We start from the raw sequence: 72,089 nt of genomic DNA, 5'->3' as shown, positions 1-72,089 counted from the left end.
GTGTCTAATTGCACTTGAAAGAAATGTTCTCATAATGAAAAAGTAATGACGCTCAATCAGAGAAGTTTACGTCTGATTCCTTTCAAGTCCGGCGCCTCGGGGCCCCTCGCCGGCTTATTAGCTCATTTCACTTGCGTCTCCGCCGGGGGATGGGAGGACGAGGGCGCGGGTAAGAGGTTGTGTTAACCTGCCTCTGCTGTCACGCTAGCTTGCGGTCGAGTGAGTCAGCGACGACGAAGAGAAAAAAAAAACAACAACCAAAAAAAAACTGCAAAGAGAGAAAACACTTGGACCACCACATACCGTTGTCACACATCAAAGCTAGCTAAAGCGACTCCATACGCTGAGCCGTGAGAGTTCACGTCGGCGCCTCCCTTGAAGCGGTCGCGATTTGACGTGCGCTCGTACAAATGATTCCATTCATACATCAAGCAGGCTAACTGTTGACAATTTCACTGAGTGAATTGGATGCATACCGGGGAGACTTTTGTCCTCTTCAAATGAAAGAAATACGCGACAATATGGCCTCTTTCATCAACCCAAATTGTTTACAGAGCTGCTTCTGCTTTGTCACTGGTGCTTTGTTCTTTTCAATTGTTTTTCCTCTCAGTCCTGTTATTAGCTGGCTGGAGTATACACAAACAGCTGCTTGACATGAATTCTGAGAATGCCGCAAGCGTGACACACGTTCCTAGCGTTTTTTTTTTTTTTTTTTTTTCACAGCTCTCGTATCCTTCATCGGAGTCCCGGACAGGGACGAGGCGAAAAGCCGGCTGAGATTATCCCGCTTGAAAGGAGTCAAATGTGAACACGTTGTGCAGAAAACATCGCATTGAGCCATCTCAATTGACAGCAGGGCTCGCACTACCATTGAGCACACCGAGGTCATGTCCCAAGTATTTTTTTTTCCTCAGTGAAAAAAGAAATTGTCGACCAATAAATTAGAGCGGAAACCCTTTGTTCATCTGTCTACTCTTCACTGTGGATTCCACACTGGATTATCTTTCATATAAGCAAACGAAATTAATGTGGAGTCCCTCCAGGCTCCATCTTCAGTCCTCTATTGTTTAACATCTATATGCGCCCATTAGAAAACAACAATAATAGAGCAATGCAGAAGATGCATAATTATACATCTCAGTTTCATCATGCGACTGTGGTCCGATACAGGAGCTGAAAAAAATGCAATAAAATTGAAAATTTGATGGATTTGCTACAGTTGAAGAAGGACAAAATGGAGACAGTTATCATCTGAGCAAGTATGACGACGGCTCCATTGGTTGAATCTTATAACCACAGAGCAGGCTAAAAATCTAGATGTACCTTTAGACTCAGATCCACATCTGATTCAAAGTGTCACCTGTCGAGTCCTGACTAAAATCAAGGAAAGTCCTGAGATCCTTACATTGGATACGTGTCTGTCAGTGGGTAGATTTTGAAATACACCAGATTATGAATGAAGCCTGAAATGGTTTCGGGCCAAAGTACAATAATTCAGCGACTGTATCTCCTCGATGCATATGAACCTGTCTTGGGCAGCAGTGCCATAAGAGCAGATCCCAAAAATAGTTTCGACGTCGCAAAAAAAAAAAAAAAATTTAACGACGCTCGGACGGAATAAAAACGTCTCCCGCTAACACGGCGCAAAGACGGATGAATATTCCGATGCCCGCTCTGTGTCGCGGAGGCCCTTAAATGGGCCGATGTTCACAGTTTGCATCAAGTGCGTCACCGATGCCGACGCCGGCCATCGCTCACGCTGACGACGCAACACAAAAACAAACAAACAAATTGACTTAATTTGGCACTCTCGATACTCCACACACCCGGACAATGTCTGCAGGTTTTTCCTTATGGAGCACCCCATTGAAAAGCGTTTCTCTTCAGACCTCCGCAGTTTTGACCTCGGCCTTTCTAAAATCCCGATTACGGCCCCCGATTGGCATCTCCTTCAGACACTGTCGGTATCGGAGGGCGCGCGCGCTTCCTGGTAGCGATGCCAGGTCGCCGGCACTCCTCCAGCCACACCTTGCGCCGCGAGCGGAGACAATGAGCTCGTTCATCGCTGTGGCCCAGCTGTCGCACCTCACATCCTTGGGACCCGGTGACAACCAGCAAAACTGGGCCAGCTGACACAAGAGACAGTTCAACGAAAAACAATCCCACAAATTGCATCAGGGGGAATAAGAAAGATGAAATAATGGCCATCGTCGGTCATTTCTCTCGCTTTATGTCCCGGCGCCGACGGCTTCGTGTTCGCAATCAAACAGCCCCTTTGTCTCGGGGGTTTCGTCCGAGCACGGCGGAACAGAACGCCGCATTGACGGGACGCAGACAGATTATCTTGTTTGAATGGCTTTTCCAGAGCAGCAGAAAGGCCAGCACAACAATAGGTAACTTGTTGTAGGCACAACAAATCTAATATTCGTTTAACATGGCTCATGCGGGGCGGTGGGCGGTGGGCGGTGGGCGGCGGTAGCGGAGGGAGAGGGGCGGGGGGGGGGTCGCCCTGGCCGGTACAGCGACCGTTTGTATTGCCACAAAGCGGGGGCCGCTAATTGGGCCGCTCGGACGCCGCCAAAATCCCTCCGTGAAAGCGAGACGTGGCCGCGAGTTGCCGCCGGAGACACAACAACGTCGGGATTGAAATGATCTCGCTTGCGCGATCGCTTTTGTCGGGACAATCGATCGGGAAGACTTGGCCGCGAGTTCTTGCTTACCGACGTCGTCCGTTTAAATTGCGTAGGAGACTCGTTTAAAATATGTAACTGACGAGCACAGGAACTCCCCTAACACGTGATTGTCCAGAAAAATTCAAAAGTTTCAGATCACATTTTAATCGATTGTTAAAAATCTGTGAGGGAAATTGACAAGAAATGACGGGAAACGTTTTGGCAGCTGACATTTGAACGGCATAATTACATGCACAGGGTAAAAACGGTAATATTTGTGGGTGAGCGAGCGTATTTGAAATGTTTTTCAAAAGTGAATGGCGACTGACATTCAATTTGCTTACGGACCGTTTTCCACATTTGTAAATAAATTCCCATTTTTGCCACTTTCTCAATCTTGTTTTTGTTGTTTTATAGTTTGTGTCACATATATATTTGCATCAAAATCAGATTTCTTTGCACAAAAGGCTTGTTTGTCTGCGCTCTGGTGACGTTTTTATTGCTAATAATGAAAAAACTGAAAAGGTTTTCCGGTGAAAGAGGAGAATCTACTCTTTGTTTTTGTTTTTCTTTTGTCAGATTACACAGAATTTTTCTGCAGGTGTTGAAAAATGAATCATTTCAAAGCCAGAAATGCAAATTGCTACTTTGCTATTATCCATTTGGTGATAGTTTTGACTCCAATTTTCATGCCGCACCACCGTGGCTTTCATAGAAAAATCAACCAAAGTCCCGGGCCCTTTGTGCCGTACACCGTTTTGAACACAAAACCTCGCAAGCCTCTTCAGGGAAACAGGTGCTGAGTCAGTGAGGACAGGAATGCCAGAAAGAATGGGGAGTGTGTGTGTGTGTGTGTGTAACGCTGAAAAGAAGCCAGGCTCGAGAACAAGGGGTGGAGTCTCCGGGGATTGCGTGCGGACATCAAATGTTTACCTGTAGCAAAAAGAAAGGGGAAGGTGCAGGAGGGAGAGAAAAAAGGTTTACAGGGGTGGGCGGGGACCCGAAGCCCAGAGCATGAGCTTCGCACGCAACTTAACAATACGACCTTTATGGAGACTGCCTTGCGTTAGTCACACATAGACGCACGCACGCCCACTTGCTTGTGAGACTCATAGCAACTTGATGATGATGATGATGAAAGTGCCGCCATCTACGTGAAGCCATGTAAGGCAAGACCTTTTTTTTTTTTTTTTTTGTTAATCTTCCCATCAAAAAAAAAGCAAATATAAAGTGTGCAACAGCTGCGTAAGACAAGAATCCGATCATCTACGAGAGAAATTTGAACCCCCCCCCCCACGCCCAGAAAGCTCACCCGCCTCCGCCCTTCATTCTTGTCTAACCTTTGTGTCACTTCCTTTGTCTTCCTCTTCCGTTTATCTTTGCTTTGCATCGCTTATCTGCTCCGAGAACAAAACTCCTAGGATAAAGTGGACCGATAACTCATAACAAAAAAAAAAAAACAGAAAAAAAACGAAACACGCGTTTACACCCCCCCCCCCAACCCAAAACGTTGCTTTTTCTCAGCAAGACACAAAGATCCACAAAATGGTAAAAGCACTACAAAAAGTTCAGGATGTTGAACTTTCGGCTGCAATTTCATGTTGAACCTCAAATGCAGCTCCAAGTGAACTCAATTTGACCGTCCAATGTTTTGCACAACTTTCTTTTCTCCTGCTGAACGGCATCATTCACAACTGCCGTGTGACGTTTGATTATTTCCCAAAGTCCACTCCCGTGCCTTTTTGTGACTCCTCCAGTCTCAGTGTATTCTGCGACACTCGACGCGCTCAGAGAACGTCCCGTCGAACATTTTGCCGTGGAAAAGTGCGTCTGATCAGTTATTTGCTGTCATCTTGGATCTCAAGATGTGAAAATGTGATAGTCATCCAGAATAAAATGGGAACATTCAAGGGAATGTGATCTGAATCAATGTGGACTGTAGCAAAGTCGTATTTTCTGTCATGGACCGGCGGCAACGTGGGCGGACCCAAATGCGGGACTTCCAGGCGAAGGCATAATGTTCAGAGTGGTTTTATTACAAAAACAGGTCAATACCAAAAGGTAGCCCAAAACAAGACACGGGCATCAAAACGTTAGGCAAGGCGAGATACCAAAAACATGAAACAAGGTCCCACGCCTATGCGGTAAACCAAGAACCATAACAAGAGTGGCTGGACCATGCCCATGACATTTTCAGAGAAAAGCTCAAATGGTTATGTGGAAAAGATATTTCTAGGAAAAATCCACATTTTTATACGAACAATGGAAATAGAAAATCAGTAGCACGAAAGAAGCGTTCATGCCTCAAGAATAAAGTTCAAATGTGACAACAGTGAAGCTGTGAATTTGAGAAGTAATAATTTTTCAGAGGCGGCTTGCACTGCGGGGGCGTCGGGGGCATGTGACCCCCCCACACTTTTGACCTAAAGTGCCCCTACACGTGCAGTTGAATTACAAGAATGAATTATAACCACAGGTGATTGTGGTGTTTGTTTGTTTTTCCAAATAGAAAAACAATGTTGAATATTTTGAAAATTTAGAGTACAGTGGTGACTTGACCGTGCTTGAAATGCAACAGGGGTGTCAAACTTATTTTTGTCGCGTTATTACTGAAACCGTAAAACACATCAAATTTATGAACTACTTTTGGAATCAGAAAACAAGGATCATGTTTTCTGACAACTATTGTTGATGTTTGGAAACACAAAAATGCTTGCAATGTCTGTTATCATTTATGATCTGAGAATTTGAACTCTTTTAACAACAACCCTGGAAGTTGGCACACATGATTTGCCTTATAAAATCATGTGGCGGGCCGGATATGCCCCCCCACCCCCCCACCCGGGCCTTGAGTTTGACACCAGTGCAATAGAATATAGCTATAACATAAGAAAAAGATCTTCATGTCGATAAAATTTAGTGAAGATTTTACAAGTTAATGAGATGAAGCCCGTAGCGAGCGCTCGTGAACAATTCGGCACGCTTTCGTCTCAGCTTTTGATGTTGTCGTTACAGTCCAAAAAGGGTGATTGACAAGCTTGCGTGTAAAAGGCAGAGTTGCCGGCATTTCGCCGGCGGGCTCCTGCGGTCGGCGTAACCCGCGTACTATAAATAATTTGACGGCGTCTCGTAGCGCGCGAGGGATACGCTTGCGCGCGGGGTTTCCTCCCGTGCGAGCGTCTGCAGTCAGCTTTGCGCCGTACAATGGAGGCCATTGTTGGCTCGACGGGCCCCGGCCTGCCCGCCCGCACCCCCAGCGCGACTCCCACCTGAGCGCGGAGGCAGGTGTATCGGTCCCAGTCACGCACTCCCGCACCAGCTGATACCGACACGCACGCCAGTGCCAGCAGACGTACGCTATTGCACTCGTAGCGTTAAACGTCACACAAAAGCCATTCATCTGCCCTCTTTTGGACATTGCAAAATGCAGCCGTAATCGTAACGCACCGCTAAAATCAAGCACAGTTAAAACATGAAGACCGCGATTAAAAATATAGGAAAAGTAACAACAAATTCATCTATTTGCAATAAATGCAAATGCACCGAAAAGTTCAATACGGCTAAAGTGTGTTTGACAAACGTCGCTTGGCGAGTTAATATCGGCAATCGGTTGCGGATAACTGCTTCCGTTTCTCATTTGGACCGATTACCTCGTTGAGGTTTAAGCACCTTGAAAGCAAACCGGCAAACGTCCCGTTCAGTTTTGCGCATGGCTGCCGGAGAATTATTGCCGTGTCCACCGAATTGTAGTGAACAGGTGCGCAAGGCGAAAGCATCCTTTTACCTTTTGAATGCTTTCCTCGACTAAATTCTCTACGCATGTGAATTCCAATCATTGTCTCGGAAAAGCAATCTCCGGACTTTCATGTATTCATCCCTCGAAGCCGGTTTCACTTACGTACGCGATATTTGAGAGGGAGAGAGAGAGAGAGAAAGAAAGACGTTCAGCTGCAGAAAAGGTTTTGTTGTACTTCCAAGGAAGTGCACACGCGGCTCGCGGAAAGGTGTGCTCGTTGGACCAAAATGTTTTCTCGCATGCACGCAACGACAACGCCTGAGTCATGCGCTTTTCATCGTGAGTCAGACGTTGATTTGATTGTTGCTTAATGGGGGATCGTTATTTCCCCTGCCATGTGTGAGGCAGCAAAGTTACGCTAAAATCATTTCCGCAAAATGCAGTTTATGTTTTTGAGAAATCTGCCTCCCCCACCCACATTTTTTTTCAAATCTTAAATCAGACTCATCTTTCATGGTCAAGTAGTCATATGTGCGTGAATGTGAGGGAGGGGCGGAGGAGGAAGAGTGAAACTCCAGGGAGAAGAGATGGCGAGGGTGGACAGCTTCAAATACTTGGGGTCAACAATCCAGAGCAACGGTGAGCGTGGTAAGGAAGTGAAGAAACTGGTCCGAGCGGGGTGGAAAACTTGGCGGAAGGTGTCTGGTGTTCTACGTGACAGAAGAGTCGCCGCAAGGATGAAGGGCAAAGTCTATAAAACGGTGGTGAGGCCGGCCGTGATGGACGGATTCGAGACGGTGGACAGGAAGCAGAACCGGAGGTGGCAGAAACGAAGATGTTGAGGTTCTCGCTCGGAGTGATAGGATTAGAAACGAACTCATGAGAGGCACAGCCAAAGTTGGATGTTTTGGAGACAAGATTCGAGAGAGCAGACTTCGATGGTTTGGACATGTCCAGAGGCGAGAGAGTGACTATATTGGTAGAAGGGTGGCGAGGATGGAGCTGCCAAGGAAGAGAGAGCGAGAGGAAGACCGAAGAAAAGGTGGATGGAGGATATGAGGGAGGACATGAGGACAGTGGAAGATGCGCGAGATAAGCTTACATGGGAAAAAGACGACAGGCTGTGGCGACTCCTAACGGGACAAGCCGAAAGGAAAAGAAGAAGTCGGTCTTCCGTCAACCAGGACATAGCCTGCGAACATACAGCAGGATTAACAATATTTATTTGTATACTGTACAGAACAACGATATTTTTTTTTCTGTTTCACTTGGTGTTTGGGCTCCAATTGTAAGATCCCCCCCGACCGCCGTGTTCTGGCTTCGTGGTCTGTGAACGGGGACATATTGTAAGTAGATCCCAAGTCAAATGTCAGAAAATTAAGAAAAATGGAAATTTTAGCCATCACATTGGAATGGAAGTAAACAAGTGCCACCAGGATTTAAATTTGAAATGTAACGTCGTCACATTTTCAAAAGTTGCGTTTCACTGTAACTTTTCAATGTCAACAATTCAACCGGCTGCAATTCGCTGTCTGAAATCCAACCGGCTACAATTCGTCACGTGACTAAGAAAGCGTAACTGCGATTGGCCGGGTGTTCGGTTCTGACCTGAAGTGACCCATCCCGGCGGCACGGACGGTGAATTTCAGACAGCGAAAAGCTGGGCTGCGCCGTGACGTCGCGCTCGTTCATCCGGGCTCTTGACCGCCATTGTTGCAGACAAGCAGTCAGCCGTCCGTCGTCGTCGTGCCAGATTTTTGTCGCGTCTACGGATGTGGAAATCGCGGAAACGGAGATTTTTCCGTTTTCCAAAGATACATAGCGTGAAGAAGAAGAAGAAGAAGAAGATGGAAAAAATGGTTGTTAGAAAGTCTGTTCTGATCATTTTGTAAGCATGCGTTTTTCTCGAGATCCTTTCCAGATCCTCAGATCCGAAAATACGGATCGATATCATCACAGAGTTGGATCTCCCGTGCATATCTCGCTCTGGCGACGTCATCGAGTGAATAAAAGTAGGCGCAAAACATCCGCCGCTCGGGTCTGTGGACGTTGCCACGGTGATGACGTCTGCAACGCCTCGCTTGTCCTTAGAAATGGCGGCCGTTCGATTGAGTCGAATTGTTAACGTTGAAAAGTTACAACGTCATCACTTTACATTTCATATTCAAATCCCGGTGGCACATGTTGACTTCCGTTACTGGTGTGTTTTTTTTTTTGTTTTGTTTTTTTAGATGATTTATTCCGCAAGCCGGTCTCCATCTCATCGGGATTCGCGGCGCTCGGGAAGTCGGGGGCCGCATAAGGAAACATTTGTTCGGGCCGTCCTTGAATGGAGTGCTTGTGCCAGAGGTGGTCAAAGAGATACAAGAGGAGAGCACATCCAAACGGTTTGAAGACAAGCGCGTCGCTGTGGAAGGACCCCCCCCCCCCCGTCTCTGTCTGTCCGGGGGTAATGAATGTCCTCCAGTCTTGTGACGGTCGCACTCGCCCCCCCCCCCCCCGAAGATATGACTGGCGCCATTGTCCCCGCCGCCGTAGGCCGGTTAGTATTCGATTTGCCTCGATCTGGACGTGCGCGTCGTTACTTTTGCATCTTTGTGAAAGGTCGCGTCGCCGAGACCGGAAGGAAACGGAGCGCCGTCGTGGTTGTTGTTGGGGGGGAGCCCAAGTCGGTAAAGCTGAGGGTCGTGGGTCAATTGTCGCCAGTGGGGGGGGGGGGGGAGATGGCGTCATCTTACCGATCGGCGAGTGCAATTTAAGGCTGTGCAGCTTTTTGGCTGAATAACACATAATCGGCACATTTTTACAGCCGTTTAAAAAGGGTGTTGTAGGGGGCAAATATTATTTGCAAAAATGCATTTTTTTCATCGGCGTCACAGACGGTGTAGTGGTACACACGCCTGCCTTTGGTGTGGGCAGTGACGGTGTCGATATCTGCCTTGTGACTGACTGGCGACCAGTTCAGGCTGTACCAAAAGCTAACTGGGATAGGCTCCAGCTTTCCCGCAACCTTTGTGAGGATGAGTGCGTTGGATAATGACATGACATTTTTAATCTAATCTCAAACAGTATTGCTGTTACGATTCACGGCAAATGAAACTTTTGAAGTAGGTGCTTCGGTTTTGGTTAGCAACAGTTAGGCTTTGACAGGCACGCTACACCACATCTTTTAAACATCCATCCATCCAAGTATTTATTGAGCCGCTTATCCTCACGAGGGTGGCGTAGTGTGCCAGAGCCTAAAAATATGGTAAAAATCCAAATATCTTTGTTGTTCGTCTCCCATAGGAGGTGGCGCTGCGTGTTTTCAATGGCGAATGTCCCAGTGTGATGTCACGGACAGAAGATGCGGCCAATATGGCGACCACTTGAATGTCGAATGAGACTTTGCGCATGGATGACGCGCTCGCCGCTCATATTTATTTTTTCGTATGGACATTGAAGTGAATCTTATATGTATTTTTCATTACAATATCTAATTTAGAATGTTTATAGGCATGACCTTTAAAGATCACTAGTTATGTATATCTCGAATCATAAAGGAAAGAAAATTGTGGTTGTCTGCTGCCATGCGTTTGTTGCGTAAGAATATATGTGCTCTAAGTATGATGAGTTTCTGCAAGATTTGCTCAATATGATAATAGCACGGGTCAGGCCACATACATATTTTGTTCACGGATAAGCGACAGATGAGATAACTTATTTTCATTTGTCACATAGTTTCAGATAAGATCCGCCCTCCCCAAGTGTCCTTTTGTTTTATGAATTCACCGTGGATGTAATTCCATCTGAGGGAGATCCACTCTGAGCTTCATTCGAAAGTCTTTTTTCCCTTTCCTTATTTTTCTCCTTGAGAGGGCCAAAAAAAAAAAAAAAAAAAAAAAAAAAAGGCTCGACAAAGCAGCGGCGGCGGCTTGAAGGAATGTGAGACAGGAATGCCGTTCTGTTACTATAAAGGGGTTACTGATCACTGAAAACAATGTCTTTGTGTTTTCATCCCCGGCTGTAGTCACGCAATGCTGTGGCGCGCAAAAAAAAAAAAAAAAAAAAAAAAAGAAAAGGAAAGGAAAAAGAAAAACACACCAACGACGTCGCAGCGCACGAGAAAGTCGAGTGACAGAATCGCGCGCGGGAGCCGCGTTGGATGCGGACGATCGGAAAAGCTGCAGCGGGGCAGCGAGAGGTCGGTCGGCACAGGCCGCAGGCCTTCAAAATCCAGAATTTTTATTCTTTTTCTCTTTTTTCTACAGCAGGATTTCCATCCGTCCATCCATTTTCTCTGCCGCTGATCCTCACGAGGGTCGCGGGGAGTGCTGGAGCCCATCCCAGCTGTCAACGGGGTACGCCCTGAACTGGTCGCCAGAACAATCGCAGGGCACATCGAGACAAACAGCCGCACTCACGATCACACCTAGGGGCAATTTAGAGTGTCCAATTCATGTTGCATATTTTTTGGGATACGGGAGGAAAGCGGAGTGTCCACCCGGAGAAAACCCACGCAAGAAAGGGGAGAACATGAAAACTCCACACAGGCGGGGCCGGGATCGAACCCGGGTCCTCAGAACTGTGAGGTCAACGCTTTCCGTGGTGTTGCAGCTGCTGCCGTTTTGGTTAGCAACTGGAGGTCAAGCAGTTAACGCTTTGTCCATGTTCACGCGCACAATCGTGTTGATGAACGTCTAGCGTAAAGCTGCAAATTGTACTTAACTGCAGATGGGAGAGGCATAAAAACGGGCGCAAAGAAGATTGCGGAGGGACCGCTCGTCAGTGATGTCCGGAGAAGCCGTCTCGACATGACAACAGATCGCAGCATGACATAAGAGCATCTCACATCCGTGAATGTACCTTTGTAGGTACTGCTGCTTTGGTTAGCAACAGGCGGCCAATCAGCGGTTCACTCGCTTCTGAATTTGAAAGATAGCATCCGCAGTCCCGACAACAAGCAAACGTGGCCGAGCCCGATTGTTAAGTCAACTCCGAAAGACTCCAGTCCTTGTTTTTTTTTGGCTCTCAAGGAAGCTCGGATCCCGGGACTGGCTCGACACGAAAGTGAAGTAACCAAAGACAAGAGATTCATTCATCCATTCACACGAAGGTGATTTAATACGGCAACATCACCCGTGTGTGTTGCGCACCGCCGCCAATGATCATCGTGACTCACTCGCGGCGCTCGCACGCGAGCCGCCTCCGTGCCGACACCCGATGACTGACAATCCGGTCGGCTGCCGCCGTTGATGACATCATGACACACTTGGCTGTTAACGCTGATATTAATGCGACTTTGATTGTGACGGATAGACTTTGTTCAAATTAAAATCATCTGTTAGGCTTATGGTGAAATTGATGTATCCGAAATATTTTGTAAACATAAAGATGAGAGGGCGGCACGGTGACTCAGTTGCTAAAGCGTTGGCCTCACAGTTCTGAGGTCCCGGGCTCGATCCCGGACCCGCCTCTGTGGAGTTTGCATGTTCTCCCCGTGCCTGCGTGGGTTTCCTCCGGGTGGGCGCTCCGGTTTCTTCCCACATCCCAAAAAACATGCAACATTGATTGGACACGCTAAATTGCCCATAGGTGTGATTGTGAGTGTGACTGGTGTCTTTCTCCATGTGGCCTGCGATTGGCTGGCAACCAGTTCAGGGCGTGCCCTGCCTCCTGCCCGTTGAGAGCTGGGATAGGCTGCAGCACTCCCCGTGACCCTCGTGAGGATAAGCAGCAAAGAAAATGGATGGATGGGTGGATGGACAACTCCAACTGTTTCGAGTGTTGGCCTCGCAGTTCTGAGGACCGGGGTTCAAATCCCGGCCCCACCTGTGCGGCGTATACGTGTTCTCCCCATGCCTGCCTGGCTTTTCTCCGGGTGGGCGCTCCAGTTTCCTCCCACATCCCAAAAACACGCGACATTGATTGGACACTCTAAATTGCCCGTAGGTGTGATTGTGAGTGTGACTGGTGTCTGTCTCCATTTGCCCTGTGATTGGCTGGAAACCAGTTCAGGGTCTGCCCTGCCTCCTGCCCGTTGAGAGCTGGGATAGGCTGCAGCACTCCCCGTGACCCTCGTGAGGATAAGCAGCAAAGAAAATGGATGGATGGATGGATGGACAACTCCAACTGTTTCGAGTGTTGGCCTCGCAGTTCTGAGGACCGGGGTTCAAATCCCGGCCCCACCTGTGCGGCGTATACGTGTTCTCCCCATGCCTGCGTGGCTTTTCTCCGGGTGGGCGCTCCGGTTTCCTCCCACATCCCAAAAACACGCGACATTGATTGGACACTCTAAATTGCCCGTAGGTGTGATTGTGAGTGTGACTGGTGTCTGTCTCCATTTGCCCTGTGATTGGCTGGAAACCAGTTCAGGGTGTGCCCTGCCTCCTGCCCGATGAGAGCTGGGATAGGCTGCAGCACTCCACGTGACCCCCGTGAGGATAAGCGGCAAGGAAAATGGATGGATGGACGGATGAGATAGATTTTGAATAATATACAACTCCAAGTGGTTAGAGTGTCGGCCTCGCGGTTCTGGGTTCAAATCCCGGCCCCACCTGCGTGTACGTGTTCTCCCCGTGCCTCCATGGCTTTTCTCCGGGCACTCGGGTTTTCTCCCACATCCCAAAAACATGCATTCATTGGAGACTTTTAATTGATTGTGAGTGTGCCCTCCGATTGGCTGGCACCCACTTCTTGGGGTACCCCGCCTCCTGCCCACCCGATGACAGCTGCGATTGGCTCAGAAAACGGATGGGCGGACGATGAGTTGAAAGCGTTGCTGTTCAAACGCGTGCCGGGTCCCATTTTGGAGCGAAACTCCAAGTCCCAGGGTGCCTTGCGCGTGACATCACGAGCAAGGCAGCACGTGCTGGCCGCAGAGTCGCTACTATGGCTCAGTGTGACTTCGACGCCGGACTCGAGCGGTGCGTGCGAGGAGGCTCGCTGCTGCTGGACGTCGCGCATCGCCGCGCCGGATGCGTCCTGCTTATTTCTCTCTTTGATCGTCATTTCGTCGCTGGATTTTCACGCCCCACTCGCCCGTTTTTTTTTTGACGGATTTAGCGAGGATGTTTTTGAGGATGAGTGGAGAAGTCTAAACGCTTGTTCGCCGGGTTTCTTCTTGTCCCCCCCCCCCCAAAAAAAAAAGAAAAAAAAAAGAAAATGCATTTCATAGTAATATACAAGAACACGGATAAATATGGATCGATGTTATGGATAAAACAGCCTCATCGTTAATTGTGGAATATTCACACTTTTTTTCTAATGGAATGTGACTTCCCTCAAGTCCGGCTGCTGGACATGTGGGACAGACGACTCTCACGGGATAACATGATCATTTTTTTAAAAAAATTGATATTCCCGTGGATGGGGCTGATTCAAAAAGACGACAAGGATTGGAATATCTTGTCATACTTTGGAATATTTGCAGTATTTACGGAGGCGCCGAGCTGCTGGAAGACCTCGTGGAGCATCACCTGATCAAGCAGGTATGTGGGATTTGAACTCAAACGTGGGTGATGAAGAAATAGTCATGAAAATCACAGGGAGGGGGGGGGCATAAGAATATTAGATATGTTGTCAAAGATTGGACCTCATGACTGTTTATCTTAATAAATCGTGACATTTCAGTTGCTTATATATTGGAATGTGTCACAGTGTAAAAATGGCAAAATACCACTATAATGTTATATTGTCACGATGGGAAATTTGGAGAAAAATCACTACTTGTAGGGATAGGGTTTGAGAAAATGTTCCTATAAAAAAACAGGGCCAAGACTGGCTGCCGTCACTTTTATTGATTGTCATACATTTCTTTATTGTCATAGCCCGAATCCAAATGTATATATGATATTATTAAGGTAGGACATGAGGTATTTTTTTGGTATCTTTTGAGTTTGTTTGTTAGGACAGTTTAATTGCTCCGACCCTTCGTCAAAAGGGGGGGGGTGGTGGGGGTGGGCGGTGGAGGTGTTTCCCGTTATGGGTAAAAACGAAGTTGGGGGGGGCAATCTGTACATTTTCAGAAGCAAAACTGGTCTCGGCTTTTGCCAATTTTACAATTCAGTAGCTATCTTTCATTAGCATGTATTTGCTGAAAATATCAATATTTTGAAGTTTTAATTTGATAGAAATAAGGTGCTTACGTCTTATACTAGCATGAAACGCGGTTGCGTCCACGGCAACCTGAATCGAACCTGCCCGGGTGAATTTAGTCACGCGTGACGTGCTCGCACCCCGGTTGGTCTTAAGACCCCATAAATTGCTCTGCGTCGGTGGCGTAACCTTGTGCACCTGCTCCCACCCCCGCCGCCGTCGCTCCAGGTAAGCCTCATCGGATCGCACCCCGATTGGCAAATTTACGGACGAGACCCTACGCAAGCGAGAAACTGAGACGTCTATCGTCAGGGGTGGAGGGACAGAGCACCCCTTCTATGTCGGTAATACACCAAACGAGACCCCGCCCCCCTCCGAAGCCCCCTTTTCTCCACTGAAGAGGGACCCTCCGGCCAGTGCCAAGTGACTCTCATGGCCGTGCATTGACGCTGGGACACTTGCCCCTCACAAAAGGAGCTGAAGTGTCAAATAAACTCGGTCAGAGCGCCGCTCGCCCCGCCGCCGCCGCCGCCCCCCCCAACCACGGCCAAGACACACAAGAATTCCTTTATCTGGCCCGCCCCCCCACCCGGGCGGCGGACAAAGACGGACTTTGTGTCGGCGAGCGGGGCCTCGACTGAACGCTGGTTCTTCGTGTCGTCTTCCTCCTGTTTTTCGGGGTGGGGGGTTGTTGCGTGCGAGTGGCGGAGAAGGCGCATGGTTGCAGTCGTGACCCTTGGTCGACCCCGCCCCCGTGTGTCATGTCAGCACCAGAATAAATAAATATATAGATAAAACTCGTACTGTACTAACTTCTCGATTAATCGGTTCTGTCATTACAGTACAATACTGATACTTTAAATTAACGGCAGTGACAAAATTTGAGGTTTCGCTAGTCGGATGACGCCGTAGCCGATCATCAACCGATGCTAACGCAGTGCTAATGTCGTAATCGCGGTAAATGTTTGCGGACTCTAAATTTTAAGCAGTCAAATGATCAATAGATTAGCTTAAGGCTAATTTAGCATATTTACGCGCGACCTTGAAACACCACCGGCCGTCGGAGCCGAGCACTGTCAGATATCGAATATCGAAATTAATATATATTTGGATTCGAAAGACGAGGGAAAAAAAATATATCCGTTGCACTTTGGGTGCAAATGACAAACTAGATAGCGATGATAGCTAAAAGAAAACGTTTTTTTTTGGTTTAGCAGTCACTTTGCTCTTCTCTGAAAAGAAACGTCCGGTGAACCGCTTATGATGATGATAAAGTTATGAGAATTCTTTTTGAATAGGCTTTAATTTCTCGTTTTCCCAACATAGAGGTGGTTGATTGTGTCATTGATAAATTTGGGTATTAGCTTCCTCTGTGACTTCCCATTACTTTTTACACTTGTACCAGATGGCCGACGTTATCGTAGGAAACTGAAGTCCGCTAATGGACACTAAACACTCGTCAAAGTGAGCACGGACTTGTTTTTTTTTAGGTGGGGGTCGCAGGTTTTCCTGACGTCTCAGGGCTGTCGTCGCTAACGATTTTACGTTCTCGCGCAAACGTCAAGCGCGCTGTCACGTGATTGGTTCCGGGCCAACCGCAGCAGAGAACCATTTCCGCACGGGGGGGTTTGACTCGTTTAACAAGCGTCCGTTTTTTTTCTTCTTCTTTCTCCGCGGCTAATTTCCCTCTCCCCAGGAATTTTCTTTTCTTCCCACCACGGGCGAAACGTTTCAGCATGTTTTCCCGCGTGGAACTGTCGAGGGTTCTCACGCTCAGGCTCCTCGTGGGGATGCCTTTCAAAGGTTTTCTTGGCACGGATTTCTGAAGTGGTCGCCGCCCTTCGGTAGCGTCTGAATTTCATTCGCGGAACTGAAACGCCAAAGGTCGCAACGACGAGGGCAACATCAGAGGTTGATCTCATTGTAAATTTGCAATCTTAAGACATACTTCTTCTTTTGTCTTCTAGCTTCGGTGCCTTGCGGCACGTTACGACTAACCCCCTTCGTAATCAACACAATCCATAGAATTCTGACCAATCAATGAACTAGTCGAACATTTTTTTTTGTTATTTCTATCAGTTCTTGAGTCTTTGCATTCCCGCAGTCGGAATGGCCGTCGGGTGGCCTTTCGCATGCCGCTAATGGCAAACGCGCTAAAAGGTAAACGAGTCACGTTGCTGCGGTCGTGCTGGTTCGTGGTGTGTTTAGGAGCTCGGGTCCAGCGCTGATTTCTCAGGTCTGGAATCAGACTCAAAGAGCTGGACTGCAGCAGCAGGTGAAAAGCTCAACGTGACCTGATGGCGAACTCCCGTGTCTGGGTGTCATGACCTCACTGTTTATCCCGACTGGAGGGGGGGAGCAGGAGGAACTTGTACTGCACATGACTGACACCTAATTTTTTGTTTTGTCTTTGGGGGAAAGCAGCCCCATCCCTCAGCATTGCTGTCAGGTGACCTTTCCGTTCGGGGATTCATGACAAATGATCCTCAGCGTAAATTGCATCGTCAGTCTTGGTGCGTATCTCGTGTCAGAACGGGACGACTGTCATTTATTAGTGCGGCACAAACAATGGGGAGCTTGTCTCTGTGGGCGGCGGGGGGCTCAGGGGGGGGGGGGTTGACAGAGCTCGTTGGTGGTGGTGGTAGGGGGGGTTTGGTCTGAGATTGGGCAGCAGCCTCTGACCAAGAACAAGCCCCCGTCTGATGGAGAGAACCGCTGACCCTTCCTGAGTAAAATGGTACCTTTGTTTTCCGAGGTGTATGTTTATGCGTGTGTGTGGGAGAAGCAGTGAGCTTTTTTTTTTGAAAAGCTGTGGAAATATTTTGGATATTTTTTTTTTTTTTTTTTTGCACCTGTCTGGGAAATAAATGCTTGACAAAAGGGTTTCAAAGAGGTTGGACGTTTTACTGTAAGATCTCGGCGGACAACATCTCCGGTATTGGTGGACTAGAACGGAAAGCGTCCCGAAGAAGTCTGAATGTTTTCGGTAGGGCAGTTTTTAGATATCCAGTGTAGGACTTTGGGCGGCGTATTCGATTCATTTGTCCACATTTGTACTGTATGTTGTTCCGTCTGAAGACTTCTGTCCTCTTTCTGTGGTTTTGTCCAAATTGTTCTTACTAGAAGCTCGCAGGTGGCTATCTAACGGTGCACGACCTCCGAAAACCACGGTGGCGGTGTTGAGATTACTTAGGTTCGGAAATGATGTTAGGGTTAGAATCAGGGTCAAAGTTAGGGGTTATGGTTCGGGGTAGGGCTTGGGGTGACATTAGGGAAGAGCTATTAGGGATAAGGTTAGGTGTTAAGGGTTAGAGTATAGGGGTCAGGTTCATTTTGGGGAATTGGTGTAAGGTAAAGATTGGGAACAGGAATTGGGATACAATATGTTTAAGGTTAGGATTCAGGTCTTGGAAGGTGTTGAGGTGACTGTTAGGTGTTAGGGGTAGGGAAGGGGGGTCAGGTTCATTTTAGGGAATTGCTGTAAGGTAAAGGTTGGGAACAGGAATTGGGATACAGTATGTTTAAGGTTAGGATTCTGGTTCTGGAAGGTGTTGAGGTGACTGTTAGGCGTTAGGTGTAGGGTTAGGAGATGGGATTTAGGGTTAATAAGAGGTCTTGATAGTGAGGGCTCAGGGTTCAGGGTTTAACATTCAAATAAGAATTCAGGTTAGGGAACAGGTTCTCAGGATAAATTTGGGCTTAGAGTTGTGGTTTTGGTTAAGGGTAAGGAGCTTCTAACTGCCTCTGCATTCTGGTGTTTGTTTGGAGCATCCATCTGACCTCAGCTATGCCCGATTGGGTGTCTTGGGATGCGGTGTGGTTCTTTGTGAGGGATGGATTCATAGGAGAACCAGGAAACGAAGGGGAACAGTTCAGGATTCAGGTTTGAGTTATGGTTTGAACAAGTCTGGACCTTGACACGCATTTGACTGACTTGCTTTTTTTTTGATGGTTTGCTTTTTGCGTAGCTCACAGATGTCTGCGGTGGACGCTCTGTTGTGTTCCCAATCTTGGCTTTGGCACCAAAAGACTGAATGGTGAAAGTGTATGAATCCAAATTCATGAAACATTTGAAGGAAAATCCATTTTTTCAAGATCTTCGTTGTGTCTCTCTCCCCCCCCCCGCACGTCGCAACCTTTTTCACAATCAGATTGAGCTGATGAGGTAATATTGTCGATTTGTACGTGAAACCTTTTGAAGTAAACGTCCCAAATGTACTCGAGGCTTGTCGTAAGCGTGCCTGAAATCGCCCTCATTCTTTGCTCCATCTGCTACGTTGAGACGCTCACCTGGGCAACTTTATTGCCATCTACTGGCCTGCCATGCACATTGCAATTCTTTGAACATATTGTCTAAATGTGAAACTTTTTGAGTAAATTTTTTTTTTTATATACGAGGTTACGCTTGTATGCATACCTTAAAATATTACTTGTTCCTCCCTACATATTCCTACTTCATTTGCTCCACTGGTGTCGTGCCATGCGCCTGCGTTCTGATTAATTAGACATTGCCGTCTACTGGCTCGGCACACACATTACTACCTTTTCCTGATTATCAGTAATTTCAAAACCTTTTCCATAATTGATGTGACGGATAAACTGTAGAACTCAATTGAAAAAATAAAATGAAACAAAAGTGAGCTGAGATGATGTGGTTGCACAACTGTGCACACCCTCTTATAACAGGGAACGTGGCTATGTTCATAACTATCCAATCACATTAACGGTCTTAATAAATTGAAATAAGAATAAAACACATTTCTGGCGGGTGGTGGTTGGCAAGAAGCAGACGCTGCACAGTTTTCTTGACAAAGTTTCTGGCCTCACTTTTACAAATTCTTGCCCTTGTCTCCGTCCGTCCGTCTTTGGCCAATCCTGGTGAGACAAAATGACCATAAAGTTATCTCGCACGGCAGGCCGCTGTCAACAGGCACATCCTTGCATTACTGTCCAAAGCTTCAAAATGAAATGAAATTAAAATTATTTTCCGCTTTGGTGTAAATCACACTTTCAGTGATGTACAGTACTTGAAAAGAGTTTCACCATTTTGGACGCCTGGGCCTTTTCTCTTTTTATAGTAGGGATCTGCTGCCCTCTAGTGGAAAATATACACATCACAACTCGGAGTTTTTTTCCCCTATGTGTAGTTCCTCCCGTGGCCACTCGAGGACTGTGGCGCTAATATCAAACCTCAGTCGAGAAGTCAGTTTGAATCAGTTGTTATACTTATGATGATGGAAAATTCTGTAAAAATGAGAAATATTCCCCCCCAAAAAAATCAATGTTAAAATAATAAGGCTTGCTCATAGTTTGATTAGTTTCAAGATATTTATTTTCCGTTAAAACAACATACAGTATCATTCAGAAAATAAAATATTAAAATTCTTTCTGTCAATTAATTCATATTAGAAGTATTAGTTCACTATTCTCTCAAAATGTTTGTAATACAATAAATAATAATAATAAATAATCATCATGATAAATAAAATTCAAAGTAGATACAATATATGGGAATAAATATTGAAAATATTACCATTAAATTAATATTGAACATGAGTTCACAACAGATACACACAATTACAATTTAGTTTTGGATATACTTTTGGTATCATTAAAAAGATAAAATAAAAATGTTACAATAAATAATATGTTAATATTAACGTTGACTTATGAAATAAAATATAGGTTTACTGTATCTAAATAAGGAAAAATTATCTCATGGGTTATGGATTGACTGTTGAGCCCAATTCAAATGGATGATGCAGCAGTTTCGATGTTGACCGCTAGATGGCAGCGTGGTGACGCCATCGTGCAGCCGAGCGGGGGTTGTGCCTTATTCATGCATTATGATCTCTCTTTTTTTTTTGTTTTTTGTTTTTTGCCCGCCTCATCGCAAGTCATCCTGCTTTTGAAGATCAATGTCGCTCTCCGAAACCGATAATCGCGCGAAACTGACGACTCGCAGCCATAAAGCGAGCCAGCGTGCCGCTTCCTTTGCCGGAATTTGGCAGGCATAAAAGTCACGTGCTCAGGTGGGGCCCATTTTGATTGGTTGACAATGTTTAATGTCCTGGTTCCCACAGGTACAGTGTGTTGAAAAACACCGACCTGCTTTCTTCTTTCTTTCTTATTTTCTTTCTACATTATTTGCACACTACCCGCACGTGACCGTATCTGCAATAAATGGCACAGGTTCCTTCATCTCCACTCTTGATTTTCAGGGGCAGTCAAGAAAATACATAAATAAATACATAAAATACAATCAAACATGAACTGAAAAGCTGCCAATGCAGGATGGTTGAACTTTCCTTTTTGTGTTTTCTCACTTTCATGAAAACTTTTGAATACGATTGATTTTCAACCAGGCCGGCACGGTGCATCAACTGGTCAAGCGTCGGCCTCACGGTTCTGAGGACCCAGGTTCGATCCCGGCCCCGCCTGTGCCGAGTTTGCATGTTCCCCCCTGTGCCTGCGTGGGTTTCCTCCGGGCGGGCACTCCGGTTTCCTCCCACATCCCAAAAACATGAATCGGACACTCTAAATTGCCCCTAGGTGTGATTGTGCATGCGGCTGTTTGTCTCAATGTGCCCTGCGGTTGGCTGGCGATCAGTTCAGGGTGTACCCCGAATCCTGCCTGTTGACAGCTGGGATAGGCTGCAGAGCTCCCCGCGACCCTTGTGAGGATCAGCGGGAAAGAAAATGGATGGATGGATGGATGATTTTCAACCTCAACAAAATAGCAGTGCTAGCAGTTATTTAAGTAGCTTTAGCGCTGTAAACAAGGCCAAGGTAGTAGTACTGTAGCTTGACTCATTAGAAGGAAAGTGCCGCTGTCACGATACATTTTTCAGTTTCGGGTTTGATTTTTGCGCAAGACATAACGGTGAATTCACTTTCATGTGGACGCATTTTCATTTCAAGAAGTTTTTTCCCACGTTTTTTGCCTTGTTTAGGCAGACTGCTAATGTTCAAACTGCATAGTCGTTTAGAATAATACATACAAGCTATAAGTTTCAGAAATAAAGCCTTGTCCCGTTTTGGATTAATATTTAGACCTGCTGTGTTGCTGTATTTAAATGTTGGTACACACACGTACGCACACACACACACACACAATTGCATGCAGAGTTTCTTCTTGTCCGACACGCCTTTTCTCATCGAAACCCAAATCCAGTTTGTCTTATCAAAACTGTCCGAGTCTTTTCTCTTTGTGTACTTGTGTACAGTAAACATATGCTGTATGTATATATATATATATTTTTTTCCTCCCTTTTTATTCTGGAGTACAAGAAGTATGTCGAATTTGGACAAGCCACAACACAGCAGGCGGTTGCGACACAGCCGCTGGATTCTACGGAGGAAGGAAAAAAAAAATGCGAATAATTGTCGGGCCCGGCCTGTTGCGGACCCCCGATCGAAACGCTTCAGTAGCAGGGGTCCACGGCCCTTACAGAAAACTGGACCAGATGTGCCCGAGCTGGTCTTACTGCAAGGCTTTATGGCTCCCAGTTATCGCAAGAAAAAAAAGAAACGTTTTGTTTAAGTTGCACACGTGTGGGAGCGGATGACAAGAGTTTGTGTGCAGGGTTGCACTGCGACGGAGTTGTGAATGCGTCGCTCTCTTCTACCACCGATGCGGTTTTAAGCTTTCAAAATAATAACATTTTTGTTCTGTGTTTCGAAATGGAGACTTGAGAGTTCCAACCAGTGCGGATGCATTCTCAAGCTGCACGTTGCTGTTTTTTTATTTTATTTCTTGCTTTTAATGTTTTTACCATTTTTGGGGAGTATTTTTGCATTTGTTGTAAGGTTTATTTTTATTTGTAATACATTCATTGAACTTTTGTGGTTTTCCATATTGATTTTGTGTAGATTTTTTTCATTTTATTTTTTTACAAAACGGTCTCTCTCTCTCTCTCTCTCTCTCTCTCTCTCTCTCTCTCTCTATATATATATATATATATATATATATATTAATTAATATATATACATTAATATTAACAGTTTATTAAAATAAATATGGTTTACTGTACTTTATAACCCTTGTGAGGATGTGTGGGTCAGAAAATTTTACATCGTGTACAGTATTTTTATGTATTTTATTTTTCTTATATTGTACAAAGTTTATAAAATATATGTATTTTTAGTTTACATTATTTCATTACTTTTAAAAAATATTTTTCCCTTGTATTATTATATTTATTAATATTTCAGAATTTTTTTTTAGAGCCCTCCATGATAACGATTAGTGCGGATATGTATGCATAAATATAACATCAGTATGTTGTTACTCTAATAGGAAACTTGCCTGGGTCAGATTTGAATTTTTGGGGAAAATGATCAAATTAAAAATAAAAACAACAACAAATGTAGCAACCAGGAGTCCATTGTCCTGGATTCAACCTTGACAAAGACCCGGATGACTGCGAATCTTTTCAGACATGAAGATTAAACACAATTTTTAGCGAACACAGTGCTATTTTCGATGGTTATTGATTTAAAATGGAATTATTAAATAAAAATAAAATAATTAAATACAATGAAGTGAATAAGTGAATCCGCAGGTGCCAAGGTATGGGTTCACAAGGGTCCGCTGCGCAACACGGATTTTGTGGAACGTTTATCCTTCCCCGGTAAATTTATCTTGGAGGCTGTTTGCGTGCAGTTGCGTGCTGCTGTTTTGGTTAGCCACTGACTTTGAACCAACGCCACTATTTTTAAGTGAAGGCTATTTGAGGGCGAAATACACAATTGAAGCGCTCCAAAAATTCCGAGGCACGTGATGGGCTAACGCTAAGGCTAACCCCTAGTGGTCCTGAACCTCACTGGTCAGACGGACTGCCGCGCTGTAGTCCGGACCACCCAGTATGCTCGGGGCGGCCCGCTTTTTGCCCGTTTTTTTTTTTTTTTTTGGAGCCAGGCGAAAAAGGAAAATGTGAGTGAGGTGTTTTGGGACCCGCTCGCCGGCTGCCGGCAAACTTCCGCGCCGCTAGCTGCCGGTTTATCGACTTCGACAAGGGGTGGGCGCCGGCCAGCTTCCCTTATCCGCCCTCGGGGTCTCCTCGTCCTTGACTGGCGACACGGCGGCGATATTAACAGTCCTCGCTTTTTTATTTTGCATTCTGCAATGATTCACGTCGAAACGTGTCTCGCAAAAGAGTTCTTTAATCATCTCGAGGACGGGTTTAAATAAGTAACGTAAACATTATCCTTTGGCTAAACTTCATTTCCCCCAATTTTTTTTCTTTTTAATTCTGTTGATTTTCATTATTGCGTCCTACTGTATTTTTAGTCCCAGCTTCCTTTTTCCTTTCCCTGGGCTCTTCCCGTCGTCGTAGCCGAGTGGGAAGGAGCGTCCGTTTTGAAGCGTAAACAGGCATTAGAAGGCAGCGTGGTCTTCATTAGCTCGAGCCGCTCGCATTGCGCCTATTGCGATTGTGCAATGTTTATACTTGTGTGCGTGCGTGTGTGACTACGTGAACGCCGTGTCAGGCCACCAAGCTAATCACCTCCCCCTTAGCTTTTATTGCCGTGCTTGAGGTCGTGAGGTTTCTACAGTGATACCAGCAAAGTATCGCCAGGTATGGACGTAATGAGAAAACCAAGCGCGATATCGTTCTTCTTCATTTCCGCTGGGCTTGTCCCGTTAGGGGTCGCCACAGCGTGTCATCTTTTTCCATCTCAGCCCATCTCGTGCATCTTCCACCGTTCTCATGTCCTCTGTCAACCTTTTCTTTGGTCTTCCTCTCCCTCTTTTGCCGAGCAACTCCATCCTCGTCACCCTCCTACCGATCTACTCCCTCTCTCGCCTCTGGACATGTCCAAAAGCATCGAAGTCTGCTCTCTCTCTCACCTCGTCTCCAAAACATCCAACTTTGGCTGTCCCTCTAATCAGCTCATTTCTAATCCATTCCAAGCGAGAACCTCGACATCTTCATTTCTGCCACCTCCAGTTCTGCTTCCTGTCCACCGTCTCTAATCCGTCCATCATGGCCGACCTCACCACTGTTTTATAAACTTCGCCCTTCATCCTAGCGGAGAACCTTCTGTCACATAGAACACCAGACCCCTCCAGCCAACTGTTCCACCCCTTTCTTCACTTCCTTACCGCACTCTCCGTTGCTCGAGATTGTTGACCCCAAGTATTTGAAGTCATCCACCCTCGCCATCTCTTCTCCTTGGAGCTTCACTCCTCCTCCTCCGCCACTCACATTTATGCACATATTCTGTGCTCAAGAAACGCGGCGGAATCGCTTGAGTCGTGATGCGCTAAAAATATCGTGTTTCGCGACACACATATCCTTCTTTTTTGATACGAGGCGATTTAAAATGAACTCCAATCTTTTCATAACAGAAGAAGCGTGGCGTACTTTTGAAATTTGTGTTCAGAATCCGACAAGTGTATTTGTCGTTGAAGATTGCTTCGCTGTAGTGCGTATTAGCTTGGAAGCTCGGTTATTGATTTGGTATCAATTAATGTTAAGAAGCGTAGAGGTGATGTCGGCCAACAACCGGTTCGTGGAAACATTACTCTCTGCTCACTTGAAAAATATTTCAAACCATTGCAACGGAACCTTGATTTTGAAACAAGGGATTAACGTAGCTCCGATATCAAGCGTGGGCGGCGCGTAGCCTCCCGCGACAGTTATGCAAGTGAACCCGTTTCCGGCAATGGTTGTACAGTAACGCGAGGACATTTGGCGCCGTCACAAAGGAGCTCCAAAGGCCATAAAAACACCTTACGACGTCTGGCTTTCTGCAGCGTGTGGTCATCAAGCCGTAAAAGCGCGATTGTAAAAAAATAAATACATCGAGATAGAACCGATACGGCCGAGGAGAACGCGCCAAAGATGAAAGCTTACACTTTCATACGTTTTCTTTCTCTCGTCGCGGTAAACAGACGGTGGTAATTCTTTGGATTCTCACCCCCCCCCCCCCGCTCGACTTTTGCCAGCTCCGTCGGGCGAGTTTTCAGCACTTTTGAACGTCACCGCGACTTCAATAAACTTCTGCAAATGTTGGTGGTGGTGGGGGGAGGGGGGGGGGGAGTTTTCCTTGACGGTTTGCACATTGGACCGGAGCGCAGATAAGAACGGTGCAGCGTGTGGACGTTGTCCACTTCTGCACCATAAGAACATGGTGGAATAAAACTGGATCACCACGATTGCCTCTCGTCTGTCTGTCCTCTGCCTATCTAGCTTGCTCTAATTGTGTCCTAGACCCAGACATAAATAAACGGGGTCTCAACCAGACCCAAGCCGTGTTTATGTTCAGACCAGCGCGTTGGAGGTGCCGCTGGAGTCTGGGGGTGGGCTCTCGCTCGTAATCTGGACCTCTGAGCCGTCTAAGTCTATCCGGCCTCAGGTGGAATCAAGATGTGTGCCGCTTCGCGCCAGCGACGTGCGCCTAATGAACCGCTGCCAGCTTCGAAAACGGACACAGCGTCTGGCTCGGTGTCATGGCTCAATGTTATTTGAAATAGTTCGAGTCCAACAATGTCCCACGCGCTTTCTACCCGTGGAGCGGTACACGCGGCTGACTTTTGTGCTCAGCGACAGCGAGTATGAACGTCAGGGTGGCGGCAGCAGCGATAGGCGGCCTCGGCGTAAGACAGGTCTGACCTTCTTTTTTTTTTTTTTATGATGCAGTCATTCTGCTGCTGTCCATATCTGATCATAAACTACAAACGAGCGCAGCATATCTAAAAGCTCTTTTTCTGAAGAATCTCCCACCGTATTTAACAGATAAGGACGGAGACCGCCAAACAGGAAGCCGAGGCCCTGCGTTGATCTTTTTGCAAGAGGAGGTCTTCGTTCCACGAAAATACTTCTTCCCCCCCCCTTTATGCTATTTACAAAAAAATCCCTCCTCGTGCTGTTTGTTTGACTTGTAGCTGATTATTCAAACAGAGCGGCAAAAAGCCAGGTCAGGCCTGATTTCTGGTAAACAATTGGATCAATTGAACGCCACCCGTTTTCCACTTCCCGTTCGCCCGCGAGATGCGCGGAAGCTCGGCCGTCAGACGTGCCGGGTCACGTTTTCCCGCGTCCCGGAGCCCCGGGTTTTGACGCGTCATCATGTAGGTGGGGAAGATTTTCGCGGTATTCCCTCAAGTAGACATCTGCTTTGCAAATGTGGATGCGGTGTGAGTCTCGTACGTGTTTTGGAGCCGGTTCCAAATTGCGTTGAGAAATCGGCCCGTGATGAGATCGATCGAATGCGAGAGCTGCGTCAGAAATTGTGCAACCTCGTCAGCGAAGTATTACCATATTTCCCCGAAGCGTGACCTGCGCTCTGATCCACGGCGTTCCCCAATTAAACACCACGTCTTATGTATAGTTGATAATTGCAACCACTCCTGCACAGGATACCTCAGGCGTCAACGTAAGCCGCGAACGATCGTGTAAGGTTACGCGTCGGTTACGCAATAGCAAAAAACGAATGAGCGCTAGCGATGAAAATTTGTGTAGACAGTAGACATACGGAAATGAATCATTTTATAGATCTTCATAGAAATTTACTGCTGGCTTTCGCCAGACGACTCACAAATGGTTATTAACAGGTTAATGTCGTGTTGTTTCATAACACTCGAGATCGCGCGGCCCGTATTGCGAGACTTCTCGATTATCAAACGAACATGGCAGCTCCCAGTAACAGGGCGCAGTTTCATAATGTTGTACGCGGGGAAACTGTTACTGTTAAAACGTTTCAATCGCGGGACTTTCACGAAGATTTTGTGCATGAGACAGATAATGAAGGGGGTCGATTGAAACTACTTCAGTGTAAAATATGTTCCAATCATGTTGCCGAAATATGAAAAGAAGTCAAAATGACAGGATTGTCTGGTCAGGTATGTGAATCTGATTCCAAGCATGACATCGCCATTTTTTTTGTTTAATTTTATCAACTGTCAAATAAAATGTGAAATTAAAAGGGCTCGTTGTTATATCATTTTTAATGACATTGATTTTAATTAGCTGGAATTTATTCAAGAATCAATAATAATTGCTGTCTGACTGAAAGCCCAATGTATGTTCACTGAATATTTCCAAGTATAAGTATATTGATTTAATGATATAATTTTAATAGTTTGGTAACTTTCCAATCAATTTGATAATTATTTGATGGTTTTCCGTTTCTTTTTACTGCATTGACATTTGAGGGATTGTTTATATTTTAGAGAACATTGTTCCGTAACGTAGAGGTTACGATCACAAATTTACACGGAACCCACAAACAGGTTAACAGCAGCGGGCCTTACATTGAGGCCTGATACATGGCATCTGTAAAGCTGACTATGCGGGCACATCTTTAAACTCACGACTGTAAAATAAATTCCACTCTCACAGTCTCGGTCAAACGCCGATTGAGTTTATTTTGAACTCGCGTTATTTCTTAGTTTAGTTCAGCGTTGGACGACCGACACGCAGGTCCAGGTTCAGCTTTTTGACTCGAGTTCTTATCTCCAAGCTGCCGACTTCATGACCACCTGTCCGTCATGTTAGAGTTCCGACCAGGATCCGCTCGCCTGATGAGTTTATAATTGTTTGCCGAGCGCCAGGTGTCAGGCCGGAGATGATAGCGACAACTGACAAACGAGTCGGTGCGCATACGGGAAGTTTGCGTGTGTCTTTGTGGAGTGCGCATGAATTTGCGTGTCGATATGTCACAACGAGTCGTCGGAAGAGGGAAAAACGCCAACATGCACTTGAAATAAACACTTAAAATGTCCGAACTGAGTCGCTACAAGGCTAGCGACGACGACGGGAAAGCGACCTGAAAGCAGAAAGTCACAGATTCCATTTGAAAGTTAACGTCGTGTCGGCTTCCAGGGCAGCCAATCGCTACCGGCGAACTTGTGTTGCATTTGCATACGAAGTTCCAAAGAAAAATGCAGTTCGCATTTGGAATTTCCCTTCCCGGGTCGTACCACCTTTGTTTCCCCGAGTACCACGTGGAAAAATGCTAACGAGCTACCGATCTTGGACCCCACCTCGTTCCACCAGAGACAAAAGCCTACGTGTCTGCGCGGGAAGTTCATCTCGTCTTCGGTTCCATTTTACGTTGCGTTCTACGACGGTAGCGCGTAGGTAATTAGTAGTTCCGCACCTCTAAATGGAGAACAAATTACGAAAGCCTGCGCTGGCTTGACGTTTCACAGACGTCATTGGCACAGCTGCGACTACTGGATGCGTGGACGCGAGCGTGCTCGAATGTCACAGATTATACCAGTCCCGCTCGTGTTTAGTCATCCCAATGTTTCACCCGTAAGAGTTTACAGACGGCGCAACAGTGTGAAACCTTCGCTCACAACCTCATTTCCCTCATTTGCACGTCATTGTGTATTCTGGCTACCCGGCAAACAATGGAAAGAACAGATTAGATTTGCGTTACCGCAGTAGTTTTTTTTTTTTTTTCCGGAAAAAATGTCTTTCGCGTACGGAAGCGTGGTTGAGCATGTGGTCGGCGTGTCCGCCTCACGGCGAGAAGGTTCTGGATGTCGAATGTCGTGCGTGAGTGTGCTTTCTTCGGGTACTCTTCTGAGATACTGTGGTTGTTCTCTGGTTATTTGGGTTTCCTCCGGGTACTCCGGTTTACATGAATCTTAGGTTAATTAAAGACTGACTTGCTCAAGGGTGCGCACTTTGTGGCAACCCAGAAAGGAATTGAAAGAACTGGTTAGATATGCATGACAGCAACACTACTGGGCTGTGGTATCTTTTGAAAAGAAAATACTCCAAAAAAAAAAAAAAAATACAACTTGGTTAGTAAATTTACTGCAAAAACATTTTGAATTTGGATCTCGAGTCCAAATTTCTGCGTCCAGTTTGTAAGTGCCGCTAATGCTTGTGTTGCTTTCCTCCCCGTACAGTCTCTGGTTTCCTCTGGGTGTTCCAGTTTACTCTTGAAAAAATATTTTTTTTCTCCAGATACTCAGAGTACTTCTTCCACATACTATTCTTTTTCAGGCACTTTTCAAACAATTGACAAAACAGATTGCCACAGTACCGTTTCAGGGGGAAAAAAAAATGGCTTCACTATCCCAGTTGACTCTGGACACTCCTTTTTTTGCAGGTGCTACTTTTTTTCGGGTTCTTGTTCTTTCCTGGCCATGCCGGTTTACTCCCTGTGACCCTGGTGTTTCATTTCGGGTACTGTGGTTCTCCGCCCGGTGATGGAGGACGTCTGGTTTTCTCCAGGTGCTCCGGTTTCCTCAAAATATTCACTTTTTGTCCCCCGACTCCTCCCGTTAAGTGAAGAATAATGCTTTCCATTTCCGTTCTGAACGGGAATGTGCGTGCTTATTTGTTGACGTGTATGTGCCCTTTGATTGAGTTGTGAGCAGTTCACCGCATTTTGCCCCAAAAAAGTCAGCTGAGCTCGGCCCCGGCTCGCTTCCCCTTTATGATCCGCGGCTGTTTTTGTCACACAAATAAGTTTTAATCGATGATTTCTGGCCGGAGATGAAAGTTTCGTAACAGCCTCACCGCTGACCTTAGCATTCCCGGTCTTTGCCGGGGGCACGGCAAAATAATGGCAAAATCTCGCACGCAAAGCATGTGCAGCCGCTGAGCTGCTTAGTGCGATTAGACACAAGTGACCTGGCTTATGACGTTGAAAATTGGTCAAACGGGCTCCAACCAACTAACAGAAAAAAATTCTTTATGTCAAAAGAAATAAAGCAGAGGCTTTTGTTGGTCTGCTTCTCAATTCACACACTCTTTAAGGATTACATCCAACGAGTGACTGGAAGTCTTGGAACTGAAGGAAATACTTTCATTGGCAAGATGTTCTCAAATCAATCTTAGTGCCGTGCTGCAGGAGGAGGAGGAGGAGGCGGTGTGTGTGTGTGTGTGTGTGTGGGGGGGGTAATTACAACATTAAAGGAAAAGGAATTCAAAATAAATTTAATCTCCACAATCCCTTTCACTACCAAAGAGGTTTAGCGTTAACGTGCTTCGTCTTGTTGCGAGACACAAGGAGAGCACAGAGTGGACTCGAGAAGAACGTGGGCGAGGTTCTGGTCGGGGGGAAGCAGCCTACCAAAAACCAGTTGGGAGTGAGACTGTGTGGGAATGTTCTAGCAGCGGGAGCTACTCGGTATGCGCGAGCAGTCGCCGGGTCGTGTTGTGCGCGGGTGGTTGGAGCGGTGACCAGGTTTTTGGTTCATGCGCCGCATCCGACATCTCTCCACAGCACATTTCCCCTCGTGAGCCGCAATAGCTGAATTGAAGGCAACTGGATTTCGTCACGGTTGCTGAAGACGTTTCACCTTTCAATCAAAAATGCAAGATTATGTGGTTGCTTAATGTCCTGGGTAGAAATTCTTGGACGTGAGATCAAATTTGCTGTTGATGACTCCCACCTGCAGACAATGTTTAGGGTTAACCCCGACTAATTATGAGAATTGTCCATTTATGTATCTTTGTGAGTGGTTAGAGCATCGATCTGGTAAACCAGGGGTCGTGAGTTCGTATCCCACTGGGGCCTCCGCTCCCCGAGAGGGGTTGGGTCAGGAAGGGCATCCAGCGTAAAAACTGTACCGAGCAAATACGAGCGGTCATCTGAGATGACACGCTGTGGCGACCCCTAACGGGACAAGCCGAAAGAAACTCTCTCTGTATTTTTGTGAATTCACATTTTAAATGAGTGTTTCAAAATGATTGGGAGAAATTGCCTCGAAGGTTTTCATATCGCACACAATAATGCTGCCCTGACAGACATATCATAGTTATTCCAGATAAATTTGAGTACTGTGGAACGAAAATGTGTTCAAAGTACTGATGGGAACATAACTACGTTTTGTTTATCGGCTACCACGGGATAACTGAAGATTCCAAGACGTCCGTTGGCGTAAACGTGTCTTCTGAATTTAGTGCCGAGCAGTTAAGTCTCCCGCCGCGAGTGGCCGTGGACCCGTACGGCGAGAAGCCGTGTCGAAAATGGATGTCGTGATTGGATGGGAGAATCCGCGTTGCGCTGAGCAGAATGATGCTGACCCGTAGGAATGAGCTCATCCCGTGGATGTAGCTCAAGCTCGCGTAGCTGATGTAATGTTCTTTTAGTTGTTGTTCGTGCTGATTTATTATTTTGCCTGCTTGGGATAGGTGACGTCAGCTCCAGCCTTGTCAGCATGGCGCAAATTACTTCAGCGTTACTCGAAACGTAAAACGAAGGAATCGTACGTGTTGAATTTTGTCTTCGGGCCTCGCTTTAGATCGCACTGCGTTGTTTGTTTTGGATCTTTGCTTCATGCCGTTTCTGCAAATTCAATTCACATGACCTCAAATGTGAAATGCCTTCGCGGAAAAGTCTTTGCCGAGTCATCGCTGCTTTCGACCGTATATCATAATGCGGGTTTGAGAGCTAACTCGGACATATGGCGTGCTGTAATTTTTTTGGGTATTGTAATCGTTCGTCCTCTTGCAACAACACTGTAAAAATGCGCTGCCTGCTGGGGCAAGAATTCCGCCCTGAGCCAGACACATCAGAGCATAAACAACGGGGCTCGGAGTTTTTGGAAATCTCACAGCCGCTTTTGGTTTGCCACCGCCAGATCGGCTCGGTCCACCGCGATGATCAAATCGACTGGAAACGAGTCGTCGGAACGTGCGGAACGGCGGCGGGCTTTTGTGTTGCCAAGCGTCACCTGTGGCGCTGCGAGGCGAGTCATCTTTCCGCCGTTCGGGGAGGAACGGCGAGGTCAGCCGGAGTTCTTCGTACCGGGAGCACTTTAGCTGACATGGACTTGGCTTGCAGGCACCAGAGGCAATTAAGACGGTTGCGACAGCCTGTAATTACTGCCTCGCCCATGCGTCACCTATATTCTCCTCTCTGTCTGCGCCCATTATCCTGTGGAGTGGAGCGCTTGTTTCCACTGTGTAGTTGAACATCAGGTCAGGACTGCACACCTGAAATAAATGTCCCAAAAAAAAAAACCGTAAAAAGCCACCGCCATTGTTGTTGCGCGAATGGTTGCGTTGAATGGCGCTTCGCTTCAGAAAAACGTGCAATTCACTTGAGCGGATTGTTGATGAATCACAAATTGAGCAAAATTGGAGTTCGCTCTTCCTTGAGCTCGTTTGTCGGTTAGCGGAGGAATGACTCAATTCTGTCGACTTGATTAATCGTGTCTCGAAATTGTTGAGGCGAAATGAAGTGCACTACCTGTTTGCAGCAGAGGCCCTCTTGGCTGAACAAATTTCGTCCCTTAAGAAAGGAAAGTTGTTTTGCTACTCGTTTCTACCTCCGTCCATGCGTCAATTGATTCTCCGATTAATAGATGGTTTAAAATTTCCATCATCATGCGGAGTCGACTATCACGCCTTGGAGAAGTTGAGGCTAAATGGAGTGGAATTCTTATGGGGAACAGAGACGCTCTTGAGTAAACACGATTTTTTTTTTTTTGTTTTTTTCCTAAAAGACGACAACTTGTTCGGCCATTTTTTTCACGGAAAAGTTGATCAAAGAGAATTTAGGAATTGATGTCTTTAAAAAGCAGAATTCAGAGAATTTGTTTGCTGTCCAAAATGATGTCAGCAACGGGAAGTTGAATTATAGCCGCAATCCTGCGGATAGCATTATTTTGGTCAAAAATGATTTCTGCCCATGAGCGATTGAAGAAACTCCTCCAAATGTCCGACTTTTGTCTGTTTGCGCGTTATCCAGGAAGTGCTACGGCACGCTGCCAATATTAAACTCTTGCGAGAAATAATAACAGGAAAACTGGAGTGTCTCGGTCCCCTTGTTTGAGAAAATGGGCAAATTCAGCCTTCCCTGCCTGACAGCATGATTGAACGCGCCGAAAGGCGGCTCCCGGGCGACAAACGGGGGGCCGCTCCGCGTCGATCGCGCCGTCCCCCTCAACACTGAGCGCTGTGTTCGAGGCGGCGGGCCGCCGGCACGTGGATCACGTTTCCAGCAGAAGCAGGAAGTGAGAATTGGAGGGTTCCTGCGTCTCTTTCTTTACCGCTTCCTACATGGAACCCAACTGGAACCATGTGTGCTCTGACCCCCGCGGGCCCCCCCGAAAGCGCCCGGCCCGGCCGTCACGATCGGCGAGTGTTGTGGTCTTTGCTAACGTGACCGCAGGAAGCCTCCATCTTGCCATTGTTATTTGAATACCCCCCAAGCGCGAGACCTCTCTTCGGGAAAGTGGTGAGCGATTGGCCCCCCCCCCCCCCCACCGATATCCGCTTCCCTCCCACTTTCATCGACGGCTTAGCTCCCGATGGATGTGACAGGGGAAGTACAGTCTCCCCGTCCCCGGCGTCGAGGAACGTTTCCTCACACTCAAGCTGTCACCGGTTAGCAAGGGGCAGATTAGAGAAAATGGACTGAATGCACACTGACAACGCCGGAATTGAACTGCCGCACGATTCAGCCGTGATTAGCAGAGTTGGGAATTCTTGCTTTACAAATGGAGCAGGCCACGTAGACGTGAAGATGGATGAATTTTGGACAGGCCCAAACTGAGTTTGATGAGCTTTCTTTATGTCCGGGAAAATTCAGCATTTGATTTGAAACTTTTCAGTCTATTCAATATTTGTAACAAAGACTAAAATTGGCTTCAACTTTCGGTGGAACGACAGCCGCGGAAATGACAGATTGCTTTGCAGTTAGTCATACTAATTAAGTGGTGCAACTATAGCCAGCAAACGTTGAGAAACCTGAGACCGCTGGAACCTCACGCCAGAACTTTTAGGGCCATTATGTGTTCGCTCTGCGGGATTAGGTTACGTTTCTGGTTCTATGATTGTCGTCGCTATTTTCGTAGCTATGACTGTCTGTGGTGAAATAGTCCAAAAAAGCAAAACTTGTACAATTCCTTCTATAGTTGTTCATCAAACTGAAGATATCACAACATTTCTGATGCAGTTTTTTTTTTTTGGTTTTGATGGAAAATGTTATAAATTTCCAAATTATATGACCCATCTCGCATTCAACTATCAAAGTATTAGTTTACTGTCTTTTTCACTTCATAGACATCTGCGGGGTGCCATTGAAAGGGCGCGGGCGTGGCTTCACTGTCATCTTTTCAAGTGCGTTGACTAATCGTCTAAGTATCAAGATCTTAGACCAGGCCTCTATGCTGAGGTGGCAAGGATCCATTTTGTAGGGCGCGAAAGGAAGCGCAGATGGTGCGCTTTGTTGCGTCACTTCAGCATCTGCACTCGCATGCAAATACGCACGAACATATCTCGACCGAGGAGGGATCTTTCGCCAGTTCCGCTCGGTGCCGACAAACCCGCATTTTTCTCCCACCAATCACGCCTCCAACAGCGCCGGGGCGCAGGTACGCATCTTCGGCGCAGTGGTACAGCCCGGAAAAGAAGAAGTGATCCTGAAACCCTTGAACGTCATTTCAAATCTATCTCGAATTGCGCTCGGAAATAAAATGCACCAAAAGTGCAACCCACAAAAAAATACTAACTGTGAAGCAACAATGATGAAACGATGAAAAGTGCCACTCAACATCCGCAACTTGAGCTAACGTAGCAGGCTAATCCCAGCTCCTCCGCGACATGTCAAGATGTAGCGCTTTACAAAGCTTCTGCGACACCATTAGCTTGTTTCCTTATTTGCCACTCCAAAAAACAAAAAAAAATATTGGAAAAAGCTATTTTGGTTCGCAATAAAAATCAATAGCAGCGATAAACATGACGTAACAGAACCAACAGGCAAAGGAGGTAAAATAATAATGCTCCTTTCTGCAGGGTCCTTTGATGCTTGTTTTTAAGAAGTCCAAATTGGGGGCCTACTTTTCAACAATCATTTGCTTGAAAACCGGACAACTGCCGCGTTTGAACTTGAGGGAATGTTTTTCAGCAGCATGCAAGGAATGGCTGCTGTTTTAAGACCGCGCTAAGTGAAAATGACTGACTGGCATTCGCGCCGCTCCGCCACTCGCCTGCAAGCAAACACATGCTGGCGCCCACGATGGCCTCGCAGAGTCGCGTCGGGTTTAGCGCGCCGTCGGCGGTTTGAGAGCGGACTCTGGACCTGTTTGTTTTTGTATCCAAATGTTGCATTCGGTGACGTTGCACAGACGTCCTCGGCAAGCGTGCGCCGCCGCCGCCGCTCGACGGGCTCGTTCAAAATCGCTTTCACGGGAGGCAAAATCATCTTTTCGCCATGAAGCGTCCCAGGCAATTCTCATAATTGAATCCATGATCAGTGATGTATGCAAAGTGTACAATATATACTGTCCATCCGTCCAGTTTCTTAGCCGCTTTTCCTCACGAGGGTCGCAAGGAGTGCTGTAGCCTATCCCAGCTGTCAACGGGCAGGAGGCGGAGCACACCCTGAACTGGTCGCCAGCCAATCGCAGGGCACGTTGAGGCCAACAGCCGCACTCACGATCACACCTCGGGGCAATTTAGTGTGTCCGATTAATGTTGCGTGTTTTTGGGACGTGGGGGGAAAGCGGAGTGCCCGGAGAAAACCCACGCAGGCCAGGATCGAACCTTGGACCTCAGAACTGTGAGAACTCTTTAGAACTGAGCCCACCGTGCCGCCATTATATACTGTATGAGATTGAAAAAAATCAGTTTTGTATATTTTTATTTCAGAGCAGTGTATCTTTTTTTTTTTTTTTTTAAATAACTTTTCAAGTTTTGTTATCTTCGTGGCCGAGTGAAGCTGACATTTGCGTCTTGGTTGACTGATCGTTGAAAAATGTGCGGCTTCGTTGATGTTATGGAGAGCTATTTTCTTTATTAAAAACATGATTTTGTCGCGGGGGTGGCGGTTGTCACTTTGCACTTCCTCAACTGACATCCGAAAGCATTTCAGGGGGGTGGGGGCCGTTGTTGCCTCAAGCACGTCACTCGCGCGGCTCTCTGTTATTAAGTCACATGATTTGTTTGCTGATCAGAAGCCAGAGTACGCTCGGGGTCGGACGCTCGGCTGTTGCGTAGTTATGTGCTTTCGCGGCGGTTTGCTCTGAGCGCATCTTACTCTCCTATTTTTTTTTTTTTTGGGGGTGGGGGGGGTAATGTCAAAAACATGCTACAATCTGCCACCTTTCAGATGCAGAAAATGAATTGAGAACACAACAAACACTGAATGCGATTCATCTTTTTAGAATCAAATCTCCTATTAGCATTGATTGACAAATCGAGTAATAATGGCCCCCTCATCCACCGTTACAAAGAATAAATGTGAAAAAAATTAATATCCATTATATTCACATTTACGAGGTGTCATCCTCACTCAAACTGCATAACTTGGTTCTGAGTGTACGGTTTAGTGTACAGAATCTAAGTCAATAAAATGCTAACTGGTTAGCAGTCACAATTAGCACTAGCGCACTAGCGGTTAACATTATTGTAAAAAAAAAAAAAAATGCTAATTACAATTCAGTTCAGTCACACTTGTTAAGTTTACATTACATATCTGAATGTGTCTTAAAAGCACTTTCAGATGCTCCTTTTTCATTTTTGGCAAAGTTTATCATTGGCTCAACAATAATTGTCCACGCAAAACATGGTTTCTGGCAGAATTTTTTTTTTCCCGGCGGCGCTTCAAAGCAGGAATTTTGTCGCCCTATCAAAGTCGACTAAACCAAGTTATTGAAGCCTTTTTTTTTTTTTTTTTTTACCCCCAGCGGTACCGGTTTCGCACACCAAACCCAGTGAAGTGCAACAAGCTAAGCTGTCTGAACAGAACGCGCTGACAAGCAAGCGTCTGTTTCGTAAGCTGACACAAGAGCGCAAACGCGGCCGTGATTCGGGTTTTTGCTTTTCAAAGGCTTCTGTCGCAGTAGCGCGTTGGCGAGCTTTTCCATTGTTTGCATGATCACCACGAACCGCAGGCGCTTGTTTGCGCCGGGCACGGCTCCTAGCGGCAGGCCGGGACGTTCGCTCGTTTGTTTCAAGCGAATGTTGTTGTGCGTCTTGCGTCGGATTGGCCAATGCCTCGGAATTTAATTCTCTGGTTGTAGTTCAAAGAGGAGCATGCCAGCGGAGGAAGCCGCCCTTTTTTTTTTTTTTTTTTTTTGCCGTTCGGGTGCCAGAGTCCGCAGCCGGAACAAAAGAAAGTATCTAAAACAGTTCTGCGGTCGGGGAGAAAGCTTTCAGAGAATGGGAGGAGCCTTTTGTGTGCATGTGTGAGGTTGTGTGCGTCTTAAAAGGATGTGATTGGGCCTCCAGGTGTGTACACCTGCAGTTGTTTGGGCTTGCAAAGCGTCTTGTGGAGGCGGCTTCATGACAGCGCTAATGATAGGTTGCGGCAGGTGAGGACATGAGTGTGTTTATGAGTTAGTTTGGCCCACACGGATACACAAACACTTGTGTGCCCTTTCGGCGTGGCCAACAATGTCAATTAAAAATGGGGCGAGCGAGTTCTAGCAAAGCGATCGGCGACTTCCGCAAGCGACCGAGGTGAACGACGGGTCAAGTTCGGGTTGGTCGCGACGAAGGACGAGTGACGCGTGTCACGTTAGCGCCTGGAAATGACGTGCGGCACATATGGATGTGGGCGATGTGGCAGCATTTCCAATCCACTTTCATTTTTAAAAAGGATTTCACAGCAAATTGGTTGGTTAAAAACACAAAAAGGACTTTTGTTAGCTTGCTTTAGCAACAGTGATCCATCTTTTCTCAGGAGTGCAGTCGCTCACATTTGACGAGCGCGTTCGAGCCGTCGCACTCGCAAATCTGCACCAGTCGAGTACGAAAAAAAACCAGCACGTAAAATTTGTTACATCATATCATCTAAATATGGCTTGAAACGATAGGGTAATATTGCCCCGTTTGTGAGATGTTCTCTTCTTTGAAATGGCGAATGTCACGGTGTGACATAATGGACAGACGATGCAGCCAATATGGCGGCCACTTGGATGTCGGCAAATGACACTTCGGCGACTTCGCGCATGGACGACGCGCTCTGCGCTCATTTATTTTTTCATATGGACATTGACGTGATTTGAAGTTATATGTATCTTTCATCACAATATTTTTGTAGAATGTTTATAGGGATGACACTTGACCTTTAAGTCAATTAGTTGAATTTTTTTTTTTCTAAATGTTGCAGGTCGTCTGTCTGAATGCTCCGAATTTTTGTTTCGAGGTCAATCTCACGTCGGCTCCTTTGCCGAGCAGAATGAGGGTCTTTTCTTTTTGTTTCCAAAATATAAGATGGCGCTGTGCCGTATTTCCTCCTTTTTTCGGTTTCCGCTCCGTTTTCGCGTGGGTCTGAAGACGCCTCGGCCGCTCACTGAACCCAGAAACCGCCACGCGGACTCATCACAAGGCGCGGAGTCGTCGGTTTAAAACGGGCAACATCTCAGAGCGTCGCGCACACAACAGCTCGGACGGAGCCCAGCCTATCTGAGAGGAAACAATAGCTCGCCTGTTTGTGTCTTTCTACGCACGGATGCAAAGTGACGTTTTTGCGAGGCCAAGGGGGAAATTCCCGGCGCACAAAAGCTCCCTTATTATTATTATTATTATATATTTTTTTTGTAGTTGCTAGCCACACGCCGCAGGAATGAGCATCCTTGTCGGGCCGCGCTCTCATCTTTTACATATTGCGCTAAACGACGGGAGAGTGTTTGTGCTTGCGATGATGATGATGATGATGATGATGATGATGATGAGGTGCCTCTTGCATGACCTCCAGGTGAACGCGATTCTCCGGGGGGGGGGGCCATCCAAACACAAACACGAGGAACGCCATCTTGGATGTGTGATTAATAACTTTTTGTCGACGCGCGTATTTTCCCCCGCCATTGTACTCAAATTTTGAACGCACTGTTGCACATTTTTATTTATGAATGACTTTGTTGCATGTATCCGAAGATTTATGTAAACAATTACCACTAACGCTGCATTGTAGATTTTTTTTTAATATATGAAGTATTATCCCTACGTCCCAACGCCTCAATATTGAATATTTTTTCCTGGTTGCGCTCTTTCCGATCCACTTCATGCAATTTACAATTTTGAATGGCAGATTTAAGGATATGGTGAGGACAAACTCAGATCATTATTTTTAAAAAAAATTACTTTAAGGATGTACACATATCTTGTTCATAAATTTGTGGATATATGTCATATTTTCGTCAAAGTCACGGTGTGTTTTTTAACATCCTCGTTGGATAAAGATGATTCCGATTATGTTTTCATAAATGATACGTCACTGTGTTAACCACGGTTGCTGTTTCCCATCAAACTTTGTGGTTCTCATCCAAAGAACTTGTTCCAATTTGGGGAAAATAATGAGGAGTTTTCTTTCACACACATTTGTCAACGTAATCAAAATTGAGTTTTTTTTTTTTTTTTGGCAACCTTAATAAAAAAATGATGGCATGCAAACCTTGTTGAAGTCTGTGTGTAGCAAATAAGCCATAAAATGACAACACCATGTTTTCAACAAGTATCAGCAGTGGCCACCAGTGTTGCACTTGAAAACATGCAAGTCCAATTTAGACCACACCGCCCGCTTCGGCTTTGCTCTGACAGGCCGTTATTTGGTTTTAATAAACCAAATGTTGCAAAACCTGAACAATAAACTTTTTTTTTTTTAGATAGGATGGTTACCATTTAAAGGGCAGCTGATTGGAGGAAATGGGTGGCTAAATTTATAGACCTTTGGCAATAAATATACAATAAATGCAATGCTTTGAGGAAACGTGTCGTTTTACCTCGCTACATGTCGTCACAGGCAGAGAGGAAACATGAACGGTTAATTATGAGATTCATGTATCGAGAAATTTGCTTCAACGTCGTACACACTCCCAGTCACTCACATTTGAAAAATGTACGGGTGTGGTCAGTCATGCCCGCAGATATAAAGTTGCGGGTGTGATTAGGGATGGAATCTCAAGACCTTAAAATAACTTGTCGTTGTTACCTAGCACCGTAATCATAAATTATTGAGACTGCACAGACCGACCCAGACATTTTTAAAGAGGTCAATAGACATTCGATTTCCAAACTAAATATTCATATGATCAAATCATTTTATTTCATCATGACGTATTGTTACAATCTCGCGTAATTTACGGCGGTATCTATCGCCAATCCGTTGATGGAAGCTAGCAGTGGACGATCTCTATCTTCCTAATTCGTGGAGAGGGGAAAAGTTTTCAACTCCAAGATAACGCGGTACCACGGGGGAAAATGACCGTTTGCGTTTAGAAATATTGACAGACGAGTCTAAAGTTATTAAAGTTATCACAATCTCATACTTATTGTATGACTGTATACGCACCTACTTGTCATTTGTAACCCACGAAGCTCTCGTCCTTTGCACCCGTGCAATCCACTTTTCACGACGAACCGGGTCCCGAGTGTTCGAACAATATCCAGCGATACAACGAGCCGACGTTTTGGCGAACACGAAAGAACAACGAGCTACCTTCCCGCAAGTAAAACTAGTAGAAACATACGAGACCGCCCGAGTGGACGTCTGCTACTGACGTCACTTCCTGCTTCTTCTTGAAAACAAATCCCTCGAGAAAAAAACGGATGGGTCCATTCCAACTGCCGTTTTTTCATTAATAACATGCTAAAAATCGTGCATTTCATGACAGTGGCACTTTAAATATGCCGAAAAGCCGTCAAGAAAACGTTGCCAATGTGCATTCCCTCCTTGGGACATGTACTAAAGTAAAAAAAAACACATTTTTGTATTTTGTATTTTCAGTATTTGATCATCTACGTTTCACTCACTGGAATTTTGTTACAAAGATGAAATTTGGTGGGCGTGTCTTCAATGGTGGGCATGTCTTAAAGGGGCCATTCTAAGGTGACATTTTTTCTCCAGGGGTCCTGCAGCAAACAAACTTTTGTCCATTTGCGACTGAATTTCATACACATGGGATATGTAGAATTTGATTTTTTTTTTTTTTAATCACTGCTTGCAGGCAGAGCGAGGCCTTGACCATTGATGACCTGTCAAAACCAGAAAGTCTTAATAATCGCAAATTTGTGCACTTCCCTCCTACTGGCAGAAACACAAACCAGCCGACGATCCTTCATTTCCACTTTGCAAATTTTCCTGCCCTGACGAGCCAAGTCAATTTCTTGGTACAGTCACCAAGCGCACGCGAACGCGACCATTCCCGACGAGACGTGCTCGGAATCTCACTCCGAAAAGTCACGTCGGGGATATTTCCCCGCTGCGGTCAGCTGCTGACGGCAGCTGGTCTTCCCTTTCATTTCGCGTCCTACTGTAACAAGAAGCCGCTAAACTGCTTTTTTGTTGGTTCTCGCCAACGCCGCCCGACACGTCCCCACCTGTGGCGGCGAGCTTTATGATTTCGACCAGTTTGAAGCTGTCTGGAGACATATCAAAGCCACTTGTTGTTATCTTGTGTGTCTGTTTTTTTTTTTTTTTTCCAGCGGTGCCCACAGGGCAGTGTCTGTGCTTATATTTGTGATGTTGTTGGCACTGGAACAATGGTTCAGTTTAGGCAGCGTGCATTCCTGATTCTTGACACACCGCGGTACGGAGGAGGATTAGCGAGCGCCTCTCGGCCTTCTGACGCAGGGGCCGGCTCGGCAGCGACACCTGAGCGTCTCCGCGGCAACGGGAATTTTGCCACCAACCGGTTCGACAGAGAGCGCCCTGCCGTCGCTCGAGCAAGGAGGGGCGAAAGGCGGGATGCCGAGGGACCAGTGTCGGCGCGAGGGTGAGTCCTTGCCCTGTAGCAGCCAACATAAGCAAAATAGCGAGCAAAAAATATTTTCTGCAGAGTTTTTAAAAAGTCTTTTGCAGTGAACTGACAAAACACTTTCAACTGAAACTACAAGTTTGTACTTTTTACTCATAAATGTCGTTTTCAATATGGCTCGAATCGTTTTGCAACATCTAACGAGCCGATGGTAAAAAATTTCCCAACCGACCGCCTACTTCGGCTTCTTGCTGGCTGGCCTTCCCGTTTGCAAGTCATCCACGCGGGCCGGGACGGGTCAGGTTGACTCCGCGCTGCCGATTCGCCAGCTTCCAACAACGTATCAGATGCTAGCAGACCGCTAGCCTGTGAGCGACGTGCGAAGTCTAGAAGCACAACTGAAAGCGCATTTGTCGCTATCCCAGATTCTGATGTCACCACGCATGTAATACACGGAACCATTTTCCAAGGAATAAGATAAAAGAATAATTAAGGTTATGACGAAAAGTCCTTTTTGGAGCCAGATTTACAGCAATGGACCTTTCGGACTGGCGATCTTAAGCTCCGTCCCCTGAGCTAAAGTAGCCGTGTCCCACAAGCTTCCAAAATGGCGACTGAACAGGACAGGTTTGAAGTCGATTCTCTATCGCGTATTCCAGATAATATTTCGGTATTTTTTTCGCCAAATGCGTCAGACTTGTCCAAGGGAGTTCTACAGAGAGGTCTCAACTATTTCACGCAAGGATATGTACACGGAATTAAGATTTTGGACGGAGCAGGACGCAACGTCAGAGTTACGGCAAAACGTTGGCGATCGATGCAAAAAAGTTTGACATATTGAAATCCAACGGGATAAAATAGTGGAATCGTACTGCGTGTGTAAAGCAGGGTGAGTACTTTTTACTTGGAAAGATCACGAGTAATATCAGTGGAGTCTTTAGAAGTGAGTGGGTGTATTTGTTTGACTTGGCTCGTAATGGAACCCAGTGCTTTGTCTTAAAAGTCTGATGCGATACAAATAGGCAAATAGACATTTCGCTTGTATGACGTCGCGCATTTACGTATCACTAACCCAACTCTTCGGCATAAAACATGACACACTTCATTCAGCAGGTCAGTGATACGCTAACAAAGTGAAAGTTGTTCTCCTGCAATGTGTACTTCTCCCTCACTTACCTCCGAACATACGGCCTTGTGTTTGTCGATATTGTCCGCACTTAGTTGTACGTGCGCTCTTCCGCGCGCCTTAATCCATCGTAGACACTTCGTCAACTGTGTTTTAGGCTGTGGAAAATGAATCGAGAGGGCCCCTTGCAACCTAGCCGGATATCTTTCATCAGAATTGCACGTTCCCCGAGCGCATCTGAGAACTATTTTCTTCATAACTTTAGCTTTTCCAAGCGCATGCTACTGGCAACCAGCATTGCTTGTGGGACAACATGGCGAGAGGGGCGTGTCAAGCCAGGGGTTAAGAGAATCCGGCTATCTGATTGGCTATTATCGTACGAGTGATTGACAGGTCGGAAAGGTCCGTTCGTCATTCCCTCTACAATATTGGGAAGCCAACGCTTGTTAGCTTGAATTAATCGAAATGTGCAACATTTTCTCCTGTAATTAGATTTCATTTAACAATACAACAATCTAGTCATGTGTGTGTGCACGTCTGTACGTCTCGCTAAGGTCTGATTTTAAGCGTCATGGTTGGGATGTACTTACGTGTTTTAAGTTCGGTCAGGGAACAAAATGCAAAATGCTGAAGTATTTTTGATACACCGGTGTAATGATTTAACGATCATAAAAAAATCATAGATCATAAAAAACCTGCAAATGCAACAAACAAATTCACGTATAGATTGCGATCGCGCATAGATAAATATTTGACAAATTGTCTTTTAAGGGAAGGAAAACATATTTCGGGAAGGAAAGGTGCCAATACTTTGACTGCATTGAGTTTCATTACAGAGCAAAGTCTTCATTCACAAATCGTGTAAGTGTAATTTTTTCGTTTTGTTTTTGCAGCAAGCCAAGCAGGTTTCATAACACGCCTTCTCCTTAATCTTATCAAGAAAAGTCCACAGGAAGTTATTTCAGCCAAGCAATGAAAGCCTTCCCCTGACATCATTCCCACGACTTTGCTGGAAATACGGCTTCTTATCGTACAACTTGCTAGTCTTGCATCACTTGTAGCTTGATCTTCCTCCTTCAAACGGTGCCAAACAACCTTGAGAAGGTTTCAAGAATAAGCAGTCACGAAGTCCTCAATCGGCACTGAGTGCTAGTACTTACTTTTAAGCACCAATCAATCCCAACAAGACGAGGATTCAAACTATTCCGCGAGCGTGGCGATTAATTTTTTAGCTTTCGTCACTTTGTCTCAGCTATAGCCGTACTTTTAACATTTTTACGATGGCTGGTGGGGACATGACGCAACTGGAGTAGACAAGTAGAAGAGCGCACTTTGGCGGAACAAGACTCGGCCTGTTCGCGAGGCGCCCGCTCATCTCCAAGTGGTTTTGTTTGTCCCAGTCCCATACGCTCATGCCTCTTCCATTTCCCTGCACGGTCGGGCACCGCGCTGGTACACTTTGTGCCGATGTCTTCGTTCATCTTTATGATGAGACGCTTTCCTTAGAACGGCCAAGAGCTCATCATCCGAGTAGAGGTCGAGGTTTGGAGTTTGGAGAACCTTAAAAAGTTTTTTGCTGTCCGGAGAAATCGCTTTTGGAATATATTTGAGTTCGTACGTCCACTGGACCTTAGCCATGTTCATTTTCTTAATGGCATACTGTGAACCTTCGTTCAGAGCTGAAATCTGCGATATAGATACAATATCATATATTTTTTTTTTTAAATACCCCTCCCACACTCTTAACTGGTTGAGCTGTTCTAGTAGGCCAGGGGTGCCCAGACTTTTTTACCCCAAGATCTACTTTTCAAGCAGCCAGCCTTTTGCGAGCTACCGTCAATGGTGGTGGGGATTGGTGGCGGTATAGCTCATGATGATAAGGTTAATGTTATGTTACATTTAAAATGCAGAATTAGCTTTTTGTGCACTGTAATGTCTGTGCTTTCATCCTGGATCAGGCTGTGCCATGGTGGAATTTTGAAATTACGCAAAATCTCATCCTGCACTTTCTACTTTGGATTCAGACCAGACCTTTCCCACTCGGAAAAGTGAAAATCTCATCCACTTTTTCTTCCATTATTCACATACTCGGGCAGCCATTGCATCTTAAAACAACAGCATTTCTTTTTTTAACTTTCTCCATTAATATCGAAAGTAAACACAAGCAGCATGTCTAGCTCATCTTTGCTCTACGTTGCCCAGACTGTGTTGCTAACTAAACCGGCGGTGGTCGACGCTGTCATTATTCTCCACATTGATAAATTGTGTAAGGTCTGTAACATTTGGAATTATGAGTCTACCCCTTTAAGAGTGTGTGTGTGTGGGGGGGGGTGTAAGGTAAACTAGTAAAAAGAGTGTGGCGGCGCAGCAGTCGTTGTTAGAGAAAGTTCCGTGTGCTGCCTAAAAGAAACCAGTGGCTTCTTCTTTTCATTTTTGACAGTACGTATGTGAATTGTGCCATTGGACGTAGCAACCAGTCATCCCTCACTCATTGCAAAATTGCCACAAACTGAACAGCTATATGTTATGCTTTCAATTTGCATCGCATTATTTTATTTTATTTTTTTGCGCGTAACACAGAATATCTGCGAAGAGACTGCATCAGCGGTGCACAATTGCGCACGCGCGCAGTTTAGAGTGAACACCGGCTGACGTCTTTTTTTTTTTTTTTGGGGCACGCCGTCCCGCGATCGACCAAGACTGCCTCGCGATCGGCGCATTGAGCTGTCGTCGGCCTTTCCTGACATTTTCTTGTCATTGTTCAAAGGTCATATCACTGATTTTCCTTTTGAAAATGATTCATGGTGGCATAGAAGCAGGGTGTGCAGACTTTTTATAAGCACCGTACCTAATGGTTTGCGTCCAAGCGTTCCTCATTCTTGTGTGACAGTCATCGCCAAATAAGACTTCGTCATGCTGACAAGGAAGTTGCGTCTATTTTTCCCCCACTTGCCCATCGGACCTTTTTCATGTAAATGCGGAACACCTGCCAACAGGCGAGCGCATTCTCCTTGCGCGGCGGCGTGGGAAGTTGGCTGCACTTCCTGACCCCACGCGCTGCGGCGGCGCATCGACCCTCGTCACGTGACAAAGGAATGCTCGCCGCCTTTTGTTTTAGCATCCACGGCACTCGTGAAGTTGAGAGCAAGTTTGCATGCTATAGAATGATGGCTCCCCTGGCACTTTGCCTCCCTTATTCTCCTGCCCGGCCGGGGTTGCTCCCGAACGGGATTTGCCCCCCCCCCCCATCTTTTAAATCACTTCAAGCGCCACTGAACCTTTTTTTTTTTTTTTTTTTTTTTTTTTGCTGCACCCAATCGAATGGCATCACAGGGCCTTGGACACATCAAGATAATCGACCCCCCCCCCCCCTTTTTTTTTTTTTTTTTAATGTTTTAGGCCAAAACAAAAGGAAGGCCCAGTGAAGCGCATCTCGGCTGGTGGGTTGAATAGAGGGGGCCCCTTTCATGGCTGTTTATGAGCACCCCTCTTGAAAAACACACATACAAATCACATCCCCTTTCTCCCAAGCGCTGCTCTGATACGGGGGCAGAGGGCGGGATTGTCGCCCGGCTTCTCTCGCTCCGTCTCTTTTTCCGTTTTTTTTTCCTGTCACTTGACGGATTTCCACCCCTCGGACTTGTCCGATCCACCGGTTTGTTTGCCGGAGTTACGTAAGGACGGGCGCTCGGTGGGAAACATCGTTAAAAAGATTTACACGGCAGATGCGGGACAGGCGGGGCGGATAAAGGAGATGTTAAACTGTCGGATTGAAAATAAACAAGGCCCTTGATTCGGGGGGGGGGGGAATTTGCCATTTATCGTTCTGCTACATTTTAACTGTACAGTTTGTCTTCACTAAATATGAAAATCAGAGGAATGTTTGTTTTCAGATGTCAATGAGTCACATTGATACACACACACACACACAAAAACATGACAGCAGAATAAACTCATTGTTTTACGAGAAGTGCCCTGCGATTGGCGGGCAACCAGTTCAGGGTGTGCCCCGCCTCCTGCCCGATGACAGCTGGGAAAGGCTCCGGCGCTCCCGCGACCCCCGTGAGGATGAGCGGCTAAGAAAAATGGATGAATGGTTGGAAAACAGGAAGAAAACATAATACAGAAGAAAAAGTCATGATTTTATGCGCATCAATAAATATAACGTTAAGAATTTTTGCCTTAATACACTGGACATTGTGCTGCTCCTTCTGGTGTGCATGGCCGAGGGGGTGGTATATCCATCCATCCATCCATCCATCCATCCATTTTCTGAGCCGATTATCCTCACGAGCGTCGCGGGAGTGCTGGAGCCAATCCCAGCTGTCATTGGGCAGGAGTTGGGGTACGCCCTGTACTGGTCGGCAGCCAATCACAGGGCAGATGGAGACAGACAACAGTCGTACTCACAATCACACTTACGGGCAATTTAGAGTCTCCAACGGATGCATGTTTTTGGGATGTGGGATGAAAGCGGAGTGCCCGGAGAAAAGCCACACAGGCACGGGAAGAACATGCGAAGTCTGCACAGGCAGGGCCGGGATCCTCGGCATTGTGAGGCCAACACTCTACAGCTGCGCCACCGTTTGTGGGACAAGATATACGTAATACTAATAAAATAGATTTGATGAAATACAAAACATTTTTCAAACCTTTTTACAACTACCATGACATTGATGCTAGTTTTATTAACCCGTCAATGGCGTTTTACTTTATTTGTTAGCATTAAGCTAATACACGTCCACAAGATGCAATTAAATACACGGTGGTTAGTTTTCTTTGTTTCCTCTTAAAGTAACATTCATCTGGAAGTAGTAATAAACAGCTTCAAGTGTGGTGTCAATATTTGCGAAACTGCACTCACAAAGCAGACAAACATGGCTCATATCTTGGAAAAACGAGGTTGGGACACTCAATCCGCCACTGCACTGTACACACACCGTATTTTCCAACGTGATATTGTACGTTAATAGCAAAACACACATCAGCCATGGTAGCAGACACGCTCGGAAGCAAACTTCCAAGTCATCTCGCCCCGCCACGGCAATCACGTCGGCCGTTAACTACCCTTTTCCGCTCACTGACACATCCCGTTCGACAGGTAAGCGTTTGACGGACGGGCAGGAATGCGGGCCCGGGGATTTGTTTTGGAACGGGCCGCCCATTCTTTGGGTGCTCTTAAGCAAACAGAGCGCCGCTGCACGTCCTGTTTTTACGGCTTTGGCACGTCGCTGCTCAAACTCTCGCAACGGGGCTGCTCCGGCAGTGCGCAAATAAAGTCGTCTGATGCCTGACCTTCCGCCTAATCCGATACACACACGCGCGCACACATAGACAGTACTTCTGCGGAGTACACGGTACAAAACAAACGGCTGAAACGCTTATTTTCATGTTGTTTGCTTATTTATATTTATAGCAACAAAACGAGATCTAGCGGCAGCTTTTGTTACTTGTTACTTCTGCTGGTGGTTAGTACTTGTCAGTATTGTATGCTGTTTTATTGTACTGTACTTTCTAAAAACATACAGTAATGATGTGATTTAATCTAATGTGTAGAATCAGACCGTTTTTGACAAATTTTTGCTTCAATTTGATCGACATGGTGCCTCTCCCTCTGTTGTGCTCGCCCTTGCCACCTGGGGGCAGTAAAATGCAGATAGGGAGTCCTCGGTCTACGACTGAGATCCGTTCACTCGAATTTCGATTTAAGTTGTTTTCCACCATCAAAGTCAGAATTTACATCAAAATACTTTGTAGAAAAAAAAAACAAATACATTGAAATAAACAATATGATGTACTTAGCATGACTGCTGAGAAGTGGATGGAGAAGAAGAAGAAGAAGGGGAGGCTGTGCTGAGCTATCGCCAAGGACCCTGGTTGGTCCTCAATCCTCTCCAGCTCGAACAAGCACCAAAGAACCTTGTTCTGGGATCATTGTATCCGACATAGGAACGGAACCCTTCATCACATGCGCTTAAATACGGGCTTTGTCTTTAATAATCGCCACCACGGTCGACCGACTGAAGCCTCGGTGGTGTTGGCGTCTCTCCTTCCTCCAATCTTTTTATGATCTTGAGCTTCGTTTCCGTGGTGATGGACTTTATTTTAGCTGCAGAAGCATTGATGAAAGACACCGATGACTTCTTTGCGGGCAAAATGTCTAAAAAGGAGGGCGAAAAATGCGAAGATACAAACACGGACAGGCATTAGCCAGACAAAATGGCGGACGGCGGGGGGGGGGGGGGGGTGTTGTCAGGCGTAAACGTCTTAGGTCGATACCGTCTTAACCCGAGGACTCCCTAAACAACTCCACAATATGCTGGAATAGTAATAGTCATTTTTCGCGGAGGATAAAGATTAAAAACCCGCGAGTAAGCTCAATGTCGTCTGTCTCCAATTTTGCATTGCGCGTATTTCAGAAGCTGCTGCGTTTTTTGTTTTTTTTTCTTCTTTTGAAATTCAATGTCCCTCAAAATGTTACGTTGTGGGGTGGGGGGGAAGACCACCAACGTCAGCCACCACCCGCATGCTCCACCCCGGCCTACGCACCTGTATCCAAATCGACGCCGACATTGCATCAATTCTCCCTCGTCTCGTGCACGGCCACCTTTTGAGCTCTGCTAATATGAATCGAAATATGACTGAATGTGTGGTATTGCGCTGCGAGGCTTTTTGGCCGCGACATTATGGCATTATAATTCCTGTGTGTGATCTGAGAATGACACACACACACACACACACACACACAAGTGAGTCAGGCCTGCAGATGTTTACACAAGGTTCATCCAGCCAGCGGGGAGACGAGGTGAGATGATTAGCTGTCAGTCAAAAAAAAAACAACAACCAAAAACTCAAACTCAAATCTGAGACTGGAGGGGGAATGCGTCGGCCACGGCGGCTACACCTGGTTTCCCGCGGCAGTTTCGGATCGTGTAATCCCCTGCCATCGCCCGTGTTTACGCTCGTGTTTTTAGAAACAGGCGCGCTCCGCGGCTGACACGTCACTTCCGCCGCACTCGCGACTCGGGCCGGCCCGAGGGCTTCCTCCCGAGCCCGCCGCCCACATCACTTTGCTGTGTTTCGTAATCAATACAGAAGGATTCGTGTCGCAAGTCCGTGTGCCCCAACACAAGCGATTGCTTTTGTTTTGTGTGTTGCGAGGCACTTTCAATTGTTTATTGAGCGTAATAAACAGCAAAACGCAAGGACAAAATCAAAATGCTCACAAGGAGCTTGGAGAAGATGTTTGCTGATTTTATTTTCTTTTTTTCTTTTTCAATTTGGAGCAGAGGGGATGGCTAAAACGGACCTCCAACATTCGATAAAATTGGTTTGTTCATAACACTTCTCCTTGGTGTGTCGAGTTGATTTTCACTCCACAGAGACAATGTTTACAATTCCGTAGTGACCATCCATAATTAATTCTCTCAAATTTGGAGGGTAGAATACCACAAGGACGTGCAATCATGTGAAAGCGCTCGGTCGGTGTTGTACGCCCTGCGCGAATAGCTCAAATCCGCCGGGACTCGACAAAAAAGTTTGTAATTGCCTCTCGATGCCGCAAGATGTTGGAAAAGAACTCGAGAACGCCAACGTTTGATGAAATGGAACTTGTAAATGAACTCACCAAATTCCACCTCAAAGTCGTCGGAAATCTTTTTCTTTTATGTAAAAGGTCACGGCACTTTTTTTTTTTATTCATACAGACTGAAACCGCATTATGGGCATTTATAGCTAACGTTGAATTACAGTTTCCTGACGTATTTCGGGAGTTTTTTTTTTTTTTTTTCGACCGGGGAGCTCGCAGCAAAAACTCCCTGCCTGACACACCTTTTCAAGAAGTGACTCGAAGCATCTGCTATTTATAGTCTTCGGTTTTTACCCTGGCTTTATTTTCCACCACATGTTAAGTGGCGCCGCTCTTGGCTCGGGCGAGATGCGCCGGGTGTAACTCCGGGAGATTCCTAAAGGAAGTGTTTATGACCGTGCGGCGCTCTGACGCGAGTAGCGCCGGAGAACCAGTAGCGGCTCACGTGCGCAACCCTCCCCTCAAAAAAAAAAATTGGGGCCGGGGGAAGAGTCCGACGGCCAAGTGGATAAAGGGATTCTGGTTGCCGGTCCCTGTGCCAGAGAAAAACTGATTAAAAGTTGACCTCTGCAAAAGCCTTGCCCTTTTTTTGTCGGAGTCCAACCCAACCGTGTTTTATTGAAGCCGTATGATGTGACATTGATGAAATCCGCCCTCGGCTTGGCTGTTATTTCTGTCTGCGACCCGTTCTCGCCAGGCGCTGCTGCGCTGGGCCGTAAAGTGGTCAGCGTTTTGGAAGCCGCTCCTGTGGGTTGAACCAAAGTTTCCATTCGGGCCTCACGTGACTTTCTCAGCCCAGGGCTAGCACCGGCAATAGTAAAAGCGGGGGCGGGTGGTGATAGTGCTGAAAAATTGTAAGGGGGGGGGGGGGTGTGTCCGAAACAAACCAGACATCCCCTTGTAATGACGGGGCGCGCCCCTCAGTTTGAAAACCACTCCTGTAGCAACTTTGAATTAAGTCCCGTATTTTCCGCATTATAAGGCGCACCTTCAATGACTGGCCTATTTCAAAACTTTTTTTCATACATAAGGCGCATAGAATAGATGCTACAGTAGAGTGTTGGGCTTACATTACACATCCATTAAATGGGCTGCGCTAAAGGCTCAAGTTTGATCCATATATAAGGCGCACCTGATTATAAGGCGCACTGTCAGCTTTTGAGAACCTTAAAAGGTCTCGGGTGCGCCTTATAGTGCGGAAAATATGGTGGGGTTTTTTCACAGTCGTCTGTTGCAAATTGCAACTTCTTTCTGAGCACATTATCAGATGGTCCTTTTGTGGAGTAGCCGATTAGTCGAATTGATAGTAGGTTAGCCAGGTCAAGGGGGCTCGCAAAGATTTCTTGCCGCTGTTTAACCTGATACCCTTCCGAGTCAGCGTGTGATGCAATGTCTCTCTTCCTTCCGCAGGGAGGGAATCCAAATTCCGGGAAAGAGCCGTCAGCCCTCGATGGCTCCCGCAGATGCCTTGGTGAGTACGCCGCTCAAGCCACCGTTCGGTGAATTTATAGCGCCGCCCTCCCATAAAAACTGTTGAGAAGGTTGGATGTCATCACTTCCTGGCTGGGTGTTTTCTTTTTTGTTTTTTTTTTTAACCAGAACTTTTAAACAACACGTGTGGACTTTTGCCAAAGACGTTTGAGGTTTCACACCGGCACGCTCTGCACTTGAATGAGCGATAGCTTCGTTTTCAGCACACCAAAACAAACCTCTTTAGTCAACTCTGGTGGTGTACTGTATCGTGCAGTGCTCGGTGGGCTTGGCCACCCTTTCTTTCCCACCCCCCACCCCCTCAACGTCCAGTGTGCGCCTGTCAGCGTGTGGCCCCGGGGCGATCCCCCCCCCCCCCCCCTCGGCCCCTTCTGCCGGCCCTATTGACTCGATGCAACTCAGTGTTTGCCCAATCATTTGGGAGCCGGATACAGGGATGAATTGTTAACTACGGCGGGTCAGCCTGTGCCCCTTCTGCTCCCTTGCACCCGCCCCTTCCGACATGCTGTTGACTCATCTCCATGGCGATGGGGCACGAATTTGTTTTCTCTCGTGTGTCGGCTGCCCCTCCTCTTTATCCGTGCCCTGCACTTCTGAGCGGCCAATCAAAGGGCGGATGGCGGGGGTGGGTGGGGGAGTCACATGACCGGGATGAGTTCGGGATTCTCGACTCTGTCGGGAAACGCGTCCTCGGGGGCCTTCTTGTGCGATGTGCTCATCGATGATTCTCCCACACAAATCACGAATGCCTTTCATGTTATTAGGCCTCCGCGTTCTCGGTAAATCGGTAACAGTAGAGACAAAAAATGTTCAACAGACAGACGTCACCAAAGTGGGAAATCCAAATGAGGGCGAAGCGGCGCTTACCCCAGCCGATGCGGGTTGCCTCTTTAACACCACTCAATGCGTGGCGCTGTCGGCGTTGGGGGTCACTTTTGCTTTCGACACAAATGGCTGTGGACAGTGAGTGTCAGGAATGACTGATCACAGCATTCTGCCTCTACGTTACAGTGAGAATTGCTTGAATGATATCCATGAGACTTTTTGAAGCGTTTATATTTTTGCAAAACAAAAGAACTCCCGGCCAAAAAGGCACGACACTTTTGATTTGAATAGGGCCATTTCTTGGAGAAAACGAACCTGGAATTTTTTAGGTGAATGCTGCCAAAGTCGTTCCTCCTACTCTTGACGGATGGCGGACGTAATATTATTTACGTGATAGATGGTGTCTCCTTCTCTATGAATTTGGTAAAGTTTTTTTTTTCTTTCTGCAATTCTTGCACATGCTGTTGGTAAACTTCCTGTCCAAAGTAAGACAAGAACCCGTGTTGAGTTTTTCCTCCCAACAATGTCTCCGCACATCGACAGGCAAGTGCGCGCATGTGTTGTTTGCGCTTCTGGCCTCCACACGTGTTGTTAGCTCAGGGCAGGTGAGTGTTTGCCTACTTGTCTCCCTTTTATGAGGCCAGCGGAGGCGCAAGGAATGCGCCACGTCCGATTTGTCGCCGAGTCTTATTGTTGCGCTCGTCCGACCGGCGCATTGGGTTTGCTGTGACCCGGCAAATGACAAACGTGTGCTTTCGTTCCCCGTTTCCTCTTTTTCACTCTTGCTGGATGAAAATAAGAAAACTATTAAGCGCGGTGAAGAGAAGTCGGGCCGGTCGGGGCCTGCAAGTGAAACGCTAAACATTGCGATTGTGTTGAATCAGTGATGATGAAATCCAGACTTGGTTCTCAGTGTCTGCAGCCCATCTGTGACCACGCGAGAGGCTCTTTCTCCTGACACACTTGATCAAAAAAAAAAAATGTTACTGAGTACAATCCTTTCTCGAATCCGGCGTATCATGTGTGAATTCTGATGAGCAAATCTTTTTATTTTGGAGGGGTCACCTGCATGGTTCAACCGTACGTGTTTACTACAAGAAGCTTCTACAGTACAAGTCAAAGTATTGAGTATTATGCGCCCCTTTGCCATTGTCGCAATCACAGAACACAGTACTATGCGATCCGTTTCGGTCTGGCGTTACTGTAGAGTCCAACACCCACATCACCGCCCTCTTTGAGGATACATGGCAAGAAATTACTAATATGAATGCTAACGTCAGCTTAACCTGTTGCTTCGCCGCTACAGTTCTGTAGGCCACATTCTCCGTTTTTCTGCCACGCCTTTGGTCTCCTCCATTGTTGCTGTCGCCTGAAGTGTCATTCTTAGATTGAGAACTACAACACAGTCCAGTAATATGATGAGCTATATACTGTAGCTACTATTCCAGTCACTGAGATCGCAGGAAATTCCAATCTACGCATTAGCCAGCGCTAAATGTGAAAAATGTATTGATTTCCTCCTGGGCCTAACGTGCCACGCATCTCCAAACTTTTGTAAACTTTTGCAACGATCTTATTTCCTACATCAAAATGGCCGATTTGGGGAAAAAAAAAAAAACCCAAACACGCTACGACATTTTGAATAACATTTTGTGTTATGACGTGTGAAGGTCTTCATTTTCAAGCGTGTGTGATTTGTGTATGCCGGTCGGGGGGCTCTCGCCCTGTGCCACCATCTGGGTGGTCCTCACGGCTGGCTTGTCCGTAATCCTCCTGTCCCATAAATCAGTGTCCGGGCTCGGGACGGGAGCTGATGCTGTGTGACCAGCGAAGCGAGCTGTGTGGGGTGGGTTGGGGGCGACGGGGAGGGGAGGGGGGGGGGCGCTGGTTCCAGGCACTAAGCCGAGGCTCCAGTCGCTCGCCGGCCCTGACCACACGTCAGCTCTCCTCACCGTCTTTAAAACAACTCATCACACGTGGTTGACTTTTGCGAACCGGCCCCGGCTAGCCTCCGTGAACCGTGCCGGTTGGTGTTCCTGCGCCGCCGCGTCTTAAAGCCTCTCTGCGTGTTCCTGCGCGTCACTTTCAATCAAATAATAATTAAAGCTGTGCGATGAAGGCCCCACATCCCTGCCCACTTTTTCAGAGCAATTCCTCAGAACGGTCATTAAATTTGTCGCCATGCTCTGCCCACATTAGATGGCAAAAACGCTAAGCACGTTAGCGTGCCGTGAGATATCATCAGGTGTGCTGCGGGGGATTTTCCAGTTCCACTTAATTGGCATGAAAAGGATTTATTTTCTGCAAATTTTGTTCATCTAACAAAGCCATCAACGTACACTAAGAAGTAGAACAACGAAATGCTTTTGCACCAGATGACAGAAAGCATGTCAGCATGTGCAGATGGGATTAGATTTTAGTATTGCATTTTTGGGGGATTGAATATGGAAGCCCTTAAAAATTTGGACCCAGCCAAATTCTCTTGCAAATTCAAGTGAATTTTTAGGCACGTTTGGACCGACAGCGATTCCGAGAATGGTGCTCAGGCCCTAATAATTTGTTTGTTGTGACTAAAGCCAAAATGACCCGAGATGAAAGCAAGGTCCACGCTACCTCCCCGCGGACGAGGAGGGAGGATGCCGTCTGGCTGGTGTGCAGGCTCTCCGCTGAGCTTTTATCTCGGGTGGGAAATTGCCCGCGGTTGCGCCCAGCCTCCGACTCCCGAAGAGTGCCTCGGACCTGTGGCATTCATGAAAATAACGCTGTTAGGAGTAATAATAACAGTCAATTGTAGCCCGACGGAGAAGCGAGACAACAGACGAACAAGTGCAGCGGCGTACAAAAGAAGCCGAGATGAAAGGCTGCGGGGTAGACTCTTGCCGAGACTGATGGAAGCTTTATCGACATGCTCACATCCAAACAGTGCCGAGTGGGAGCCGACACCGATTTTGACCCTCGCGTTCTGCGGCGTTGAAACTCAATTTGTTCTTTTGTTTGCCAAGATCACACAGATCTTTTTTTTTTTTTTTTCTCGACACCTTCATTTTCATTCTCTCCATTCCCCCCGACGCCCTTGCTGAGTGCAATTTAGTTTGATGAGCAGGTGGTCTTGCTAGCCGTTCTTGGCGTGCGGGGCTTTCAGATGGAGTCAGTCGTGCAGGCCGAGATTAGGGGTGGGGGTCGAGGGGCTGGAGACGGAGGAGAAAGTTCCAGCATGAGTCGGCGGTGGTGGCGGCGACCCCGATGGTCCCCTGCAAGCCTGAGCCACGCAGAGAGCACATTGAAAGAGTTTATTTGTGGCAAAGTCGCACTCCAGATGGCTTTTGTGCATCGAAAGTCCTTCGAGCTTGCTGGCGCTCTGAGCTCAGCGGGCAAAGCATTGCGGGCCAGACAGCCGTAGAAGGCAACATGTTGTCCTCTCGGCTTTTTTTTTTTTTTTTTTTTTTTTAATGGTGATGAATCTGAACACTGGAGCGGAACAAAATCGCTGTCTGAGAGTGCATCGTTCAGCACTTCACACGTGCATTCTCGTCGAGGTCTTGAGAACTTCAAAGGGGAGGTCTTGAGTGGTTTGCACAACTGCCTTTTAAAGTAGTTCTGAGGTTCGAGTTCGAATCTTGGCTCTGGCTTCCCAGTTTGGAGTTCACATGGTCTCTCATCCCTGGAGATTTTTGGGGGTACTCCATAAACGTATGACATTCGTGTTAGGTTCGTTAAAGACTACGTTGTCCGGAGGTGTGAGTGTGAATAGTTGTGAATATGGACGATTTGCGATCGGCTGGCAAGCACACCAAGGTGTACCACACCTCTCAGCCAAAGACATCTGACATCAGGTCATCAGGCTTCAGGTCACCTGTAACCCTAATAAGGACAAGGGCCTCCAAAAAGTTCCAGGACTGGTTTTACAAAGACTGTAGAATATATTTCAAATCCAAACTTCTGAATAATCCCCTTTATGCAGACTGCACCTCCCCATCCTTCTCTACCAGCCCTTTGTGCAGTCATGGAAGGATTCTTCCGGGATCCTCCGGAGGTCGGTCATCAGGAACACGATGTCGTCCCGTTCTTCAAAACAGACCCTCTTCTTTCACCGCCTTGAACTCGGCACGGTCAGGTTAGGTTAGCAGCCCGATGTCGTTCTCGGCCAGGAACTATCGGATGTTCACGGCCTGGCGAGAGGGGGTGTTGTCATGGGGTACAGCTACCGGTTGTTCTGCCGCAACTCTCATCTCTTCTTGCACACTGAACGAAGAAAATGCAGCCGGGTCTCTGTTTAAACATGAATGGTTAATATTCTGGTCTACATCGTACGGCAAAACTCGTATTTTTGATTTAGAATGTCCATCTTTTTTTGATACCAGTCCTGGAACTTTTCTGGCATGCTTTGTAAATAGATGGACTTGTGAATGGTTTGTACACAAATAGTTGGTTTTCCGGTGTGAAGTTAAAGTACTAAGTCAATATTATTATTCGTTGTTAGCGATGGTTATCCGTCACCAAGTTCCGAGTTTCTGCACAAGGCTGGGAGAAATTCCGCCATCTTCAAGTGAGTCGCAACAAACACCCCTCGGACTCCTCTCGGTTGCCATGGTAATGAAATCCGTACTCTGGATTGGCCCAGCAGTACATGGGGCCGGCCGGGTAAGCTGAGGCTTATTTGTAGAGAGAGACAGAAGTGGAAAAATTAAAATTGACTTTTCAAAATCAACCAACGCAACCCACAAGAGTGGTCAAACTTCATCAGCACTGTGTCATATATTGACGTATTCAGTTACTGAGCACCCTAAACAACCCAGACATAGTTCGAGCGCCATGCGTCTGTCAACGCTGAAGTTTTACGTCATCTATCAGCAGCATTCTGCAATCACCTCCTTGGCGATATACAACACACAAACGATCAATATTTAGCCAATAATGCCAAAGTGTGCAGCTCTGGTGTTGATTTGTAGTATAAATAACTGTTGCACACGGTCCCACAGTCCTGGTCTGGTGGTTTCCTTATTGACTCTCGAGCTGCAGCACTGCAAGACTTTTTGTGGCTTGGCCCTAAAAGTGTGATTACAAAATGTGTACGTGATTGATTGCTCCTTTTATAGGCGTGCATACTAACTTCTACCGGTCACGGTTTAGTTTCAGGAAGTAGCGAAACGTATTTTCCAAACTGTTATTGAAAACACGGGTAAACTTACTTAACCAATGATAGGATTCCCCATGCAGCGTTTGGCTCGAGAGCTTTTAGAACTGAGTGGGACTGATGGATTTTCTGGGTTTTGGACCATGTCCCCAGAGTGTTTCCCAAGTGGTGGCGTCTACTTGCACTGATAAACAGTGCGGGATTGGATCCAGACCGTGTTGGGGTCTCTTGGAGCCCTGAGGCGACTAACCACACATACTGAGAATGTTAGTCATTTGTTTATCATGGGTGATATTTGCCTATTCCTAATCCTTCACTGGATTAGTCTTCATGTGTTCCTCATTCCACGTTTCTCCACCTATTTCAGGTCCAGACTTTTTTTTATTTGCGTGTGTGCGTCTGAAAATCACTTAGCTAAGTGTCACCCGCATTGACCTAATTGGTAAGATCTTCATTTGGACCATTTGTAGATGATTAAAAAAAAAAATGGAAAAAAGAATTACTACATCACTATAAAACTGCTGCATTTGCCCCAGTACTCATGACGCTATCCGCGTCCAATCTTAGCACTCCTATAAATTAGCTCTCTCATATTTGGATTGACTCATGGGGTAAACAAGATACAGTAACACTGAATGTTCTCCGGCCCCCACCGTCTTTTTTTTTTTTTCTTGACACAGCCCAGAACGAATTTTCTCTGTGGTCTTTTCAGCCGAAGTGGTCACAGCTGAGTGTCACGGGGTGTTGCTTAATTGGCAGCTTGTGGTAAATGCAGATATGCTTCACTATGCGTAGCTTCCTCAATGGCCCGTCGCACTATTTGCCTTTTTTAAATTGTCCTTTAATTGGCTGCACAGTCACAGTCTCTTGCCTTAAAAACTGTCCTCTGTGCTTACCTGCATGTGGCCTATTGGACTCGAAGGTCCCAGTGGGGGGGTGGGGGGGGGGCTACTTAAAAGCTCACATTTTGCCAGCCCAAAACCAGATGTTTTGTTTTCGGTATCCGTCTGAATCCACACTATATGTAAATGTGTGGTGGCGGCGATATTTTTCTCGACTATCAAGTGATGTCTGTACGTAATTACCGGGTACAGGTCAAAGGTCTTTTGTCTTGATCCCCATTTATACTAAACACAAAACATAACCATAACGTAAAATTGTTTACAGTTACTTGGAACTAGGAAAGCGAAAAAAAAATTCCTTTGGATAATGAGCTCCATGCGACTTCACCGGGTCCAAATACATCGAATCATACGTAGCAGCTTGTTCCGTTAATGTGCTAGCATGTTCCTGGCTTGCCCCTTCCCAAAAAAAAAGGAAAATTCCCCCTCCCAAAAAAAAAAAAGCCATGGTCCGTCAGATTGCTCTGACAATGGCTTCTCCCCACGCACCACCCGCTTTCGACTGGGCTGCATCAGCAGTCCTGAGCAGTACTGTGATCCCACCACGGGGTGTACACGGCTGTGGCTCTGGCTAGCGCTGCTACACTTTAATCCCCCCACCCGCCCTTCTCCTTTTAACCACAATGGGAAACATGTGCTTTCTCTGTGTAGGGTACTGGCCCACCATGGGAGAGAGGCTGTTTACCTTGACTCCAAAACTAACATTTCACAGCTCCCGTGGGCACGGCGGCTCGCGACCTCTCGACGGCTTTAAAGCGGGGAAAAGAATGACGGACAATCCGTCTGCATCATTTTGTTGCAGACGAGATAATAACCCTCTGCTGTTGTTGCACAACATAAACCGTCTCTTCACTTGTCAGCCTGTAAAATTTGGCACGTTTATCCGTTTTTGTTTTTTTTTTTTTTTTTTCTTGACACAGCCCAGAACGAATTTTCTCTGTGGTCTTTTCAGCCGAAGTGGTCACAGCTGAGTGTCACGGGGTGTTGCTTAATTGGCAGCTTGTGGTAAATGCAGATATGCTTCACTATGCGTAGCTTCCTCAATGGCCCGTCGCACTATTTGCCTTTTTTAAATTGTCCTTTAATTGGCTGCACAGTCACAGTCTCTTGCCTTAAAAACTGTCCTCTGTGCTTACCTGCATGTGGCCTATTGGACTCGAAGGTCCCAGTGGGGGGGTGGAGTGGGGGGGGGGGGGGGGGGCTACTTAAAAGCTCACATTTTGCCAGCCCAAAACCAGATGTTTTGTTTTCGGTATCCGTCTGAATCCACACTATATGTAAATGTGTGGTGGCGGCGATATTTTTCTCGACTATCAAGTGATGTCTGTACGTAATTACCGGGTACAGGTCAAAGGTCTTTTGTCTTGATCCCCATTTATACTAAACACAAAACATAACCATAACGTAAAATTGTTTACAGTTACTTGGAACTAGGAAAGCGAAAAAAAAATTCCTTTGGATAATGAGCTCCATGCGACTTCACCGGGTCCAAATACATCGAATCATACGTAGCAGCTTGTTCCGTTAATGTGCTAGCATGTTCCTGGCTTGCCCCTTCCCAAAAAAAAAGGAAAATTCCCCCTCCCAAAAAAAAAAAAGCCATGGTCCGTCAGATTGCTCTGACAATGGCTTCTCCCCACGCACCACCCGCTTTCGACTGGGCTGCATCAGCAGTCCTGAGCAGTACTGTGATCCCACCACGGGGTGTACACGGCTGTGGCTCTGGCTAGCGCTGCTACACTTTAATCCCCCCACCCGCCCTTCTCCTTTTAACCACAATGGGAAACATGTGCTTTCTCTGTGTAGGGTACTGGCCCACCATGGGAGAGAGGCTGTTTACCTTGACTCCAAAACTAACATTTCACAGCTCCCGTGGGCACGGCGGCTCGCGACCTCTCGACGGCTTTAAAGCGGGGAAAAGAATGACGGACAATCCGTCTGCATCATTTTGTTGCAGACGAGATAATAACCCTCTGCTGTTGTTGCACAACATAAACCGTCTCTTCACTTGTCAGCCTGTAAAATTTGGCACGTTTATCCGTTTTTGTTTTTGTTTTTTTTTTTTCCACCAAATGCTGGGAGGGCATTGTAATTTGCGCTCGCTGTAATTTTATTATCCTCTTAAATTTCCATTCCAAAGCGAAATTTGGACCTGAATTGACAACAATGATTGCACATATCTGCTTCTTGGTAAGAGAATTGCATTCAGAACTCTGTCCTAAACCGTCATAATCCCCCATGAAGAATTTGTCCAGATGTGGACGTTTGACGCAGAAGTTCCTCGTGCTTCAATTCTGGTAGTTTCCATGTTGTCAGGGGACGACATAACACAGAGGCATGTAGACAAATGCCTAGCCCGAGGGCAGGAAATGCACTCCAGATGAAGATACAACGATGTGGTTGATTTGACCCCTGCGTTGTGTGTAAGTGTGTGGACATTAAGCCTTTATCTGACTGTAAACCACATTTGGGAACTCAAGTGGGGGCAGGGGGGTTGAAAATGTTGCCTTGTCCATGTCGTGTGGTGTCTGCCAATCTTGAAAAGTTCGAAGACCGAAATCCTCTTAAGTGGACACCGCAGCTAGCCGGGACCACTATTTTGAGGCAAGGATTAACAGTCCAGGAAAACATTTGACAGTGCATTATCCATCCATCCATCCATTTTCTACCGCTTCTCCGGCCGGGTCGGGTCACAGGGGAAGTACCTTCAGCAGGGATACCCGGACTTCCCTTTCCCCCGCCACTTCTTCCAGCTCTTCCGGAGGGATCCCGAGGCCCTCCCAGGCCAGCCGGGCCAGCGCTACGTTACTTTTATTAAATTGCAAAAATATGCCGCGATTGTCAAGGAAGAAGCGGGCTGCCACAAACGGAGGAAGTGGGTGACAATAATGGACCAGGTGGAGGACTGGTGGACAATTTTGATTGGTTATTAGACCTGTCAGGCGGTATTCGGCCAAGTCAACTCTGAAATCGCAAAAAAAAAAAAAAAAAAAATGGATGGGCGACCGTCAACCACTCATGAAAACTTGCCGCCGAAGCACGCACACCGCACGACAGTCCGTTCGTGTTGGGTCAGGCCGCGTCGCTCGGTGTGTGGCGGGTGTACGTCTTGCAAAACTTCAAACATAAGAATGATTTTTAGTTAATTAGGGACATTCAATTTTTTCCGTTGTAACGTGGCGCTTCCTTAGTGACATAAGAAAGTCTCACCGCATATGCATATCAAGCCTGACATTTTATATTTTGCAGTAAAGCCGTCAAGACATGCAAACACTTGATGGCTGTAAATGATACACGTGACGTTCAGGTGACCGGCTGTCGACTCCGGTCCAGCTCGGGGACTCATCAGGTGTGGGCAGTGATCTAATGAATGAATGAATGAGTGAGATCTTCGTATTGTAACCGGAACCAGAACCTGCAACTCCCCCCACCCCAGTGCTCCACTTGCCTGCCGCCGTTTCCTGTCCTTTTATCCGAGCATCCGTGGCAGTCTCAGCCAGCGCACCATCCTGCTGTTCCCTCGCCGCATTTTCATCGCCGGTCATCTCAGGTGTCTCTATAAAGAGAGACCCCCACCCCCACCCCTATCGCCCCCTTGAGTTCAACTTGCTGACAGGATCCTGACAGTTCATTGTTAGCGGGGTGGAAAAAAAACTCCGACCTCCAAGGGTTGCAAGGGCGGCGGCCTCGATGTTTAGGATTGTCTTCATCACCGAGACTCCAGAAACCGCAGTTGATTGTTTTTCTAAATTGATCGATAACTACTTCAATTTTTGCTCGTTGATTAGCGCTGATGTTGCCGAATGGCTTTCTGATTAGCGGCACTGAGCCTCGTTTAAGTCTCGTCGAGGGACAACTTGTACTTCCTCCCGCGGTCTGGCTTTGATTAAGTTCAACGGCGGCAAGGTTTTTTGCACAGTGACGCAGAACTTTTGAACAACTCAACAAAAACAGTCAATGCCACAGGCGGCGACAGGTTTTCCAAGTTGGGATGCGCATGTGGATTGATTACCGAACTGAAATCCAGTATTAAACATGGAATCTTATTTTGATAATGAGCCAGGGTTTCGAGAGAGTTTCAAGCCTTGGTTAGGTTTTTCTTTTGTTAAAACAAGAGATTCAAGCACGGCAGGGCTAGGTTTTCGCAATATAGATGAAAGTTCGGTTTTGTGTTTCAAGTTAGGGTTTTAAATCTCGGTTGGGGTTGGTTTTCTTGGAATTATGAACCAGGGTTAGGATTTCAAAGTAAGGTTTCAAGACAGAGTTGGGATTTGAAGACAGTGTGAGCTTTTTGTCAAATTATTCAATGAATAATGTTTATTATTGATGTTACAGTTCTGCGGTGCATTTCTACACCACTGCAGACTACGACCGCAAAAAAAAAAAAAGCGCAATGTTAAACGAATGGCTCTCAGAACAGAAGAAATCTGTGTTCCCCCCCCTTGGCTTGGTAACCTGAATCGAAGATGAAAAATTTGCGCATCATCTATCTTTGGCTTTCCTGCCAAATCCACGCAGAACGTGTCGCCGCAAGTGCCTCATTCCATTGCACAGCTCAACCAATGGCAGCCGAGCTCTGCTTGAAACGAGGCTTAACGCGGACCCTCGCCGGTGAGGTTCGGCAACGAAATTTTTCACCTGTACTCAGGCCTTTATTGTTTCTGGACGGCATGCTTTTGTAGTTTGAAGCAAGTCTCGGTCAGACGGAGAAGGCAAGGTTGGCCTCGAGTTTGTAAAGTGCGTGTGGACACGCACACCTCGGCCTGGAGATGTAATCTGGTTTGCAGAAAGAAACAGCTTGTTTCACACGACTGGTTTCAAGAGACCACTGGCGAATGGTCCTGCCAAGCGCGTGTTTCGGTGCGCACATGAGCTCCCGTCTATATTTATTTGTCTTTGCCAAACGCTCTTCCTCGCTGAGATTTTGTTTGCGAGAGCTTCCGAATGGTAAAAGGCGGTGAAGTGGCTTAAATTTACAATTATTGCGTTTCAAAGGTTCCTTGGAAGTCAGCTAATTGAAAGGCGATTACGCATCTGGAAAAAACATTAGGGAATGTTTGTTTGCAGCTTTTGTTTACACATTTTCCATAGCAGCAGCTTTATTGTGAGCTAATGGACCATCAGAAATGATATCAAGTAAGTGAAGTGGTCCCTAAAGCCTCCGTCGACTTTACAGCGCCACTCCGGTTAAATCCCCTGGGAGCTTTGCCCCCGACTCTTCTGTTTTTCCTATTTTCCCAACGTGGTTTGTTGATGGTGCAGCTTATCGCTCGCTGGTCCGCAGTTGGATATGGTCCCATTGTGCGATTTTCATTGAATCTGGGTTGCGGTCGTTAAACACACAAATGTTCAACGGGATGCCCAGAGGAGGCGACGTTTGTCCGTTTGTTCACTCCCGAGAGTGTCCGGTCGCAGGCGAAGCATCGGCGACCTCCACTGGCCTCAGCTTGGACAACTCTTTGGCGAGACGATGCGTCAGGCGGGAGGCTCCGACCTCATCAGGCGTGTCAGCGGGGGCGTTTTTTCATAAGGCGCTAATCTCGTCACACAAAGGGGTGTACCTTATTAGAAAAAGAGCCCCTACCCCCGGGCTAATCATGACCCGAGCAGCCCTCCAAGCATTATCTTGGAGGAATAAGCCTAACCGCATGCAACTTCAACCTCCCGCTGGGCCGCATGATAACTCATTTACTTCGTGATCAGCAAGTCAGTGAAGATAGAAAAGAAATGGGACCGGCTCACAGCCACCCGCGGTGCCCTCGGCCAGGTAGAGGTATTCCAAAAAAAAAAAAAAAAAGAGGGCGAGGAGGTCGTGTGCCCGTGTCCTCCGCAAAGTTTTATATTCAGTTTTGTGGGTTGGCGCTCCAAAGTAAGATTTCCAACTGCTGTAGGATTAGGGTTTCAAGATCAGCTTTCAAATTAGGGCTTTAAACCTAAATTAGGATCTCAAGCACGGGATAGGCTACCAGATCGTGACGAACACTAATGTTTCAGTTTAGAATTTAAAAATGAGGTTTTAAATTACAGTTTGAAGCCTGGGTTGGGTTTTTAAGGCCATTTTAGGGTTGCAAACTCATATTTCAAGCCTGGGTTATGATTTCAAACTAGGTATGGTTTTAGGTTAAGGCTTCAAACTCGGGTTTTAGTTTCATGGTGTCGTTTAGGAGGTTGTTTCGATCCAAGGCTTTCAAAGTAGGGTTCCCAGGAAAGGTTGTTTCCATCCAGTTTTAGGTTTTCAGAGTCTGTTTTAAAGCCGGCGTTGGGCTTTTTCATTAGAAATTGAAGTTTGGGTCAGAGTTACAGTGTTTAGGGTTTTGCATCTGGGTGTGGAGCCTGAGTTGGGATTTCAAATAAAGATTATGGTTTCAAATTAGTATTCCTCCCTGAACAGGAAGCTCTTAAATTGAGTCTTTGTGTCACTAAGAAACAGCGCACTTGTTCCCAGGGTAACAGGTCTGGGACAGTGTGACTCAAAAGCAGTTGGTGAACGGTTGACCGAGCTGACACAGGTCCAGTTTTCCTCCTTAACATGTCTGCTAGGAGAAACCTGCAACTTCTCAATCCAATATTGACTTGAACCTGTTGACCTCATAAATAAAGCCAGCCAACCACATCATTTAGAACTCTGCAAAGACGGAAAAGCCCCTTCGACTGCTTCCATCCCTGCTTGAGCAAACTTCCACGGAAACCTTTGTATCACATTAGGGCCTGGAGGTGATCTACTGTATGTCACTCCTCGAGGCTTGACTTCTGCAATGGGCCGTGAAGATACCAGGGAAAGCAGAAGCCATGTGGTTAGCGTAAAGCCTGATTTGGTGAAGCAATAGCCTGAAAAACAGAGCAACAGGTTGGACGGAGTGCAAAGCTACAGCGAGCGGCCAGGCTTTCAAGACAGGTCAGGTTTCAAAAATAGGGTTCCAGTATAGTGTTTGGGTTCAAAACTCTTGTTTCAAACTCGAGTTCGGTTTTAATATTGGCGTTTCAAACGAGCATTAAGTTTTGGTTCTGAACAGGAATTACTGTATAATGTTTTAAATGATGGTTTCCAAAGGCAGCGTTGTGGTTTCAAAGTAGATTTTCCCAAATCAGGAATATTTTGCCAAAGGAGGTTTACAAGTTTCAAACAAGAGCTAAATTTACAAATTAGTTTCAATGCGAGATTAAAGTATGTTTTAAAACTTAAATGGGATTCAAAACCTGTATCAAGCTTTAAAACAAAGGTTTACGGTCAAAGTATACAAACCTAGGTTTATGTTTCTAATTCAGATTAGGGATTAAAGACATAATTAAGGTTTCAAGTCAGGGTTTAAACATGATTTGGGTTCCAGTGTATGATTTTAAAACCGGGGTTTCAAGACAGGAATAGGGGTTCAAAGCAGAGTTTTCATAACAGGATTTGGGTCTCAAAATATGGTTTCAAGATGGCCCTCGGGTTTTGTGTTTGTGCTCCAAATTAGGCTTGTTTGAAGAAGAGCGGAAAGTCAGAGTTCAACTTGGCATTTGCCGGACCGAGTGGCATATTTCATTTCCGCTTTCTCCGTTTTCAGATGCTATCACATGAGCGAGACCGAACTGGAGACATGATGTCAAGGAGTTCCCCAGGTAATTTGAATGTTTAATCTTCACCCAGCATTCTGATCCTACAGAGGCTTCTTGTATAAACTGATTTTTTTTTTTTTTTTAAGTGCAAAGAAGCGCGAGTGTGCTGATTTAAACTGATAGCGCCGCGGATTGGCCTCAGCGAGACGCTATGAAAGTTCAAGTCGTGACAGCTCCGGCAAGAATGTGGCGACGTGGCCGTATCGCCTTCAGACGCTCCGATCGCTCCGTGGAAGCCATTGGAGATGCGGCGCGATTGCCTACCACAGCGTCGGTGACCTTCAAAGCACCCTCACGACGGGAATCAGCGGAGGGAGCGCTGTATACGTGCACCGCTCAGCGTGGACGTGGACAATCCCCAAACATGGTTGGCCGACTACGGAATAGTTTTTTTTCCCCCCTTTCCTACCCGCCGCTCTCAGTAAATAAAAGACAAACCTGTGTGAGCATGGCAGGATGCCCACAAACAAGTCCACGAGATGGGCCGATGAGGGAGGACGATAGGGGCCGGCCCCCGGGCATCCGCCGGCATGCTGAGGCTGCGAGGCAGGTTGGGACGTGGTTCAGTGTGCTGATGTTGCTCTGCTGGCTAAGCTCCAAGTGATGAGGCATCAAGGCGGAGGGGAAACCCACAGTGAAAGGACAAAAATGGACAAAAAGGCCCGATTATTGGAAGGTAAGGATGGTTTTTCTTGACCCAAATTGAGGCAGAAATGTTCCCATCCTGATCATTTCCACGTGGATGTATGTCACACGGGAACATTTCAGCCTCCTATTTTTGATTTTATAAAAAGATATCATGTCGCGCTTGTTTTCCAGTGCCTCACGTTGACTCTGTTGGAATGGGTTGTCTTGTTTCTTAACGATCTTTTTATTCCAACACAAATGCGATAGTGTGTTTTTGATCGCAAATTTTGCGTGCAGATGACACCCTCTCCTCATCTGCAGTCTGGCGAAGAGTTTTTTTGTGGGTGATCTCAGCTGCAAGGATCATTGACTGGGACAATGTACCTGGCATCGTTTCGGTATGTCTGACCGAGGTGAATTTGTCCAGCCACCACGGATCCAAATTCCCGCTTCTGATGCGACCGCCTCTAAATTTTGTGAGCAGGAAAAAACCCCCGATAAGTCTGAATAGCACAAGGTAAAGAGATTCAAATGGCGGATGAGGTGCGGGGTGCGACGTGTCTCCTCACAGGTCGAAACAGCTCTTGTGTGCAGACAGGCAAAAAAAAAAAAACATAATAATGAGATGAGCAACGTTGACAGATGACTGCCTCATTTGACACTTCGGTTCCCCGGGCTAAGGAGGCCGTCCCCACCGCTTTGCTTCCATATAATATCATCGACTGATTTGCTTGCATATAATATCATTTTTGAGAAGGTAACTGAGTTTGTGGGGCCCACCTACTCGCACTACCTCACCTGAGGATGTTCTACGAAATATATCTACGTGTGGTTGCTGTTGTCACCAAAGGGCAAATTTGCTTTCCAAGAAACGCCAGCTCACCCTTGAGCAAGAAAGTGAATTTGATTTTTGGAATACTTTTTACTGAAGTATAAAGGCCTAGCTTGGGAGGAATATAGGGTAAGTTCAAGACCTGAAAAGCTGCTCTTAGTTTTTTTGGTAACCATTGCTCATCTTCAAGGACCTCCTCAGTTATCAGAGAGTCTCTCCAAGACTCCAAAGTGCCCTTGAGCAAGACACCAAACGTCTACAACTCCTCTGGGTCTAGGTTTCTGGAGATCATCTTTAACGATTTCCTCAGTTTTAAGAGAGTCTACCCTTTGGAATCAGCAAAGATATAATCCATCTACCCAATCAACAACAAGACTAATCCTGTCCAGGATCATAACGGGTCCAGGGGCCAACCCCCTGCTGAATGGGCGAGGTGGTGTCAACTCTGCACACTAAGATACAGTCAATCATTCACACAATTGGATTCATACCAGCAGACACTTTATTCTTCACTTGGATGACCGGTAGGTATAAGATTCAGTATTGAAACCCTCACAAATCACATCTTAATTATGATTCTGGAATGGAATTGTGGCATTAGGTGGCCCAGCTTGTTGGAAGAATCACACAAGATCTGTTCTGCTTTGGATGTTTTCGGCTATTTCTCCGTATTTTAATGCGGTCCACGTTTTTGTTTTTTGTTTTTTTTTTTTGGGTTAGCCAATGCGCTCATTTTTTTGGACTTGGTCAATCATTAGTTTCTGTATTATGTTTCTAGGATCAAGAGTAAATCCCAGTTTGGACCGTGCCAGGACTCGTGCGGCCATCGGCAGATGTTTTCTGCTGGCGAGGCCTCTGACAGCCTGCGCTCCATCACTGACAACGTCGCCTTCAAGATCCAGATTCAGCTTCTTGGACCGGGAGAAGCTTTGACGTAAACGCAGCAGGGCGGCGGAGCAAATTCCATTTTTCAGGCATTATGAAAGAAATTTGAAAAAAAAAGGGGGGAGGAAGCCAAGACGGTGAACGGGCCGCAAGTTTACCGCCGTCGACCGCGACGGACGGACATATTGTTTGACTTATTCTACATTGAGCCTGGATTAATATTTTCCCGTACAGACATCTGCTTTTCATACTGGCGCTTTTGCTCAAACGCTGTCGATGTCACATCCACCGCGTTATCCGGTGCACATCAATAAGAGCTGGAACTGCGAAAGGAAAATAATCAGACGTTATTTTCATTCTCGTACGGAGACTCCAGCCAATATTTAGACCACGTTGACTGGTCAAGGCCGGGTGATGGAGAGCTTTGCCAGAAAGAAGAAAAAAAAAAAAATTCACACGCTTTGCTGAGCTTTTTCATTGACAATCAATTTTGAAAGGTATCCATTGATGAGTGAAACTACAAAGAAATCAATGTATTGCAAGTGTCATCTGTCATTGAATAGGGAAAATTGATTTACATTGGAAATGGATTTACATGCTGCTGCTAAGCTACTAAGAAGAGGTTGTGTAACAAACCGCATCCCAGAAACACCGAATTTGCCATATTATTGGACATCTTTTATGTAAAAAGAGGTGTTTTTAATTATGCATTTCCAAGTAAATAACTAAGATAAAAAAAAAAAAAAAATCCCAAATTCATTGATGTTTCAGGGCCAGCGGGGAACTCACTAACACTCAATAGCACACTTTATTTTTTCAACGAAAAAGAGAGCAAAGTTATTTTTGTAAGACAGGTGACTACAAACGAAACATTATTTACTGCCCGTTCTTTTTTGGTGTCTAAAATATCAGGTCTTGTCTCTATTTCAAATGTTTGCCCATTACACTCTCAAATGTTGTTAGTGGCCATGATTTATATACATACATGTCATTTTAATTTTGTCACATGGTGGTCTATTTGTCATCATGTTTGTACACAAGTATTATTTATGTGGAGGGTATCATAATTGGAGTGGATCGTATCCTACCTAAATTACAGTGATTCTTGTCATAACTGGAATAAAATTGTGTCATAACTGGAATGAATTGTTTCATAATTGGAGTGAATCATATCGGTATGGACCTTTCTGACCTGTCAATCACTCATACAACAACAGCCAATCAGATAGCCGCATTGGCTTGACAAGCCCCTCTCGCCATATTGTCACACAAGCAATGTTGGTTGTCAGTAGCGTGCGCTTGGAAAAGTTCATGTTACGAAGAAAATGGTCCTCAGATGCGCTTGGAGAACGTGCAATTCTGATGAAAGACATCCTGGAGCCCGGTTGAGTCATTTTCCACAGCCTAAAACACAGTTGACGAAGCGTCTACGATGTGTTCAGGCTTGCGGAAGAGCGCACGTACAACTAGATGTGGACAACATCGACAAACACATGGCTGTATGTTCAAAGGTAAGTGAGAGAGAAGTATCTTATCTGAGTTTGATTGAATTATTATCAGTGCTTTATACATGGTGGAGAACAACTTTCACTTTGTTAGCGTATCACTGACCTGCTGAATGAAGTGTGTCATGTTTTATGCCGAAGAGTCGGGTTAGTGATACGCAAATGCACCATGTCATGCAAGAGAAATGTCTATTTGCCGATTAGTATCCCATCAGACTTTTAAGACAAAGCACTGGGTTCCATTACGAGCCAAGTCAAACAAATACACCCACTCACTTCTAAAGACTACAATGATATTACTCGTGATCTTTCCAAGTAAAAAGTACTCACCCTGCTTTACACGCACAGTACGATTCCACTATTTTATCCTGTCGGATTTCAATATGAGGTGTGTGAGGCGTCAAACATTTTTAGTATCGATCGCCAACGTTTCGCTGTAACTCTGACATTGCGTCCTGCTCCGTCCAAAATCTTAATTCCGTGTACATATCCTAGCGTGAAATAGTTGAGACCTCTCTGTAGAACTCTCTTGGACAAGTCTGACGCATTTGCCAAAAAAAAACATACCTCAATATTATCTGGGAATACGCGATAGGGAACCCTCTTCAAAGCTGTTATGTTCAGTCGCCATTTTGGAAGATTGTGGGAGGTGGCAACTGTCGCTAAGGGGGGCGGAGCCGAAGATCCCCAGTCGGAACGGTCCATTGGACTGGATCGTTTCTTAATCGGAGTGAATCGTATCGCAACCTGAGCGTATCCAACTGGAATTGAACTGCATTGTAATTGTAAATGCCGTGCGATATCTCAACACCGCGGTTGCTAAGGTGCTAATCATTCCTCAAGAAGAAGCTACGTTATTGTTTTCTTTTCTTCGGCGCTTGACAGTCTCGTCGCACGTCATCTAAAGTCTCGTACTCGCAATCTCATTTGTGGGTGAGATGGTCATCGGCATGTAGAAAAACAAAAACGTGGGGGGGGGGGGGATTGAAGGTTTGACGTTTTGGAAGTTGCGCCTCATGACATCTTTATGCCCCCCACCCAAAAAAAAAACCCATTAGCATGGCCACAATGAACTTCCCCCCACCGTTTTTTTTTTGTGTGTTTTTTTTTTTCCTTTTCCACACACACACACACACACTGCAGGGGAAAGATGACCTCTCAATTCACTGCACTTGTATAGTCCTCAATGGAGCGACTCAACAAAAGGTGACATCATTTTCTCAGGCTTTGATTGGCCCCCTCCGTGCCACCGGATGACATCATGCGACCCACCCTCTCTAAACCCCTTCGAAACACCCAACCCGCCGGGTCCCGACCAGTCCCCCTCGCCCCTCCTGGATGCTGCGTCGCCGAGACAACGGACCCCGGGAAATGGGGCAGTACTTGGCAGTATATTAGAGCTGCCTATCCCATAATGAGCTCAGGCGGCCATGCCTTTTGTGCACCGAGTAAACAATCATGGGACATGA

At 46.3% G+C, this 72,089-nt stretch overlaps 1 long non-coding RNA gene across 1 annotated transcript; it reads left to right on the top strand.

Moving 5' to 3' along the window:
• The first annotated feature begins 12,636 nt into the window (after positions 1-12,636).
• On the top strand, positions 12,637-70,493 carry LOC133515080 (uncharacterized). The gene is made up of 5 exons (XR_009798951.1): positions 12,637-13,877; positions 52,231-52,291; positions 66,720-66,774; positions 66,858-67,447; positions 69,009-70,493. It is a non-coding gene; the product is annotated as an uncharacterized LOC133515080 (long non-coding RNA).
• The last annotated feature ends 1,596 nt before the right edge of the window (positions 70,494-72,089 follow it).

Source organism: Syngnathoides biaculeatus, chromosome 16, assembly GCF_019802595.1.
Source record: "Syngnathoides biaculeatus isolate LvHL_M chromosome 16, ASM1980259v1, whole genome shotgun sequence".
NCBI lineage: Eukaryota > Metazoa > Chordata > Actinopteri > Syngnathiformes > Syngnathidae > Syngnathoides > Syngnathoides biaculeatus.
This window is presented reverse-complemented; position numbering and strand designations above follow the sequence as displayed.